Below are 71,016 nucleotides of genomic sequence, written 5' to 3' on the forward strand. Positions count from 1 at the left end.
AAGTACAAGCTGTTCACGGCAGGCATAATTCCTCAGAAAATAAAAGGCATATGAAAATTGACAATTAGCTTTTTTTATGATTGTTGGAAGTTGCAGTGCCCATTATGGCGGGCATCTGAACATCTTGGCCTAGATAACATCTGGAACACACACGCCCCCAGCTGCCATGTGTAATGGAAGCAACAGCTGTTTGTCTGTGGCAAGCGGAGCTCATTAGAAAACCAAGCTGCAAGTCTCAGAACTAGCCAGCTACTTCATCTGATCTTAGGAGCTGTGAAGCCAAAGATGAAAGGAATCGGAACATCTCTGTGTCATTTGAAGTGGAAGTGGACGTTTACTTGCAAAAAGCCAGAAAATTGGAGACTGCACAGCCAAGGAGGGTGGAAAATATCCCCTTAGAAGCCCAATCCAGAGAAAGGGGGGCTGAAGAGGTGGCAGGACCCCAGCGGAAAAGCAACTGCATCCATGGGCAGTCCATGCAGGGGTGTAATGAGGCAAATTGTAACCCTGGGCAAAACCTGAGTTGGATCCCTCCCCCATGGACGGCCACCCCACCACGACCAAAAAATGTTTTGCACCAGGACATTGGTGCCTGCAGGGAGTGTAGCGGGGGGGGGGGGCACATTTCTGAAGGCCCAGTCTCAAAACTTTCAGGCTCTCATCAGGAGACTGCCCTAATGGTTTGGTGCAGTTTGGTTCAGGGGGGCCAAAGTTATGGACCCTCAAAACTGTAGCCCCCATCTCCTATTAGCTCCCATTGGAAACAATGGGGGATGGGGTACCCCCTTTGGGAGTCCATAACTTTGGACTCCCTCAACCAAACCTCACCAAACCTGCGGGGTAGCATAAGAACAGTCTCCTGATGATACGCTGGTGCCACTAGCCCATAAACTTCGCCCCCTGCAGGCCAAAAATGGAAAATTACTAAAAAATACCCAAAAACGAACCCTGCATTTTGATCCCCCCCACAAGGTGGTGCCCTGGGCAGATGCCCACCTTGCCCAATGGGCATTACGCCCCTGAGTCCATGGGAATCAAAAGATCTTTGGTAGATTGAAAACAGTGCAGGCATATGTCGTAGAAATGATTGACGTCCTCCTGAGAACAACCTTCTAGTCAGCAAAATATTTCTTTGGTTTAGGACGGTCATCCACAATAGAACAACACAACAATGGAATCATTGAAAGAGCTAACTGTTCCCTACAAAATGCTACTTATGGACAATGTTTCCATTTCAGTTTTCTTAGCTTACATGTTTTTTAAGAATGAGGACTTGAATCCTAATACACGTATCTATGACAATACAGAAATTGCACATAGACTCTAAGATGGTTTTCTCATAAATCACATTCACATAAAAGTATTTGCTGCCTGAGGGAAGCAGCTAATACTCTCCTGCTCTTGAAAGAACTTTTACTACAACCAACGTTTATGTGTGGTAATAAAACATTTATTCACAAAATTGCTTCAAGGTAAACAAAAGGGTAAGGTGCAGCATGGGGGTCTGATCTTGTGGTATGTGTACTGGGCAGCCAACAGGGCTGTCCCCCAGACGCCTAAATTGTTCTCAGCACGCCTGCCGATGAAAAATTATAACGCACGTGTAACCCCCATGCCCAGAATGGGTTGAACCAGTAAGGGGGTGGAGACTCAGAGTAGCAGAAAGGCTGCAGAGCTCTTTGGAGAAGACAAGGCTACCAGACTCGGACCTTGATTTCTATAAGCCCTTAACACCTTGTTAAGGTAAACTGCAATCTATTGGGAACTACTGGGAAGGTAGTTGTTTGTTTTTGCTATGTTGTAAATGTTGGAGTTTATTGTTTCAGGGTTTCTTTTTGTGTCTGTAATGGGTGAGAGTTCTCCTGGAAACCTTCATCATGTTGCATCCTGTTCATCAAGCCCTTGGAGTCTTCAGGAGCCAACCCACTTGCAAAGAAGAATTGGACTTGGCAGTATCAGTAGACTGTAACTAGAAGGACTTGAAATGCAACCTGAACAGGACCTTGAATTGTAATGTTAAATGTTGATGTTTAATGTTATTTGTAAAGAGAAGTAAACTGTTTTGTTTACATTTGGTTCTTTGCAATCTCCTTCCAAGTACTGCCACACAGAACCCACAAGCTGAGGTTACACACGCTGGAGCAGCTGTGAGATTCCAGACTGGCGGTCGCCACTTCCTGAAGACTCTTAGCCCACGTCTGGGCGGGTGACCCCTTGGCTTGCTCCACCCCAAACCTCGCGAGGAGGTTCCACCACAGCGGGTATTCTGCCTGCTGCCCCCCCCCCCAGCTAAAGATCAGTCCCCCATGCGCAAACCGCCGGATAACAACAATAAAGCGCATGCATTAACACAGAACAAAAACAGGGAGAGGTGGGTGGGAAACGCGCACGCTCCGACAAATGGGGTGGTGGGGAGGCCGGGCTCAGGCCTAAATAGGCCCGGCCCCACCTCCCTGGATGACGTAAGGGCGCCAAGCGTCACTGCCTGGCACCTGAGACCCACCGGGCTCTGCGTTGCTGGCAAGCTAAAGCCTCGCGAGCCCAGAAGAGCTCGCAAGGCGGGGGGGGGGGAGGAGGCAGCACCATAGAGGCTGTCCCTTTCCCATCACCAATGGCAGCCGCGGTAAGTCACGGCTGTTCCGTTGTTTCATACTGATCTGCATGTTTTGTTAAACATCATCATTTTATGTCTGACCCAGTTCACTCCATTTCTGGACAGCAGTTTGCGGCATGGGGCTAGCTTCCAAAATCAGCTACAGTGTCTGTTTGGGCAAACCAGCTGCTACTGATCCTTGGTTTAGTTTGCATGGTGTATTATAGAAAGCACAGCGTTTAGGTCTGTGATCTAAACTGGGATTTTTAGCTAAGCAGCAAAGGAGCAAAGGCTCCTGGGCTTTTTAGTAAAAGGCCAAAGATAATCTGATTTTGTTATTGATTCTGTCATTACATCCCCATGCTGCTAAAAAGCCCCCTGGAGATGGCCGGGCAGTGCCACCACAGGGGTACCATCTCTGCTCATCCCAGGGATCTGGATCAGGCTGCCAGTAACTTCCCTGAACTACCAGAACCAACGTGGTGTCACGGTTAGAGTGTCTGATTGGAACCCCCAGATTATTTAGGTTGGTTAAAACTAAATTCTCCTTACTAGAGAGAAAGGGGGGAATATAAATCCGAACTCTTCTTCTTCTCTTCTTCCTTGCCAAACCTGCTATCCGGTCTAGGGATGATTATGTTTTGCAAACACTTTGTTTGCAATCACACTGACAACCGACCTTTAGATAGTGTTTTTAACTTTGAAATAACTTGTTAGGATAGGAGATGCCTGCTTCTTGCCTAAGAACACCCTCACCAATCAAGCATATCTCCTGTGCCTTGTTTTTGAAAGTTTGCAAAAGAAATTTCACTATAGTACCCATGACAGCCTCCTTTAACCATAACAAACTTGTAGTGGCTGGCCAGCTGCTGAACAATAATGCAACCAAGCTCTTCTGGATTTGGTCAGTAAACTCACACATAAGAACTTAAGAAAGAGCCTTGCTGGATCAGACCAGAGTCTATCTCAGTGGTGGCGAACCTTTGGCACTCCAGATGTTATGGACTACAATTCCCATCAGCCCCTGCCAGCATGGCCAATTGGCCATGCTGGAAGGGGCTGATGGGAATTGTAGTCCATAACATCTGGAGTGCCAAAGGTTCGCCACCACTATCTAGTCCAGCACTCTGCTACTCACAGTGGCCCACCAGATGCCTTGGAGAGTTCACAGGCAGGATGTGAAAGCAATGGCCTTAAGAACAGAAGAAAGAGCCTGCTGGATCAGACCAAAGTCCATCTAGTCCAGCACTCTGCTACTCGCAGTGGCCCACCAGGTGCCTTTGGGAGCTCACAGGCAGGATGTGAAAGCAATGGCCTTAAGAACAGAAGAAAGAGCCTGCTGGATCAGACCAGAGTCCATCTAGGAGGTGAAAGCAATGGCCTTAAGAACAGAAGAAAGAGCCTGCTGGATCAGACCAGAGTCCATCTAGTCCAGCACTCTGCTACTCGCAGTGGCCCACCAGGTGCCTTTGGGAGCTCACAGGCAGGAGGTGAAAGCAATGGCCTTAAGAACAGAAGAAAGAGCCTGCTGGATCAGACCAGAGTCCATCTAGTCCAGCACTCTGCTACTCGCAGTGGCCCACCAGGTGCCTTTGGGAGCTCACAGGCAGGAGGTGAAAGCAATGGCCTTCTGCGGCTGTTGCTCCCGAGCACCTGGTCTGCTAAGGCATTCGCAATCTCAGATCAAGGAGGATCAAGATTGGGAGCCATAGGTCGACTTCTCCGCCATAAATCTGTCCAAGCCCCTTTTAAAGCTGTCCAGGTTAGTGGCCATCACCACCTCCTGTGGCATCATTTTCCACAAATTAGAAGCAAAATAAAACTGCATCGGAGAAAATTAGAAAATCAGTTTTAAAAAACGAAGGAGCACTGGTCCATTCCGCACAGCACAAAAAAAAGACTTCCGAGGGACTCCTTAAAAAGAGGCGATTGCCTCTTTTCACTCCACTCGCCCAAAATAAGACGACTGGGAGATGTCTTAAAAAGAAGAGACTTCTGGGTGCTTTCCAGACAGCAAAAGTGTCAGAGGGGGAAAGAGGTTGTTTCCAGTGGTGGGACCCAAAAATTTTAGTACAGGTTCCCATGGTGGTGGGATTCAAACTGTGGCGTAGCGCCAGTGGGGCTGGGCGGGGGACAGCGGGGGTGTGGCCGGGGACGACGGGGCGGGGCATTCCTGGGTGGGGCTGTGGCCAGGACGCAGCCGCTGTGCCGGTCCTTGGGTGGGAAACGAATGCACTCAGGCGCAGGTTGCCATGCACGCCGGTGCACCTCCTGCTAGACTGCTTCAAGTTCTGCGCGCTACTGCTGAGGAGGAGGAGGGGCGTAACTAAGGCAAAAATCACGTGGCAAAATCACTAATTAGTAACCCCCTTTCGGCACACACAAATAATTAGTAACCCACTCTCGGGAACCTGTGAGAACCTGCTGGATCCCACCTCTGGTTGTTTCCCGCCTGATTTGCTCTCTGGACAGTTTCGCCCTCCACTTGAACTCACTTGTGTGCTGGTGAAGGGATTCTTCCTGCCTCCATTTGCTGAAGGCTGCCCCAGGGCATTTGCTCGGCAGGCTCCGATCTTGAGTACTCCATGAACAGAGTAACGTGCTCCAAAATACAGAGTAACATGTTCATAGAATAATTTTGCATGTGAATAGAACTTGGAACTTTCTAATACAACAGTTCATCCTGGATTAGGGACACCAGCTTTCAGGTGGGACCGGGGGGTTCCCTGGAACTATGGCCCCTTCCGCACACACAAAATAATGCGTTTTCAAACCACTTTCACAACTGTTTGCAAGTGGGTTTTGCTATTCCGCACAGCTTCAAAGAGCGCTGAAAGCAGTTTGAAAGTGCATTATTCTGAATGTGCGGAATGAGCTTAAGGCTCAATTCCAGACTGCGCTTGTCTGGTCCCTTGGAGAAAATGGATTTGGAGGGTGGACTCTATGGCAGTGATGGCGAACCTCTGGCACGGGTGCCAGAGGTGGCACTCAGAGCCCTCTCTGTGGGCACGTGCAAACAGAGTGCCCCCTCCACACATCTAGGCTGGCCTGGGCCGCTGGGCTCGATTATTAGCATTAAACCTAAGACCTAGTTTTGAGGAAGCAGTGTGGGTAACCCTGCTAAGCGCTGGTAAACTAAAGCGCAATCCTTTACCTGGGAGTAAGCTTCGTTGCTGGCAGTGGGGCTTGCTTCTGAGTAAACCCTCCTAGGGTCGTGATTCACCTGTTGGAAAAGTTGCACAGTTGCTTCAAAGCAAAGCCACCAACTACCACCAAGCTTACTCCTGAGTAACGCACGCGTTGGAGCCAACCGTTTTTTCTAAACAAAAACCTCAGTATTCTGGTTAAATTGCTGTGTTGACACTTTGGGATAAAGAAGAAGAAGAAGAAGAAGAAGAAGAAGAAGAAGAAGAAGAAGAAGAAGAAGAAGAAGAAGAAGAAGAAGAAGAAGAAGAAGAAGAAGAAGAAGAAGAAGAAGAAGAAGAAGAAGAAGAAGAGGAGGAGGAGGAGGAGGAGGAGGAGGAGGAGGAGGAGGAGGAGGAGTTTGGATTTATATCCCCCTTTCTCTCCTGCAGGAGACTCAAAGGGGCTGGCAATCTCCTTGCCCTTCCCCCTCACAACAAACACCCTGTGAGGTAGGTGGGGCTGAGAGAGCTCTGAGAAGCTGTGACTAGCCCAAGGTCACCCAGCTGGCATGTGTGGGAGTGCACAGGCTAATCTGAATTCCCTAGAGAAGCCTCCACAGCTCAGGCGGCAGAGCTGGGAATCAAACCTGGTTCCTCCAGATTAGATACACGAGCTCTTAACCTCCTACGCCACTGGGTTTTGGGTTGCAATTTGGGCACTCAGTCTTGAAAAGGTTCACCATCACTGCTCTATGGCTTTGCACCCCCTTGAGGTCCTATCAGGCCTAACTCTGCTGTGACCTGGCATCACAAGGTTGGAGCCAAGCTCATACCTGTGCCTGCTGTTACCTGTGGCCTGAGGGCCTCTCTACTCTGTCTCTTTGTTGCTTGCTTGTAGCTAGTGAAATATGCGAACCTTCCCCCATCGGCCATTTCCTGGAGTTGGGAGTCTGACTGTCGTGGCCTTGGGCGACTCATAACAATACTGCATTCACACTATCTCTTCTCAAGAGGACAATTGTGGGGACAGATGGCAGGGGGGGGACATCTGAATGTCTTAACGTTTTGAGATATAAACTGGTTGCAACAGTTTGGGCGCCAGCTCTGCCTTTTTGCAGTTTAGGTCTCGATTATATGATCCGCTGGAATTTATGCAGGAGTTACAACATGAGGGCAGCTAAAAACTGGTGGGAACGTTGTCCAGAGAAACTCACAGAAAACAGGAAAGTCGAGATCTTGAGGGACTTTCAAATCCAAACAGACAAAGCGTTGGCACATAATACACCGGACATCACAGAGATCAAGGACAAGAAAGTGGCCATTATCGACATAGTGGTACCTGGGGTCAGCAGGGCCATTGAAAGAGAACGTGAAAAGGTCCCTAAATATTATAATTTGAAAATCTAGATTGAGCGACTGTGGCACAAACCAGCTGAGGTCGTCCCAGTGGTAATCGGCATCCTGGGTGCCATCCTGAAAACACTCGGGCAGCACTTGAAACATCTTCAAATCCACAAAATGAACATCTGTCTGACTCAGAAGGCAGCCCTGCTGGGATCTGCATGAATGCTGAGTCTTCATGAATGACATCCTAGGCCAGTGGTGGCGAACCTATGGCACGCGTGCCAGAGGTGGCACTCAGAGCCCTCTCTGTGGGCTCACACAGAGTTCATCATGTGGGGGGGAATCGTGCCCCCCCCCCACACACACACATCTAGGCTGGCCTGGGCCACTGGGCTCGATTATTAGCCTTAAACCTAAGACCTAGTTTTGGGGAAGCAGAGTAAGTAACCCTGTTAAGCGCTGTTAAACCCCAGTGATTTTCATGCAAAGAACTAAAGCGCGATCCTTTACCTGGGAGTAAGCTCAGTTGCTGGCAACGGGGCTTGCTTCTGAGTAAACCCTCCTAGGGTCGTGATTCACCAGCTCAAAGAGTGGCATGGTTGCTTCAAAGCAAAGCCACCTTCTACCACCAAGCTTATTCCTGAGTAATGCACGCCTCTGAGCCAACCGTTTTTTCTAAACTAAAACCTCAGTATTCAGGTTAAATTGCCATGTTGGCACTTTGCGATAAATGAGTGGGTTTTGAATTGCAGTTTGGGCACTCGGTCTTGAAAAGGTTTGCCATCATTGTCCTAGGCCAGTGGTGGCGAACCTATGGCATGGGTGCAAGAGGTGGCACTCGGAGCCCTCTCTGTGGTCACGCGCAAACAGAGTTCATCATGTGGGGGGTGGAAAATCACCCCACACACACACACACACACACACACACACATCTAGGCTGGCCTGGGCCGTTGGGCATGACGTGCGCGCACCGCGGCGAGCAGGGAGGACTCGGCTGGCGGGCCTGGTGCCTGTGCTCTGGTTGGCTGCTGCCCGAGGGGGGTGCAGAGACAGAGGATGCAGAGATGCTAGAGAGGTATCTCTAAACTGAACTAAAACCTCAGTATTCAGGTTAAATTGCCGTGTTGGCACTTTGCAATAAATAAGTGGGTTTTGGGTTGCAATTTGGGCACTCGGTCTCGAAAAGGTTCGCCATCACTGTCCTCGGCCTCTGAGTGGGGCCTGAATTGTAATGAAAAGCAAACAACCAGCTAAGGAACTGGCAGCTGTGACATTAAACAATAGCAATTACATTAAATAATAGTAATAATAGTGTCCATCCAGTACCTTTCCTCCTGTAATTTATACCCATTATTGCAAGTCCTATCCTCTGTTGGCAAAAGGAATAGTTCCTTGTTCTCTTCTAAGAGACAGTTCTTCAAATACTTCAAGAGAGCAATCATGCCCCTCCCCTTCTATCCCACATACAGCCCTGCTATATTTCCTCCTCTGTTATTCGTTCTTCTGTGTATCCCTGGTCTAATCAGTCCAGCAACAAGCTGCAAACTTCTTCATGTGACCAAAATCTGAACACCAACAAAGTAATAAACTGCAGCTATTACCCTGTTTCCCCAAATATAAGACATCCCCTGAAAATAAGACGTAGTAGAGGTTTTGCTGAAGTGCGAAATATAAGGCATCCCCCGAAAGTAAGACGTAGCAAAGATTTTGTTTAGAAGCATGCCCGACGAACAGAACACAGAAAGATAAGACATAAGAACATAAGAAGAACATAAGAACAAGCCAGCTGATTCAGACCAGAGTCCATCTAGTCCAGCTCTCTGCTACTCGCAGTGGCCCACCAGGTGCCTTTGGGAGCTCACATGCAGGAGGTGAAAGCAATGGCCTTCTGCGGCTGTTGCTCCCGAGACATCCCCTGAAAATAAGACATAGCGCATCTTTGGGTGCAAAAATTAATATAAGACACTGTCGTATTTTCGGGGAAACACAGTAAATACAACTGTGGAATAGAAAGAACTGTTCAGTAGAGCTCCCTGTTTAATATAGACACTGGCTCGATGCCTCGTTCCTACAATTAACCTGGTTGTTAATTCTGATTCCCCATCTACACAGAAGACATCATTATACCACCAAGCCTATCATTATTAATATCATACATACCATCACATGTTCGTTCACCTGCTCATTTTATTTATCTATCTGTTGATCGATCGGTCACATTGTCATACATCCTTCCTTCAAGGAAATCAGCACAGTTTACCTGTTATCATTAATAACCTGGTGAAATGGGAAAGGCAGAAGTAAGGTTGACGGGCAGTAGAGTCATATCTGGACAAAAAGGAGCCCGGGGCAAAACCTGAGTTTTCCGTGCTTACCCACCCACCCCCCATGGGCCTAGGGCAAAACCTGAGTTCCGCCCCATGGGCAGCCGCCCTCCCCCACGACAACCCAACAACTTTTTTGCATGGTGGCCACTCAGTGTTTGTACCAGTTGTGCCTGAACATAAAGAACTCATTTAGCCAAAAGGGCCAGGTGGGAGATTTGCCCTGATAAGCCACCTACCTAGCACGAGGGCCGGCAAAGCCAAGCTCCAATTATGCACTTGATCCCTGCTGCCCTGCCACATTCCAGATGGTGCGCTGTGCCCAGATGTTTTTAAATAACTTCTGGGGGAGGAATGATCCTTGGTGGCGACCTGCCATCTGGAGGTTCTTCTTCCAGCTTGCACACTCTGTTCCAGGCTTCAATTGCACAGTGCACTGCAGGGGCCCATTCCTGAGCCGGTGCCTGGCTTCCCGGGGAGGCACACGCCTCCCCCCCACCTTAACCACCCCTGAAAGGGCTAAGCATGCTCCCTGCCTCCCTCCTTCCCGACTGCCAAGCAGAGCATCGTCCCTGGCCCAGACTGAAGCATGAGGCAACCGGTGGCTCCGGAGGGCTCCCTTGAGCACAGTGGGCGAATCTGTTGGCCTTTCCCCCTGGGCAAGCCGATCCTCTTCAGGAGCAGCAGTGGCGTAGAAAAAGGGGTGTCCCAGCTGGCTTGGCAGGAAAGGCCCAGCAGGACAACTCCGTTTAGCAGGCCCTGTGGAACTGAGACAGACACCGCAGGGCCTGAATGTCATCAGGGAGGGCGTTCCACCAGAACACGGCCATACAGCCCGAAAACTACACAGCACCCCAGTGAGAAAATGGTTATTGAATATTGCTCTGACTCTATTTATATCCGCAAGACTGAAAGAGAACTTTTAAGCAGCAGTGGCGTTGGAGGTTAAGAGCTCGTGTATCTAATCTGGAGGAACCGGGTTTGATTCCCAGCTCTGCCGCCTGACCTGTGGAGGCTTATCTGGGGAATTCAGATTAGCCTGTACACTCCCACACACGCCAGCTGGGTGACCTTGGGCTAGTCACAGCTTCTCAGAGCTATCTCAGCCCCACCTACCTCACAGGGTGTTTGTTGTGAGAGGGAAGGGCAAGGAGATTGTAAGCCCCTTTGAGTCTCCTGCAGGAGAGAAAGGGGGGATATAAATCCAAACTCTTCTTCTTCTTCTTCTTCTACCTCACAGGGTGTTTGTTGTGAGGGGGGAAGGGCAAGGAGATTGTAAGCCCCTTTGAGTCTCCTTCAGGAGAGAAAGGAGGGATATAAATCCAAACTCTTCTTGTTCTTCTACCTCACAGGGTGTTTGTTGTGAGGGGGGAAGGGCAAGGTGATTGTAAGCCCCTTTGAGTCTCCTTCAGGAGAGAAAGGGGGGATATAAATCAGAACTCCTCCTCCTCCTCCTCCTCCTCTTCTTCTTCTTCTTCTTCTTCTTCTTCTTCTTCTTCTTCTTCTTCTTCTTCTACCTCACAGGGTGTTTGTTGTGAGGGGGGAAGGGCAAGGTGATTGTAAGCCCCTTTGAGTCTCCTTCAGGAGAGAAAGGGGGGATATAAATCAGAACTACTCCTCCTCCTCCTCCTCCTCCTCTTCTTCTTCTTCCTCTTCTTCTTCTTCTTCTACCTCACAGGGTGTTTGTTGTGAGGGGGGAAGGGCAAGGTGATTGTAAGCCCCTTTGAGTCTCCTACAGGAGAGAAAGGGGGGATATAAATCCAAACTCTTATTCTTCTTCTTCTTCTTGGCTGCTATTTGTATTCTGATTATTCTTATTGCTATTCTTGGTGTTGTTCTTGTTTTTGCTCGCTGGTGTCTGGTTGGATTTGGGCTGCCTGCCCGGTCCCTTTGTGCATGTGCTTGTCTGCTGCCACTCGCCACAAGCAGGTGTGGCCACGTGCGGCCAATTTCCCACGCACACACACACATGACTCAGCGGGGTCCGCCTGCGGACATGTGACCCCACGTGTCCCCGTGGATGGTGCACCACTGATGGGCAGTGTCTAGCAACTGGTAGGGCTGTTAGGGAGGCCACAGTGTTGTGGAGTATTTCTTTTTTCGTAACGCAGCCTTCTGTACTTATTAGACGTTTGTACCAAAAGTGTTTATTTATTTTATTTATTTATTCTTTAGACTTTTATACTGCCCTATCCCCGAGGGGCTCCGGGCAGTGCACAACATATAAGCATAATCCAATCATAAGGTAACTAAAAACCTTTAAAAGCAGCGATAAAAGCAATAAAAACTAAGTATAATAAATATAGTAAATACAAGTATAAATATAAGTGGCGTCCAACAGCTCCATTTTCACAGTCATCTCCCCAAGAGGGAGGGACGGCGAGTCCCATTAGGTGACAAATGGCCCAGATGTAAGGGGCCAAAGAGCGGGGGCACCAACAGCGGCCGGTTCCTCCAAAGGCCCGGCAGGACAGCTCCGTCTTACAGGCCCTGCGGAACTCACCAAGGTCTCGCAGGGCCCGGACAGTTGGAGGGAGAGCGTTCCACCAGGCAGGGGCCAGAGCCGTAAAGGCCCTGTTGAAGGACAGCTCTAGGAATCATCAGAAACTCTATGGTAAAACATAGAATTGCAGTCAGTTCCTAGAACTACACTTTGTTAGAGAGTAGGAAGCCAGGTGCAGAAGCTCAGTACCCTCCAATACAGTCCAATTCAAAAACTACAAATTCTTTTTCTGGAGGTTGAGAGTCCGGATCTTATCTTGAGACGTACCTTATGGCAGGGCTGCCTACAAAGAAAAGACTACAGTATTTTGCAATGCCATGTTTTTCAGGCTATAATGTAGGTCAGCGATGGTGAACCTTTTCGAGACCGAGTGCCCAAATTGCAACCCCAAAACCCACTAATTTATAACAAAGTGCCAACGTGGCAATTTAACCTGAATGCTGAGGTTTTAGTTTAGAAAGAACGGTTGGCTCCGAGGTGTGTGTTACTCAGGAGTAAGCTTGGTGGTAGTCGGTGGCTTTGCTTTGAAGCAACCGTGCAACTCTTCCAGGAGGGTTTACTCAGAAGCAAGCCCCACTGCCAGCAACCAAACTTATTCCCAGGTAAAGGATCACGCTTTAGTTCTTTGCATGAAAATCAGTGGGGTTTAACAGCGCTTAACAGGGTTACCTACACTGCTTCCCCAAAACTAGGTTTAAGGCTAATAATAGAGCCTAGCGGCCCAGGCCAGCATAGATGTGAGGGGGGCACTCTGTTTGTGCGTGCTCACAGAGAGGGCTCTGAGTGCCACTGATGTAGGTAAACTAAAGTGTCAATAATTGACTCCTCATAGAAGCAAATGAACTCTTTAACAGTTGTGTGTGGTGTGCCTAATCACAGAGATATCACAGCACGGTGCCGTGGTTAAGAGCGGTGGACTCCAATCCAGAGAACAAGGTTTGGTCCCCCTTGAGTGGAGGACTTGACTTGATTTGTTTCCAAGCTCCTACCCATGAATCCTGCTGGGTGACCATGGGCCAGTCACAGTTCTCTTCGATCTTTCTCAGCCCCACCTACCTCACAAAGTGCCTGGGGTGGGGAAAGGAGCAGGAGTTTGTAAGCTGCTTTGAGACTCTTCGCTGGAGAGAAAGGTGGGGTATAAACCCAAGCTCTTCTTCTTCGGGGTTACAAGCAGTGGTGGGGTTCGAATGATTTAACAACTGGTTTTTTTACAAGCACCATTTTAACAACCGGTTCTTCAGAAGTGGGGAGAACCTGCCGAATCCCACTACTGGTAACGAGCCACTTCAATCTGGAAACCTTTGTCAGTCCTTATATAAAGCCCTTATATAAAGCCGTGGTGCGACCGCACTTGGAGGGCTTTGTTCAGTTCTGGTCACCACATCTCAAAAAGGATATCGAAGAGTTAGAAAAAGTGCAGAGAAGGGCAAGGAGGATGATTGAGGGACTGGAGCACCTTCCCTATGAGGCGAGGCTGCAGCGTTTGGGACTCTTTAGTTTGGAGAGGAGGCGGCTGAGGGGGGATATGATTGAAGTCTATAAAATTATGCATGGGGTAGAAAATGTGGACAGAGAGAAATTTTTCTCTCTTTCTCACAATACTAGAACCAGGGGGCATCCATTGAAAATGCTGGGGGGAAGAAGTAGGACTAATAAAAGGAAACACTTCTTCACGCAACGTGTGATTGGTGTTTGGAATATGCTGCCACAGGAGGTGGTGATGGCCACTAACCTGGAGAGCTTTAAAAGGGGCTTGGACAGATTGATGGAGGAGAAGTCGATCTATGGCTACCAATCTTGATCCTCCTTGATCTGAGATTGCAAATGCCTTAGCAGACGAGGTGCTCGGGAGCAGCAGCAGCAGCAGAAGGCCATTGCTTTCACATCCTACCTGTGAGCTCCCAAAGGCACCTGGTGGGCCACTGCGAGTAGCAGAGTGCTGGACTAGATGGACTCTGGTCTGATCCAGCAGGCTAGTTCTTATGTTCTTATGTTCTTATGTCCTTCCTTGCTGGGATCCAGTTTCAGGCTTTAGGACTGAATTGACCTACCTGAGGGCACAGCGAGAGGTCCCAATTCAACACATGCTCCTGTTCTAAACCATTTGCATACACTGTTTAAAATGTTGTACACCTTTTGCGAGTAGCAATGAGTCATTAATATCATGCAGTTAATTATCGGAAATACCTTTATATAAGTGTTCTCCGCTAATATTATGACCACCCGGTCCTCTCCTGGAACACAGAGAATCATGGCCGCCTTCCTCAGTAGCAATGGCTCTTTTGCTTTGGTGTCAAATTGTGGATGGTGTTATCCCAGGCTGTGGAATGCAGAAGCGAGTGATAATACACCCAGGTTGGTTTTATATTGACAGTGTTGAAGAAACAGTTCTATTTATTTCCTCATATGTGAGGGTCTAAGCCAGTGGTGGTGTAGTGGTTAAGGCAGGTGGATTCTAATATGGAGAACCAGGTTTGATTCCCCACACCTCCACCTGAGTGGCAGAGGCTAATCTAGATGTGTTTCTGCACTCCTACATTCCTAGTGTTGTTCTTGTTTTTGCTTGCTGGTGTCTGGTTGGGTTTGGACCTCCCACCCGGTCCCTTTGCATGCATGCTCATCCACCGCCACTCCCTGCAGAAGGTGTGACCATGTGGGGGCAATGTTGGGTAACGTTGGACTAGTCACAGTTCTTCGGAACTCTCTCAGCCCCACCTGCCTCACAAGGCTTCTGTTGTGGGGAGAGGAAGGGAAAGGAGCTTGTAAGCCATCGTGAGTCGCCTTGCAGGAGAGAAAGGTGGGATATAAATCAAAACTCCTCCTACTCCTCCTACTCCTCTGGGGGTGGGAGGGCAGCATGGGTATGTCTTTCCAGCCATCCATAGCTGCACAGGAAGAAGAAGAAGAAGAAGAAGAAGAAGAAGAAGAAGAAGAAGAAGAAGAAGAAGAAGAAGAAGAAGAAGAAGAAGAAGAAGAAGAAGAAGAAGAAGAAGAAGCAGAAGAAGCAGAAGAAGCAGAAGCAGAAGAAGAAGCAGAAGAAGAAGCAGAAGAAGAAGAGGAGGAGGAGGAGGAGGAGGAGGAGGAGGAGGAGGAGGAGGAGGAGGAGGAGGAGGAGGAGGAGTTGGATTTATATCCCCCCTTTCTCTCCTGCAGGAGACTCAAAGGGGCTTACAATCTCCTTGCCCTTCCCCCCTCACAACAAACACCCGGTGAGGTAGGTGGGGCCGAGAGAGCTCCAAGAAGCTGTGACTAGCCCAAGGTCACCCAGCTGGCATGTGTGGGAGTGCACAGGCTAATCTGAATTCCCCAGAGAAACCTCCACAGCTCAGGCGCCAGAGCTGGGAATCAAACCCGGTTCCTCCAGATTAGATACACGAGCTCTTAACCTCCTACGCCACTTCTGCTCCTGCTGCACTGCTGCAAAGGTAAATGTCTTCCTCACACCAGAGGAGACAAAAGCAGCACCCTCACGCCGGTGCAGTTCGCACCGTGCTGGCTGGAAGATGGCGCTTTTGGATAAACTCGCTCCCTGAGCGAGTTTCAAAACCGCCATTTTCCCACCATTTCGGGGGCCGGCTCATGGCACTGCTGTAATGCGGCAGCGGCAGCTGTGCGAACAGCGCCCCAGGGACGGTGTTTTTTCCATCCCTAGGGTGCTGTTTTTTGGCTGTGTGGAAACGGCCAAAGATTTAACCATAGTGTCCTGTGCGAATACTGGAGCATCGTCTGGTAAGATAATGTCACTTCTGGGTTGCGCCAGAGACAATGTCATTGTTCTGAGGATACCAGTCATGCTTCCACCATTTTGCTTAGGAATTAAACCACACAGTTGAGTGGCAGCGAGCAATGAGAGTGGGAATGGGGAGATGGGGAGAAGTAGTGGGTCAGAGGTAGAGGATCTGCTTGGCAGGGTGAAGATGTCAGGGTCAATGCCGGAGTTTCCCAGTTGAAGGAAACTTATAGTAGGTGGTGTAAAAGACCTCCTCCTGTGACCATGGAGATCAACCTGCACTCTGAGTAGCAGAGGGAACTGTGCCCGGGGCACGGGTGTGCTCTGCACCCCTGCCATGCCCCCGCCATGCTTTGGAATGCCCCCAGAACACCCTGGAATGCCCCCAGAATGCCACGCCACGCCCCTGGAACACCCACGCAATGCCCAAGCCACACCCATGCACCAGCGCACGCCCGGCGCATTGTGCATACCCCGCCACCTTGGCGCTACACCATTGTAGACAATACTGACTTTGATGAACCAATGGCCTTATATATTCATGAGATCTCCCACCCTACAGATCTCCCATACCCTCACAATTCTTGCTGCAATAAAACATCCACTACTGTTACGAATACAGTTAATTTCCCAAGTATCTCTTAACCTAAATCAGTCCTCTTTCAACTGATTAGTAGTTCTTCCAGATCCATAACCCTTCAATTGACTCTCCTCCGCATTTTGCCATTTAAGATTTGTCACAATTAATGACTCTCTTTGGGGTGCTGTGTGGTTTCCGGGCTGTATGGCCATGTCCTAGCAGCATTCTCTCCTGGCGTTTCGCCTGCATCATTGGCTGGCATCTTCAGAGGATCTGATGTCAGAGATGCCAGCCACAGATGCAGGCAAAACGTCAGGAGAGAATGCTGCTAGAACACGGCCATACAGCCCAGAAACCACACAGCACCCCAGTGATTCCGGCCGTGAAAGCCTTCGACAATACAATGACTCTCTTTGTTTTCTACTCTCACACTAAGAATGAGGAAATTCTATTTCGAGAACCTAATTTTTATGCAATAGACCAATACTCAAACATTGCGCATTCTAGAAATATTATACATGGGTTGTTGTTTTGTTGGGTTTTTTGAACATTACTTTAAAAAAATATAGAAACAAATGAGGGTTCTCATTCATTCCAAAGATACACTGCCTCATTTACCAAGCTAAGATTTTGTCTCCCGCAAGTGAGCTGGGAAACTAAGATTTTTGACGTTTCCCCACTCACCCCGATCCCCCCTATGCCACGTGCTGCTCTCAGTGCGTGGCATCCCTGGCACGCGCTCGGGTGTCCCCATCAAAAGGCACCCTTTACAAGAGCGCCAGGGATGCCTCACACTGAGGGGGCGCGACAGCGGCAGCGTCGGGGCGGCTGCGCTGTCGCTGCCCCTGTCGTGGGGAGTGCCGGGGGACCCCGCGCTACTCTCCTCAAGTAGCGTGGGGCTTAAGGTAAGTGGGGAAAGGCCCTTTGTCTTCACTGAGGGGCATGCCTAGAATTCTTACTAAACCCACTTTCTTGTCGCAGCTGAGAGGTCACCAATTTGAAGCCTTTGTGATGGTTGTGTCCTTTGTCTTCTTGTGCAAGGGCTCTTTGGTGATTAAGGACTACCCACTCAAGAATGGCACTTCACCAAAAGTACACTGAGAACATAAGAAGGCCATGCTGGATCAGACCACTAGCCCAACAAGTTCCTCTGGATGGCTAACAGGCAAAACACAGAGACCAAGATCTTCATTTGAAGATATGGATCATATACGTGGACTGGATGAAAGAAGCTCGAGTCGATGAAGAAATATGGGAGAAGAGGCTACAGAGAATGAACTTACTGCTGTTTGTGTGACAAAACTATGAAGAAGAAGTAATGGGGGGAGGGAGAAAGGGGGGGAGTATCGTTTGAAAATGTATGAAGAAGGAAATTACTATAAACTGTAAAATTCAAATGATACAATAAAAAAACAATTTTTAAAAAAGATCTTCATAGGAACATCAGAGGAGCCCTGCTGGATCATCCTGTCTAGTGGCATAAGGAGGTTCCTCTAATCTGGAGGATCCGGGTTTGATTCCCAGCTCTGCCGCCTGAGCTGTGGAGGCTTCTCTGGGGAATTCAGATTAGCCTGTGCACTCCCACCCACGCCAGCTGGGTGACCTTGGGCTAGTCACAGCTTCCCGGAGCTCTCTCAGCCCCACCTATCTCACAGGGTGTTTGTTGTGAGGGGGGAAGGGCAAGGAGATTGTCAGCCCCCTTGAGTCTCCTGCGGGAGAGAAAGGGGGGATATAAATCCAAACTCTTCTTCTTCTTCTTCTTCTTCTTCTTCTTCTTCCTCTTCTTCTTCTTCTTCTTCTTCTTCTTCTTCTCACACAGGAGCCAACCAGTTCTTCTGGAGGTCCAACAACAGAGCACAGAGACCAAGGCCTTCATAATGTTACCTGTTGCCCAAAGGTAACTTTAATAGTGATTTCAGTGATTTCAGCTTGGCAGCGAAAGAACCGAGGCGCAGACAGGATTTCTGACGCGAGGCTCCCCCGGGCAAGCCGCCCTGAACAGAGCTCATGCAGAGATTTTTATACAATTCAGAAAAGGGGGGGGGAGGGGGAAAAGGGTACACAAAATACAATACAGAAACTCTCCCAATAAAAACGCTTAAAACAGAGTCCAAGGGTTTCAGAGTTCTGTGACTGGGTCTTGCGAACTCTCGCTGTCATCGGGACGTCGCTAGAGTTTGCAAAAGCGGGAGGAAACAAGCGAAGGGGTGGCATCCTTTCTTTCGGGTGCAGGGAAGCTTTGGTCTCTGCCTGAGGCTTGTGCCAGGAAGCTGGATGATGTAAAGTCCAGGATGAACACAAGAAGCACGGTTGGGCTTCTAGTCTTTTGGGGTATTCCTTTGTAATGTCGCAATAAAGAATCGTATACCTTGTTCCTGGTTCTTTTGTCATGCTTCACTGGTAAGTCCAAAGTTATTGAGAGTAGAATGTATTGTCGAAGGCTGTCCTGCGCCCGGGGCGGGGTCCCCGCTGGGACCCCGGCTGCCAACCCACCTTCCCCTGCCCGGATGCTAGAATTTCCGGCCTCACTCCCGTTCTCCGGTGAGTGGACTAAATGAGACAGCTGCTTCAGCCACAGGGTGCTCCTGCTACCCACAGCTGGCCTAGGGTCCTCAGAACTTTAGGCAAGGAGAGCAGGGAAGCCTCCCTGACAGGCCCTGAGCTGTTGGCTTCTCCCTCCCTTGTGCTCCCTTTTCCCTCGACCAGGCCGCCGTTCCTCCTCCTTCCCCAGGCCTTCACCCCTGTCCTTCTCTCCTCTCCCCACTTTGGACTTCCCTCCGGTCGCCCTCCTCCCTGACTCTCCTCGTCCTTTTCCTTCTCCTCCCTCATACACGCTCTCCCTCTCCTTCCCTCCTCCCCGTCCTTCTCCTCGTCTCTGCCCGACTTCCCCACCTTTATCCCCTCGCTCATTAGCCGGGGGGGGTTGAAAACCCCGCCCCTCTGCCGCCGCACTCCCGGATGCCTCCCACCATTAGCCCCACTGGGCTCAGCTGGCCCCGCTCGCCTGGCGCGGCCTTTCTCTCGCAGCCGCAGTGGCAGGGCTCCTCGACGCTCCGTTGCTCTGTCGGTGGGTCGACGCGTCATTCCCCGCCAGTGGGGCCTCCGCCCTCCCCGCCAGCCAAGAGGAGAGCAGGGCGCCCGTTGGACCCGTCGGCGCAGCGATGGGCCTCCCGTCCTCCTGCGGCCTCCCGCTTTGCCGGGAGGCCGTCCGCCGGTTGCAGGCTGGGGCCCAAGGCTGGGGAGGGGGTCGGGGATACCCCCAATCCCGGACAAAGGCTTTCACAGCCGGATTCAACTGGTTCTGGTGGGTTTTCCAGACTGTGTGGCCATGGTCTGGTGGATTTTGTTCCTAACGTTTCGCCTGCATCTGTGGCTGGCATCTTCAGAGGTGTATCACAGAGAAAAGTCTGTTTCACACTGTGTCTAAGTGAGAAGGGAAAGTTTAGTGGGGTATATTGTCCATGTCCCAGGGTGGGGAACCAATCATTAAGTGTTTGGGTGGAACTTGCTATGCAAAGGTGTGGTTGAGTGCATTGTATTGCGGGTGGGGTTAACAGTCCATTTTTTAAGTACTGGGAGCCAAGCTTTGCTAATTTTTAACGTCTCTTCTGTTCTCAAAGAAAATATTATTTGCTCCCTCTAGTGGCGATTTAACTGTCGGCTTAACCATCCTGAAAAATCTGCAGTCGCAGAACGTGTGTTAAACAAAACTGGACACTGAACACTGAAATTCTGGACAATTCAGAAGATTACTATGTCAGACTGCACAGGGAGGCCATTGAAATTCACAAACACCAGGACAACTTCAATAAGAGAGAAGAGACGTTAAAAATTAGCAAAGCCCGGCTCCCAGTACTTAAAAAAATGGACTGATAACCCCACTCGCAATACAATGCACTCAACCACACCTTTGCATAGCAAGTTCCACCCAAACACTTAACGATTGGTTCCCCACCCTGGGACATGGACAATATACCACACTAAACTTTCCCTTCTCACTTAGGCTCCTTCCGCACATGCAGAATAATGCACTTTCAAACTGCTTTCAGTGCTCTTTGAAGCTGTGCGGAATGGCAAAATCCACTTGCAAACAGTTGTGAAAGTGGTTTGAAAACGCATTATTTTGCGTGTGCGGAAGGGGCCTTAGACATAGTGTGAAACAGACTTTTCTCTGTGATACACCTCTGAAGATGCCAGCCACAGATGCAGGCGAAACGTTAGGAACAAAAGCCACCAGACCACGGCCACACAGCCCGGAAAACCCACCAGAACCACTTATTGAGAATAGGATTGGAGTGCTTCTTTAGGAAAGTTGCAGCAGGGTGTTGGTCAATTTGCACATTCCTAGGATTTTCCTGGATCCATCTTTCAAGCTAGGGAGAAAACCCTGTTTGACAACAATATACCTAACTGAAAATTAAACTCTAATACGGTCACGCTGAGGTTGGCTTGTAGATCTTAGGAATGGAACTCAATTCTCTAGTTGACCAGGGGCGCAGGATCCCATAAGGAAGCCTTAAACAATTTTATTACACTATAGAAAATAGAAACACACAACAAATGGGATTTTTCTTAATCTGGGGACCCCACTGGTATCGATAAGAATATACGAGTTGCTCTTCTGTATCAGAGCAGTAGTCTATGTAGTCCAGTAGTACCCTGTCTCACACAGTGGCCAGCAATTCCACTATAGGTCCAACAATAGGACGTTCCCTTTTAGTCACCATGAACCTGTCCAATCCCCTTTTAAAGCTGTCTATGCCTGTAGCCATCACGACATCCTTTGGCAGCAAATTCCACATCTCAAGCATTTGCTGAGTAAAGAAAGAATTCCTTTTGTCCATTCTAAACCTGCCACCCATCAACTTCATCGGATGCCCTTAAGTTCTAGCATTTGGGGGGAGGAAGAAAAAAGTTATCTGTCAGCACTTTCTACCCTGTGCATAATTTAATAGACCTCTACCCTTTCCCCCCTTTCTTGGTGATGGCATTTTTGCAGTCAAGGGGATTAAAAGCGACTTTACAATATCGCATGCAAACAGAAGTTATGCTCATTCTGTTTCACGTAAGTGGATGATTCAGCCCGCGATGAATGAATCACATCCTACACCTGTACATGTTTCAACAACCAGCCACTTAATAGTGACTGTCATTAAAGATCAGTCACAGGTGTTAAAAATCATCCAAATCAATTGATCAGCGCCTAATAAAGGTTCACATTTCAGCTGTAAAACAGAGCCCACCGATGCAGCTGTCTGACCGAGCAATGTTACAGGCTCTTGGATCTTGATTTTCATAATTTGACTCTTTCTGCCAAGACAACCTGTTCTCCGGCTACATTATTAATCCCATGCGAGCGTGGAATGATGGCAGCATATCTTCGTCTGCTGATTAATCCCACCCAGAGGAGAGCCTTGGCTACTGCAAGATGCAATGTGCTGCCATCAGCTCTCCTGGAGGGAAGATTTAAGGATATGGAACGTTCTAAAAGAGTTTGTTCATGTGATATTACGGTTGAAACACTTGACCATTCTCTGTTTCTATGCCCTAAATACAATAAGATACGCATGAAATACATGAATTCCATTTTCTTGCAATGTTCTCAGTGGCATGAGTGTTATAAGATACCCAATCTCCTGAACAGCTCTGATGTGCTCTTTTGTGAAACGGTTGCAAATTTTATACTGGAAATTAGTAGTTTTAACTGCATTTCTTAACCTTGGCCGTTTCCGCACGGGCAGAATATGGCGGCCAGGGGACGGCAAAAACGCCATCCCCAGGCCGCCATTTGCACAGGGGCCGCAGTTGTATCGCAGCCGCGCCGCCCTCGCGCCGCCCGACTGCCGCGAAGCCGGCGTTTCCCCAGAGCGCTCGGAAGCGCTCTTGTTGGGGAAACAGTGCCTCGAAGCCGCTGCCAAGCGAACGGCAGCGGCTTTGAGACGCCTCCCCCACCCTCCTCGCACCCGGCACTTACCTTGTCCCTGGGCCTCCGGCGTGTTGCCTAGGCCTGGGGACACGCCCACCTGCCCTGCGCCGCTGGAGCAGGCGCGCAGGGCCAGGGGGGCATGTCCCCAGGCCTCGGCGATGCGCCGGAGGCCCGGGGACATGCCAGGTCAGCCGGGTGCCGGCGCTCCGCAGCGCCGGCTGCCCGGCTCTTTCCAGGACTGTCCGTGCGGACGGTCCCAGCGTTGTCGGGTCGGCGTTGGAAACGGCTTGTGTTGTGTTGTTGTGTCTGAGCAATGTTGATCTTGCCAATTCAGGATACCCCCACGCCTGCTCTCCATGTGTGCCAAGCGAGGGAAAGGTCAGAATTCCACACGCACCTGTATGCCTCGGTGCTTTCAAATGTTCCTGACCCTCGTTTCCAAAGACACTTCACCTCCGGTGCCAAATGTTTGTTCCAGCCACACCCCTGGCACATCTGCCTAAGACTTGTAAACAGAGGCAGCGAATGCAAATAAGAATCACACTGCTCAGGCTGCTTTGCAGTTTTCTTGGGCTTGCAACATTCTGGAATGAGAAATTAATCCAATATTTCCTGCTTCCGTTCAGCAGAAAAGGGAAGAGGGAAACTTGCCCTGCAGGTAACTGAAGCCACTACTGTGTGGATGCAGATTTAAGTTTAGCAAGCAAAATGCAAATGGTACAGATATTGGCCCACTCAATCCCTCCTCCTTTCCGCTTAATTAATGGTTAATAGGGTCAAAGTCTCCCTCCAGCTGTCCGGGCCCTGCGGGACCTTGGTGAATTCCGCAGGGCCTGTAAGACTGAGTTGTTCTGCCGGGCCTTTGGAGTGTCCAGTCGCTGAGGTGCGCCCCCCTCCTCCCCCCTTCTTTGCTTTGCTCCTTGGCTCTTTTGCTCCCTATCTTTTATAATTTATTTTTGCACATTTTGTTATTTTTAGGGCGGAGTCCGGCCGCTCCCTCCCTTTCGGGGTGGTTTTAAAGGAATTGGGTTACGGGGACGCCATTATTGTTGTTACTGTTTTTGACCGCTGTTTAAATGGTTTTAATGGTTTTAATGGATTTTAGTATATATGGCCACTATTGTGACCCTTGTTATATATTGTATATAGATAGTGTTGTGCACCGCCCAGAGCCCCTTGGGGATTGGGAGGTCTATAAAATTAATTAATTAAAAAGTGATAGGATTCTTAGAGGGAAGTCCTTTATGTTGTATTCCAATGAATTAGCAGAGCAAATGAGAGGGCAGAGATGCGAGTGAGTTGTTTGTAGAACTTTGCTAGGTAACAAATAAATTTACACTAAATATAGGAAAAGCAAACTCTATCTTTATTTATTTATTTATTTATTTATACTTCAAGCTTCTATACTGCCCCGTCCCCGAAGGGCTCTGGGCGGTGTACAGCATATAATAAATACAATCATAAAATCACCATAAATTGGCTAAAACTTATAAAAGCAGCAGAAACTATCTAAACATTAACCCTTAGAATAGAGCATAAATAAAAACGTAGGTAACGCCCGATAACCTAATATCAAATCCTCCCCCCAAGGGAGGGACGGCAGGTCCCCTCAGATGTTATAGGCCCAGGTGTAGGAGCCAGAAGAAGGGGAGGGGCACTATCAGCAGCTGGTCCCTCCAAAGGCCCGGCGGAACAGCTCCGTCTTACAGGCCCTGCGGAACTCGCCAAGGTCCCGCAGGGCCCGGACAGCTGGTGGAAGAGCGTTCCACCAGGCCGGGGCCAGGGCTGTAAAAGCCCTGGCCCGTGTGGAGGCCAGCCTCCCACCCCCCCCCCTCCCCACCCCCCCCCCCCCCACCCCGTCCGCCCCCGCCCCCCCCCCCCCCCCCCCCCCCCCGCCCCCCCCGCCCCCCCCCCCCCCCCACCCCCCCCCCCCCCACACCCCCTCGCCCCCGGCCCGCCCGCCCCACGCCCCCCCCCCCCCCCGCCCCCCCCCCCCCCCCCTCTCCCCCCCCCCCACCCCCCCCCCCCCCCACCCCCCCCCCCCCCCACCCCCCCCCCCCCCCACCCCCCCCCCCCCCCACCCCCCCCCCCCCCCACCCCCCCCCCCCCCCACCCCCCCCCCCCCCCACCCCCCCCCCCCCCCACCCCCCCCCCCCCCCACCCCCCCCCCCCCCCACCCCCCCCCCCCCCCACCCCCCCCCCCCCCCACCCCCCCCCCCCCCCACCCCCCCCCCCCCCCACCCCCCCCCCCCCCCACCCCCCCCCCCCCCCACCCCCCCCCCCCCCCACCCCCCCCCCCCCCCACCCCCCCCCCCCCCCACCCCCCCCCCCCCCCACCCCCCCCCCCCCCCACCCCCCCCCCCCCCCACCCCCCCCCCCCCCCACCCCCCCCCCCCCCCACCCCCCCCCCCCCCCACCCCCCCCCCCCCCCACCCCCCCCCCCCCCCACCCCCCCCCCCCCCCACCCCCCCCCCCCCCCACCCCCCCCCCCCCCCACCCCCCCCCCCCCCCACCCCCCCCCCCCCCCACCCCCCCCCCCCCCCACCCCCCCCCCCCCCCACCCCCCCCCCCCCCCACCCCCCCCCCCCCCCACCCCCCCCCCCCCCCACCCCCCCCCCCCCCCACCCCCCCCCCCCCCCACCCCCCCCCCCCCCCACCCCCCCCCCCCCCCACCCCCCCCCCCCCCCACCCCCCCCCCCCCCCACCCCCCCCCCCCCCCACCCCCCCCCCCCCCCACCCCCCCCCCCCCCCACCCCCCCCCCCCCCCACCCCCCCCCCCCCCCACCCCCCCCCCCCCCCACCCCCCCCCCCCCCCACCCCCCCCCCCCCCCACCCCCCCCCCCCCCCACCCCCCCCCCCCCCCACCCCCCCCCCCCCCCACCCCCCCCCCCCCCCACCCCCCCCCCCCCCCACCCCCCCCCCCCCCCACCCCCCCCCCCCCCCACCCCCCCCCCCCCCCACCCCCCCCCCCCCCCACCCCCCCCCCCCCCCACCCCCCCCCCCCCCCACCCCCCCCCCCCCCCACCCCCCCCCCCCCCCACCCCCCCCCCCCCCCACCCCCCCCCCCCCCCACCCCCCCCCCCCCCCACCCCCCCCCCCCCCCACCCCCCCCCCCCCCCACCCCCCCCCCCCCCCACCCCCCCCCCCCCCCACCCCCCCCCCCCCCCACCCCCCCCCCCCCCCACCCCCCCCCCCCCCCACCCCCCCCCCCCCCCACCCCCCCCCCCCCCCACCCCCCCCCCCCCCCACCCCCCCCCCCCCCCACCCCCCCCCCCCCCCACCCCCCCCCCCCCCCACCCCCCCCCCCCCCCACCCCCCCCCCCCCCCACCCCCCCCCCCCCCCACCCCCCCCCCCCCCCACCCCCCCCCCCCCCCACCCCCCCCCCCCCCCACCCCCCCCCCCCCCCACCCCCCCCCCCCCCCACCCCCCCCCCCCCCCACCCCCCCCCCCCCCCACCCCCCCCCCCCCCCACCCCCCCCCCCCCCCACCCCCCCCCCCCCCCACCCCCCCCCCCCCCCACCCCCCCCCCCCCCCACCCCCCCCCCCCCCCACCCCCCCCCCCCCCCACCCCCCCCCCCCCCCACCCCCCCCCCCCCCCACCCCCCCCCCCCCCCACCCCCCCCCCCCCCCACCCCCCCCCCCCCCCACCCCCCCCCCCCCCCACCCCCCCCCCCCCCCACCCCCCCCCCCCCCCACCCCCCCCCCCCCCCACCCCCCCCCCCCCCCACCCCCCCCCCCCCCCACCCCCCCCCCCCCCCACCCCCCCCCCCCCCCACCCCCCCCCCCCCCCACCCCCCCCCCCCCCCACCCCCCCCCCCCCCCACCCCCCCCCCCCCCCACCCCCCCCCCCCCCCACCCCCCCCCCCCCCCACCCCCCCCCCCCCCCACCCCCCCCCCCCCCCACCCCCCCCCCCCCCCACCCCCCCCCCCCCCCACCCCCCCCCCCCCCCACCCCCCCCCCCCCCCACCCCCCCCCCCCCCCACCCCCCCCCCCCCCCACCCCCCCCCCCCCCCACCCCCCCCCCCCCCCACCCCCCCCCCCCCCCACCCCCCCCCCCCCCCACCCCCCCCCCCCCCCACCCCCCCCCCCCCCCACCCCCCCCCCCCCCCACCCCCCCCCCCCCCCACCCCCCCCCCCCCCCACCCCCCCCCCCCCCCACCCCCCCCCCCCCCCACCCCCCCCCCCCCCCACCCCCCCCCCCCCCCACCCCCCCCCCCCCCCACCCCCCCCCCCCCCCACCCCCCCCCCCCCCCACCCCCCCCCCCCCCCACCCCCCCCCCCCCCCACCCCCCCCCCCCCCCACCCCCCCCCCCCCCCACCCCCCCCCCCCCCCACCCCCCCCCCCCCCCACCCCCCCCCCCCCCCACCCCCCCCCCCCCCCACCCCCCCCCCCCCCCACCCCCCCCCCCCCCCACCCCCCCCCCCCCCCACCCCCCCCCCCCCCCACCCCCCCCCCCCCCCACCCCCCCCCCCCCCCACCCCCCCCCCCCCCCACCCCCCCCCCCCCCCACCCCCCCCCCCCCCCACCCCCCCCCCCCCCCACCCCCCCCCCCCCCCACCCCCCCCCCCCCCCACCCCCCCCCCCCCCCACCCCCCCCCCCCCCCACCCCCCCCCCCCCCCACCCCCCCCCCCCCCCACCCCCCCCCCCCCCCACCCCCCCCCCCCCCCACCCCCCCCCCCCCCCACCCCCCCCCCCCCCCACCCCCCCCCCCCCCCACCCCCCCCCCCCCCCACCCCCCCCCCCCCCCACCCCCCCCCCCCCCCACCCCCCCCCCCCCCCACCCCCCCCCCCCCCCACCCCCCCCCCCCCCCACCCCCCCCCCCCCCCACCCCCCCCCCCCCCCACCCCCCCCCCCCCCCACCCCCCCCCCCCCCCACCCCCCCCCCCCCCCACCCCCCCCCCCCCCCACCCCCCCCCCCCCCCACCCCCCCCCCCCCCCACCCCCCCCCCCCCCCACCCCCCCCCCCCCCCACCCCCCCCCCCCCCCACCCCCCCCCCCCCCCACCCCCCCCCCCCCCCACCCCCCCCCCCCCCCACCCCCCCCCCCCCCCACCCCCCCCCCCCCCCACCCCCCCCCCCCCCCACCCCCCCCCCCCCCCACCCCCCCCCCCCCCCACCCCCCCCCCCCCCCACCCCCCCCCCCCCCCACCCCCCCCCCCCCCCACCCCCCCCCCCCCCCACCCCCCCCCCCCCCCACCCCCCCCCCCCCCCACCCCCCCCCCCCCCCACCCCCCCCCCCCCCCACCCCCCCCCCCCCCCACCCCCCCCCCCCCCCACCCCCCCCCCCCCCCACCCCCCCCCCCCCCCACCCCCCCCCCCCCCCACCCCCCCCCCCCCCCACCCCCCCCCCCCCCCACCCCCCCCCCCCCCCACCCCCCCCCCCCCCCACCCCCCCCCCCCCCCACCCCCCCCCCCCCCCACCCCCCCCCCCCCCCACCCCCCCCCCCCCCCACCCCCCCCCCCCCCCACCCCCCCCCCCCCCCACCCCCCCCCCCCCCCACCCCCCCCCCCCCCCACCCCCCCCCCCCCCCACCCCCCCCCCCCCCCACCCCCCCCCCCCCCCACCCCCCCCCCCCCCCACCCCCCCCCCCCCCCACCCCCCCCCCCCCCCACCCCCCCCCCCCCCCACCCCCCCCCCCCCCCACCCCCCCCCCCCCCCACCCCCCCCCCCCCCCACCCCCCCCCCCCCCCACCCCCCCCCCCCCCCACCCCCCCCCCCCCCCACCCCCCCCCCCCCCCACCCCCCCCCCCCCCCACCCCCCCCCCCCCCCACCCCCCCCCCCCCCCACCCCCCCCCCCCCCCACCCCCCCCCCCCCCCACCCCCCCCCCCCCCCACCCCCCCCCCCCCCCACCCCCCCCCCCCCCCACCCCCCCCCCCCCCCACCCCCCCCCCCCCCCACCCCCCCCCCCCCCCACCCCCCCCCCCCCCCACCCCCCCCCCCCCCCACCCCCCCCCCCCCCCACCCCCCCCCCCCCCCACCCCCCCCCCCCCCCACCCCCCCCCCCCCCCACCCCCCCCCCCCCCCACCCCCCCCCCCCCCCACCCCCCCCCCCCCCCACCCCCCCCCCCCCCCACCCCCCCCCCCCCCCACCCCCCCCCCCCCCCACCCCCCCCCCCCCCCACCCCCCCCCCCCCCCACCCCCCCCCCCCCCCACCCCCCCCCCCCCCCACCCCCCCCCCCCCCCACCCCCCCCCCCCCCCACCCCCCCCCCCCCCCACCCCCCCCCCCCCCCACCCCCCCCCCCCCCCACCCCCCCCCCCCCCCACCCCCCCCCCCCCCCACCCCCCCCCCCCCCCACCCCCCCCCCCCCCCACCCCCCCCCCCCCCCACCCCCCCCCCCCCCCACCCCCCCCCCCCCCCACCCCCCCCCCCCCCCACCCCCCCCCCCCCCCACCCCCCCCCCCCCCCACCCCCCCCCCCCCCCACCCCCCCCCCCCCCCACCCCCCCCCCCCCCCACCCCCCCCCCCCCCCACCCCCCCCCCCCCCCACCCCCCCCCCCCCCCACCCCCCCCCCCCCCCACCCCCCCCCCCCCCCACCCCCCCCCCCCCCCACCCCCCCCCCCCCCCACCCCCCCCCCCCCCCACCCCCCCCCCCCCCCACCCCCCCCCCCCCCCACCCCCCCCCCCCCCCACCCCCCCCCCCCCCCACCCCCCCCCCCCCCCACCCCCCCCCCCCCCCACCCCCCCCCCCCCCCACCCCCCCCCCCCCCCACCCCCCCCCCCCCCCACCCCCCCCCCCCCCCACCCCCCCCCCCCCCCACCCCCCCCCCCCCCCACCCCCCCCCCCCCCCACCCCCCCCCCCCCCCACCCCCCCCCCCCCCCACCCCCCCCCCCCCCCACCCCCCCCCCCCCCCACCCCCCCCCCCCCCCACCCCCCCCCCCCCCCACCCCCCCCCCCCCCCACCCCCCCCCCCCCCCACCCCCCCCCCCCCCCACCCCCCCCCCCCCCCACCCCCCCCCCCCCCCACCCCCCCCCCCCCCCACCCCCCCCCCCCCCCACCCCCCCCCCCCCCCACCCCCCCCCCCCCCCACCCCCCCCCCCCCCCACCCCCCCCCCCCCCCACCCCCCCCCCCCCCCACCCCCCCCCCCCCCCACCCCCCCCCCCCCCCACCCCCCCCCCCCCCCACCCCCCCCCCCCCCCACCCCCCCCCCCCCCCACCCCCCCCCCCCCCCACCCCCCCCCCCCCCCACCCCCCCCCCCCCCCACCCCCCCCCCCCCCCACCCCCCCCCCCCCCCACCCCCCCCCCCCCCCACCCCCCCCCCCCCCCACCCCCCCCCCCCCCCACCCCCCCCCCCCCCCACCCCCCCCCCCCCCCACCCCCCCCCCCCCCCACCCCCCCCCCCCCCCACCCCCCCCCCCCCCCACCCCCCCCCCCCCCCACCCCCCCCCCCCCCCACCCCCCCCCCCCCCCACCCCCCCCCCCCCCCACCCCCCCCCCCCCCCACCCCCCCCCCCCCCCACCCCCCCCCCCCCCCACCCCCCCCCCCCCCCACCCCCCCCCCCCCCCACCCCCCCCCCCCCCCACCCCCCCCCCCCCCCACCCCCCCCCCCCCCCACCCCCCCCCCCCCCCACCCCCCCCCCCCCCCACCCCCCCCCCCCCCCACCCCCCCCCCCCCCCACCCCCCCCCCCCCCCACCCCCCCCCCCCCCCACCCCCCCCCCCCCCCACCCCCCCCCCCCCCCACCCCCCCCCCCCCCCACCCCCCCCCCCCCCCACCCCCCCCCCCCCCCACCCCCCCCCCCCCCCACCCCCCCCCCCCCCCACCCCCCCCCCCCCCCACCCCCCCCCCCCCCCACCCCCCCCCCCCCCCACCCCCCCCCCCCCCCACCCCCCCCCCCCCCCACCCCCCCCCCCCCCCACCCCCCCCCCCCCCCACCCCCCCCCCCCCCCACCCCCCCCCCCCCCCACCCCCCCCCCCCCCCACCCCCCCCCCCCCCCACCCCCCCCCCCCCCCACCCCCCCCCCCCCCCACCCCCCCCCCCCCCCACCCCCCCCCCCCCCCACCCCCCCCCCCCCCCACCCCCCCCCCCCCCCACCCCCCCCCCCCCCCACCCCCCCCCCCCCCCACCCCCCCCCCCCCCCACCCCCCCCCCCCCCCACCCCCCCCCCCCCCCACCCCCCCCCCCCCCCACCCCCCCCCCCCCCCACCCCCCCCCCCCCCCACCCCCCCCCCCCCCCACCCCCCCCCCCCCCCACCCCCCCCCCCCCCCACCCCCCCCCCCCCCCACCCCCCCCCCCCCCCACCCCCCCCCCCCCCCACCCCCCCCCCCCCCCACCCCCCCCCCCCCCCACCCCCCCCCCCCCCCACCCCCCCCCCCCCCCACCCCCCCCCCCCCCCACCCCCCCCCCCCCCCACCCCCCCCCCCCCCCACCCCCCCCCCCCCCCACCCCCCCCCCCCCCCACCCCCCCCCCCCCCCACCCCCCCCCCCCCCCACCCCCCCCCCCCCCCACCCCCCCCCCCCCCCACCCCCCCCCCCCCCCACCCCCCCCCCCCCCCACCCCCCCCCCCCCCCACCCCCCCCCCCCCCCACCCCCCCCCCCCCCCACCCCCCCCCCCCCCCACCCCCCCCCCCCCCCACCCCCCCCCCCCCCCACCCCCCCCCCCCCCCACCCCCCCCCCCCCCCACCCCCCCCCCCCCCCACCCCCCCCCCCCCCCACCCCCCCCCCCCCCCACCCCCCCCCCCCCCCACCCCCCCCCCCCCCCACCCCCCCCCCCCCCCACCCCCCCCCCCCCCCACCCCCCCCCCCCCCCACCCCCCCCCCCCCCCACCCCCCCCCCCCCCCACCCCCCCCCCCCCCCACCCCCCCCCCCCCCCACCCCCCCCCCCCCCCACCCCCCCCCCCCCCCACCCCCCCCCCCCCCCACCCCCCCCCCCCCCCACCCCCCCCCCCCCCCACCCCCCCCCCCCCCCACCCCCCCCCCCCCCCACCCCCCCCCCCCCCCACCCCCCCCCCCCCCCACCCCCCCCCCCCCCCACCCCCCCCCCCCCCCACCCCCCCCCCCCCCCACCCCCCCCCCCCCCCACCCCCCCCCCCCCCCACCCCCCCCCCCCCCCACCCCCCCCCCCCCCCACCCCCCCCCCCCCCCACCCCCCCCCCCCCCCACCCCCCCCCCCCCCCACCCCCCCCCCCCCCCACCCCCCCCCCCCCCCACCCCCCCCCCCCCCCACCCCCCCCCCCCCCCACCCCCCCCCCCCCCCACCCCCCCCCCCCCCCACCCCCCCCCCCCCCCACCCCCCCCCCCCCCCACCCCCCCCCCCCCCCACCCCCCCCCCCCCCCACCCCCCCCCCCCCCCACCCCCCCCCCCCCCCACCCCCCCCCCCCCCCACCCCCCCCCCCCCCCACCCCCCCCCCCCCCCACCCCCCCCCCCCCCCACCCCCCCCCCCCCCCACCCCCCCCCCCCCCCACCCCCCCCCCCCCCCACCCCCCCCCCCCCCCACCCCCCCCCCCCCCCACCCCCCCCCCCCCCCACCCCCCCCCCCCCCCACCCCCCCCCCCCCCCACCCCCCCCCCCCCCCACCCCCCCCCCCCCCCACCCCCCCCCCCCCCCACCCCCCCCCCCCCCCACCCCCCCCCCCCCCCACCCCCCCCCCCCCCCACCCCCCCCCCCCCCCACCCCCCCCCCCCCCCACCCCCCCCCCCCCCCACCCCCCCCCCCCCCCACCCCCCCCCCCCCCCACCCCCCCCCCCCCCCACCCCCCCCCCCCCCCACCCCCCCCCCCCCCCACCCCCCCCCCCCCCCACCCCCCCCCCCCCCCACCCCCCCCCCCCCCCACCCCCCCCCCCCCCCACCCCCCCCCCCCCCCACCCCCCCCCCCCCCCACCCCCCCCCCCCCCCACCCCCCCCCCCCCCCACCCCCCCCCCCCCCCACCCCCCCCCCCCCCCACCCCCCCCCCCCCCCACCCCCCCCCCCCCCCACCCCCCCCCCCCCCCACCCCCCCCCCCCCCCACCCCCCCCCCCCCCCACCCCCCCCCCCCCCCACCCCCCCCCCCCCCCACCCCCCCCCCCCCCCACCCCCCCCCCCCCCCACCCCCCCCCCCCCCCACCCCCCCCCCCCCCCACCCCCCCCCCCCCCCACCCCCCCCCCCCCCCACCCCCCCCCCCCCCCACCCCCCCCCCCCCCCACCCCCCCCCCCCCCCACCCCCCCCCCCCCCCACCCCCCCCCCCCCCCACCCCCCCCCCCCCCCACCCCCCCCCCCCCCCACCCCCCCCCCCCCCCACCCCCCCCCCCCCCCACCCCCCCCCCCCCCCACCCCCCCCCCCCCCCACCCCCCCCCCCCCCCACCCCCCCCCCCCCCCACCCCCCCCCCCCCCCACCCCCCCCCCCCCCCACCCCCCCCCCCCCCCACCCCCCCCCCCCCCCACCCCCCCCCCCCCCCACCCCCCCCCCCCCCCACCCCCCCCCCCCCCCACCCCCCCCCCCCCCCACCCCCCCCCCCCCCCACCCCCCCCCCCCCCCACCCCCCCCCCCCCCCACCCCCCCCCCCCCCCACCCCCCCCCCCCCCCACCCCCCCCCCCCCCCACCCCCCCCCCCCCCCACCCCCCCCCCCCCCCACCCCCCCCCCCCCCCACCCCCCCCCCCCCCCACCCCCCCCCCCCCCCACCCCCCCCCCCCCCCACCCCCCCCCCCCCCCACCCCCCCCCCCCCCCACCCCCCCCCCCCCCCACCCCCCCCCCCCCCCACCCCCCCCCCCCCCCACCCCCCCCCCCCCCCACCCCCCCCCCCCCCCACCCCCCCCCCCCCCCACCCCCCCCCCCCCCCACCCCCCCCCCCCCCCACCCCCCCCCCCCCCCACCCCCCCCCCCCCCCACCCCCCCCCCCCCCCACCCCCCCCCCCCCCCACCCCCCCCCCCCCCCACCCCCCCCCCCCCCCACCCCCCCCCCCCCCCACCCCCCCCCCCCCCCACCCCCCCCCCCCCCCACCCCCCCCCCCCCCCACCCCCCCCCCCCCCCACCCCCCCCCCCCCCCACCCCCCCCCCCCCCCACCCCCCCCCCCCCCCACCCCCCCCCCCCCCCACCCCCCCCCCCCCCCACCCCCCCCCCCCCCCACCCCCCCCCCCCCCCACCCCCCCCCCCCCCCACCCCCCCCCCCCCCCACCCCCCCCCCCCCCCACCCCCCCCCCCCCCCACCCCCCCCCCCCCCCACCCCCCCCCCCCCCCACCCCCCCCCCCCCCCACCCCCCCCCCCCCCCACCCCCCCCCCCCCCCACCCCCCCCCCCCCCCACCCCCCCCCCCCCCCACCCCCCCCCCCCCCCACCCCCCCCCCCCCCCACCCCCCCCCCCCCCCACCCCCCCCCCCCCCCACCCCCCCCCCCCCCCACCCCCCCCCCCCCCCACCCCCCCCCCCCCCCACCCCCCCCCCCCCCCACCCCCCCCCCCCCCCACCCCCCCCCCCCCCCACCCCCCCCCCCCCCCACCCCCCCCCCCCCCCACCCCCCCCCCCCCCCACCCCCCCCCCCCCCCACCCCCCCCCCCCCCCACCCCCCCCCCCCCCCACCCCCCCCCCCCCCCACCCCCCCCCCCCCCCACCCCCCCCCCCCCCCACCCCCCCCCCCCCCCACCCCCCCCCCCCCCGAGGAACACCCCCCCCCCCCCCCATCCCCCCCCCCCTCCACCCCCCCCCCCCCCCACCCCCCCCCCCCCCCACCCCCCCCCCCACCCACCCCCCCCCCCCCCCACCCCCCCCCCCCCACCACCCCCCCCCCCCCCCCCCCCCCCCCCCCCCCACCCCCCCCCCGCCCCACCCTCCCCCCCCCCACCCCCCCCCGCCGCCACCCCCCCCCCCTCCCACCCCCCCCCCTGGACTAGCAGCACCATCTTTCAGCGTATCATCAGGAGACTGTCCTTATGCTAACCTCCAAGTTTGGTGAGGTTTGGTTCAGGGGGGCCAAAGTTATGGACTCCCAAAGGGGGTGCCCCTATCCCCCATTGTTTCCAATGGGAGCTAATAGGAGATGGGGGCTACAGTTTTGAGGGTCCATAACTTTGGCCCCCCTGAACCAAACTGCACCAAACTTGGGGGGGTATCATTAGAGCAGTCTCCCTAATGATAGGGAGTTTTGAGACTGTGCCTTCAGAAATGTGCCCCCCCCCCCCCAGCCTGCAACCCCCATTGACAGCAATGCAGAAAACTCAATGCAGAACAAAGATTCTTGGGCAAATTTCTGGGATGTTCCTACAGGGGTGCATTTTTGGATATATCAGCACCAAAATTTTAGGGTATCATCTGGAGACTGTCCTTATGATACCCCCCAAGTTTGGTACAGTTTGGTTCAGTGGGGTCAAAGTTATGGACCCTCAAAACTGTAGCCCCCATCTCCTATTAGCTCCCATTGGAAGCAATGGGGATGGGGGCACTCCCTTTGGGAGTCCATAACTTTGGCCCCCCTGAACCAAACCTCACCAAACTTGGGGGGTAGCATAAGGACAGTCTCCTGATGATACGGTGAAATTTTGGTGCTGATATGTCTAAAAATGCACCCCCTGCAGGCACCAATGTCCTGGTGAGGTAGGTGGAGCAGACACTATGTTAGTTCATTGTATTTTAGTTTTTGTAGTTGTGGGATCTGTGATTTGGGAGTTAGCTGGTACATTTAATTAACTTTTCATGTTTTACTGTTTGCTGCATTAATTTTTTGGCTACATGCCGCCCTGAGCCCTGTGGGAAATTGGGCAGGATAAAAATGCAAAAATAAAATAAAATAATAATAAATAATAAATAATAATAAAAATGACAGTGTAAAGTGTTGCATTATTATTTAAATTGTATATTAATAAAAATGTGAAAATGTGAAAAAAGAGGGGAAAAAGAAAAATGTGATACAAAAATAATAGCAGGATTTGAGATTTAAACGGAAACACTTGACTGAACTAAAACAGTTTTATAAGAAGGACTAAAAGTGGAGGAAATGCTGATACCAACTGTAAGCACAAAACTAGATTTGAGTTTGGAGCATTAATGAGGTAGCTAGAAGTCACCACCATAGATGTAGTGAAGTATTGATTTTTTAAAAAATTATTATAGTGGGGTAAAGGGAATTGGATTTGCTTTTTTTTGTCTGTGTTGTATACAGGTGTAAAATAAATAAAAGTCTCTTCAAAAAGAAAAATGTGTACGCCACCTTTCCAGAAGAGATACCTACCTTCTCTATCTGAAACAGATAGTGATCAATGTAATCTTGTGGCTCGTGCATCGCCTGCTGTTCTTTGTGAATTTCTATCTCCTTCCTTGCAAAGGAAAGCACAGTTTTTGTGCAGCTCAGCGCTGTCTGGTGAGGCCCCGGAAGGTGTTTCATAAGCCAAGGGAGAATTTCATACAGCTGCAGAAAAAAGTGAAAGCACAACTCAATCACTACCCTGAGGGGGTTAATAAAATGCTCCATAAACCTTGGTTTCCAGCTTCAGCATAGTACAAGCTTAGGGCGTTTCCCCACTTACCTTTGCTGCCCTTTGCTGCACGCCACTCTCAGCGCATGTCATCTCTGGAGCGCGCCCAGGCGTCCCCATGACCCCACGCTCTGCACGGGGTCATCAAAAGGCGCCGTTTACAAGAGCGCCAGGGATTTATTTATTTATTCCTGTGTAGTAATTGTGGCACAACTTCTTTTACCCTTCCGGTCTTTTGACCACTGTCCCAGGTGCCCTTTCCGGCCAAAAGGAAGTTTATTTATGGGGTCACAAGACGCATTTATCTTTAGAGTCACTAACTGTGCCGTGCAGGCTAGGAGGAAAAGAGACAGTAATCTACCTTCTAGCAAAGTACTTACGCCATGAAAGAAGCTAGCTGAAAAACCCATGGTGTATGAAACAGCATTTATCAACTTGATGAATTCTTCATCGTCCACAGAAAATCGGTGTCCAAAAGCAACAGCACACATCACATTGGCAATGGAATTTTTGATCGGCAGCGAAGGGTCCATCGGCTGCCCTGCAAATAAAGTTTTTGCAGCCCTATTTAGATTCATTTTGCTTCGCTAAAGAAATATATCATTTTGTAAGGGAAAAGGGAGGCCACTGGGCGTTTCCCCACTCACCATGATCCCCCCTATGCCGCGTGCTGCTCTCAGCATGCGGCATCCCTGGCGCGCGCCCGGGCGTCCCCATGACGCGGGGTCATCAAAAGGCGCCCTTTGCAAGAGCGCCAGGGGGTGCAACAGCAGCAGCACCGGGGCGGCTGCGCTGTCACCGCCCCTCTCGTGGGGAGTGCCGGGGGACCCCGCGCTACTCTCCTCAAGTAGCGCGGGGCTTAAGGTAAGTGGGGAAAGGCCCACTGAGAACTCTGAAGGGTAAAAACATACTTTCGGTTTCAGAATGTACAACTGAAAACCTGCCACTGTACGTTTGTTAGCTTCCCAGTCGGTCAGAAGTTTATCCTAGAATTATAACTGATCTCCAGATTACAAGGATCGGTTCCTCTGGGGAAAAAATGGCACTTCCATAGGAGAGATTCTATCATATGCCATCACATTTTTACTGAGCTCTTCCCTTCCACAAACTTTGCTTCCACAGGCTTTGCCCCCAAATCTCCGAACCTAGTGTCCACCATTCTGATAATGGGCTTTTCCATTTTCAGATTAGCCTGTGCACTCCCACACACGGCAGCTGGGTGACCTTGGGCTAGTCACAGCTTCTCGGAGCTCTCTCAGCCCCACCCACCTCACTGGGTGTTTGTTGTGAGGAGGGAAGGGAAAGGCGATTGTAAGCCCCTTTGAGTCTCCTACAGGAGAGAAAGGGGGGGATATAAATCCAAACTCTTCTTCTTCTTCTTCCACATTTTCAGTTTCTAGTTTGCAGGGGAGGGGGGGTCCTAGAGCTGTTTAAATGGGAGGTTTTTATGCTGGTGGGTTTTCCGGGTTGTGTGGCCGTGGTCTGGTGGATCTTGTTCCTAATGTTTCGCCTGCATCTGTGGCTGGCATCTTCACCCAAACTCCACCCAAAAGTTCTCCACACAAACATAGGATTTGCATTCACCAATACTACTGCTGCTGAAGGCATGAAAATGTGAATCGCTCCCTGGACTGATAAGCCCCACCTGCAATACAATACTATCAACCACATCTTTGCATAACAAGTTCCACCCAAACACTCACTGACTGGCTCCCCACCCTGGGACATGGACAATATATACCCCAAACATTTCCTTTTCTCTGGACACAGTGTGTAACAGACTTCCCCCTGTGATACCCTTCTGAAGATGCCAGCCACAGATGCAGGCGAAACGTTAGGAACAAGATCCACCAGAACACGGCCGCACAGCCCGGAAAACCCACCACAACCAGTTAAATCCAGCCGTGAAAGCCTTTGACAATACAATAAACCTGTTTGTTTATGCCAGTGGTGGCAAACCTATGGCACAGGTGCCAGAGGTGGCACTCAGAGCCCGCTCTGTGGGCACGTGCAAGCAGAGTTGCCCCCCCACCCCCCAACACAAATCTAGGCTGGCCTGGGCCACTGGGCTCAATTATTAGCATTAAACCTAAGGCCTAGTTTTGGGGAAGCAGTGTAGGCAACCCTGTTAAGCGCTGTTAAACCCCACTGATTTTCATGCAAAGAGCTAAAGCGCGATCCTTTACCTGGGAGTAAGCTTGGTTGCTGGCAATGGGGTTTGCTTTTGAGTAAATCCTCCTAGGGTCGTGATTCACCCGTTGGAAGTGTTGCACGGTTGCTTCAAAGCAAAGCCACCGACTACCACCAAGCTTACTCCCAAGCAACGCACGCCTCGGAGCCAACCGTTTTTTCTAAACGAAAACCTCAGCATTCAGGTTAAATTGCCGTGTTGGCACTTGGCGATAAATAAGTGGGTTTTGGGTTGCAATTTTGGGCACTCGGTCTCGAAAAGGTTCGCCATCGCTGGTCTATGCCAAATAAAGGCTAAAGAAGAAGAGACCTGTTTGATAGCAGATGGGCCACTAGAGGGAGCAAAATACTGCATAACGGGAAGAAAACCCCAAAGAAACAATGAGGAAACTGAAAATACAGGAAAGGCCAATGTTGAGGCTGCAAGGAAGTTGTGTGCTAATAAAGATGCAGCGGGGGCAAAGAGGTCGCCACAAATTTCCATTCCAGTTGCGGACACTGATATGAGCAAACAGCAGTTAAACCGAAAAGTAGCAACGTGACTCTTTAAAGTTGCCAACTGTAGTTTTGGGAAATTCGTGGAAATTTAGCAGAATCTGGTAGAGTAGAATCTAGAGAGGGGAAGGAACTCTGCAGAAGTGTGACACAGTAGAGCCCATTCTCCAATACTTCAGGACCACCCGGACAGCGGATCTCTCTTTTCTGGAGATCAGTTATAATTCCACAAGAGCTCAACTGTCAGAAACAATTTGGACAAAGTTGGTGATTAGCCAACAAACTTTAGAATACTTTTTATCTGCTGCCAAAGTCACTATGCTCCCTTCCTAACAGACTTCAAAAAAAAGACATAATAACCTTCAAGTCAACTAAACTTCTAAAATCTTTAAAGTGAACTTTAGATAAACTCTACATAAACTTTTATAAAGCTAAATTATAGTCAGTGTCCAACAACCTTTGTCTTTTCTGTAAAAGCTAGATTCTTTGTAACTTCTAAATAATGCCAGTATTTGTGCACTAAAATATGTTTATCTGTAAAACAAAGGGTTTATCTGTAAAACAAAGGGCGCTCCAAAGGGTGATCAATACTGCACAAAGGATTATCGGCTGCCCTCTCCCCTCCTTGGAAGAAATCTATAATGCCCGAAGCCTAAATAAAGCCCAAAATATTCTGAGGGACCCGTCTCATCCAGCACACTCTCTTTTTAAACTGCTACCATCTGGCAGACGATACAGGGCCCTCAGAACTAGGACAAAGAGGCTTAGAGACAGCTTCTACTCTAGAGCTGTGGCTATGCTAAACTCCGCTGCTTCATATTGATGTATTTGGGGCTGTGTAGGGATGGGTGGAGGATGATGATGTATGAGTCTGAAATGGTGTGCATCGAGGAATGCTGCTGTAAATTTCGTTGTGCGTGCACAATGACAATAAAAATGCTTATGCTTATGCTTAAAAAAAAACACTTACTATAGTCTTACATTTTTTTAAAAAAAAATGCTTAATAATACCTTCTTTGTGTAAAAGCAACATTTTGTCATCTCTCACACAACCCCCTTCTGGAAGCTTGCAACCTTTCAGCAATATCAACTTGCAGCAATTTGATATTAGCTATTTCAAATTGGTATAATACACCTCTGTCAGTTTGTGCTACTCAGTAATATCACCAGCATGCTGTGGTGGTTTACAGTGGTGGATTCTAATTTTTCCCGGTGCCATTTCCCATTCTCACACCTCTGTGCTGCCACCCAACTTTCCCCTCTGCCTCATTTTCTCACATCCCTGACTTCACTCCTTGCCCCTTTGCCTCGTTATTTTCGCCATTTCATGTGGGGTTTTTTTTGCTGTTTATTTCAATCAAAGAAGCTTTGAATGAATGGCGCTACAGAGCATCAAATCAATGAAGCATCATTTCAACAAATAAGAAAAAAAAACTGTAATGGCCATGAAGGGTGTGTGTCTTTGGGGAAGGGGGGTTCCTGGTGTCACAGCATTCTTTGTTGATGATGATGATGATGATGATGAAGAAGAAGAAGAAGAAGAAGAAGAAGAAGAAGAAGAAGAAGAAGAAGAAGAAGAAGAAGAAGAAGAAGAAGAAGAGGAGGAGGAGGAGGAGGAGGAGGAGAAGAAGGAGGAGAAGGAGGAGGAGGTGGTGGTGGTGGTGGTGGTGGTTTTGGAGGAGGTGACTGAGGACAAACATTGTGATAAAGTAGGAAGAAGGATTGGAGACGCTGTGGAAACATTCTAGAAGACTTGTGCAGAAAAGGCCAAATACATCCAGTGTTGCCATCAGGGGGTGTAATGAGGCAAACTGTAGCCCTGGGCAAAAGCTGAGTTGGATCCCCCCCCCTGCAGTTTGGTTCAGGGGGTCCAAAGTTATGGACCCTCAAAGGGGGTGCCCCATACCCCATTCTTTGCTAAGGAGATGGGGGCTACCCAGGAACATCCCAGAAATTTGCCCAAAAATTTTGTTCTGCATTGCTGTCAATGGGGGTTGCAGGCTGGGGGGGGGTCACATTTCTGAAGGCAGTCTCAAAACTTTCATGATCTCATCAGGAGACTTCCCTAATGATACCCCCCCAGGTTTGGTGCAGTTTGGTTCAGGGGGGCCAAAGTTATGGACCCTCAAAACTGTAGCCCCCATCTCCTATTAGCTCCCATTGGAAACAATGGGGAATGGGGGCACCCCTTTTGGGAGTCCATAACTTTGGACTCCCTGAACCAAACCTCACCAAACTTGGGGGGTAGCATAAAGACAGTCTCCTGATGATACGCTGAACATTTGGTGCCACTAGCCCACCTTGCCCAATGGGCATTACGCCCCTGGTTGCCATCTCCTGGTTGGAAAATTCTTGGAGATTTGGGGGCGGAGAATGAGAATGGCAGGACCTGAGCAGGGGATAATGCCATAGAGCGCGCCCCTCAAAGCTGCCATCTTCTCCAGGGAAGTTTGGAGATAGGGTTACTAGCTCCAGGTTGGGAAATACCTTGACATTTTGGAGGTGGAGCCTGAGGAGGGCAGGGTTTGAAGAGGGGAGAGACTTCAATGGGGTAGAATGCCATAGAGTCCACCTTTCAAAACAGCCATTTTTTCCAGGTCAGGGGCAGAGTGAGGGGAAACCATGCCCAGGGCACACACGTGCCCTGCACCCCTGTCGTGGTGTTACCAACCCTGGAATGCCATGCCACACCCCTGCCACTGCTCTGCCCAGGACGTCACGCCCCCCTGTCCCATGGGTGCTACGCCACTGCTCCAGGTAAACTGATTTCTGTAGTCTGCAGATGAGCTATATTAACAGCAGCTCACCTGGATGTTGAGAATAGTACTAGTGCGTAATGTAAAATACATCAGTTCACACAGAGATTTCTGCAGGCAGGGCTACATGCCTGCATAATCTGCTAGCGTCACAAACCGTTTGCTTGTGCCAGCATCTCGACGAGCTGCTGGGCTTCCTCGGCAATCTGTTGCTCTTTCTTCCCCAGGCCGAGCTTCCGCATGGTCACCTGCCCAAACTTCCTCTGCTGCTTCCAGGTGTGACCGCTGGAGAAGACAATACCTGAGGCAATCGAGATTGAATGGTTAATTGCTTGTTTAAAATTGAAATGTTTCGATTACCAGCCCCCAAAGTGCCAGCTTCGGTCGGCCTCCTCATCTCTATTGGAGGCCGGCTTCTGGTAGAGGTGGGGGCACCAGCCTGCCGTAGGTCCACAGGGACAGGCTCTGATGGAGATGAGGGGAGGCCCGACAGCAGCCTGCCATGGGCCTGCCTGGTGCTCCTCAATTCGAGGGGCACCCCGAGGGCCTGCAGCAGACTTCAGTGTGTGAGTAGGAGGTTAAGAGCTCGTGTATCTAATCTGGAGGAACCGGGTTTGATTCCCAGCTCTGCCGCCTGAGCTGTGGAGGCTTATCTGGGGAATTCAGATTAGCCTGCGCACTCCCACACACGCCAGCTGGGTGACCTTGGGCTAGTCACAGTTTCTCAGAGCTCTCTCAGCCCCACCTACCTCACAGGGTGTTTGTTGTGAGGGGGGAAGGGCAAGGAGATTGTAAGCCCCTTTGAGTCTCCTGCAGGAAAGGGGGGATATAAATCCAAACTCTTCTTCTTCTTCTGAAGGGTGATTTTGTGGGGGGGGGCACCTGCTGAGCAGGGATTTCCCCCCCCATCCCTTTGGCAGGTACACCCCTGCATCCAGTCAATACCTGTCAGCATTTCTGGATTCCCGGGACCCAACTTGCTGCCACTTGTGCCATTGGGGTACCGATTTTACGAGCTGCTCATCGCTCAAGAAAGCATCAGCGTTACATCCAGCAACATTTTCTCTAACGGAAATGTTTCAACAGCCCCCACACAACCATTTCCACCAGGGAAAACTCTTTTCTAGCGATTTGGAGCGATAGAAGCAGGAGAGGGCAGGGTTTTGGGAGGAAAGGGAACTCGAACTTCGAAAGCAGCCATTTTCTCTAGTGGCTCATTCCGCACATGCAGAATAATGCACTTTCAAACTGCTTTCAGTGCTCTTTGAAGCTGTGCGGAATAGCAAAATCCACTTGCAAACAGTTGTGAAAGTGGTTTGAAAATGCATTATTTTGCGTGTGCGGAAGGGGCCAGTGGGATTTATCTGTGAGATCTTGGGATCAGTTGTAATTCTCAACTGGAGGTTGGCAGGTCTACTCACAGCCTTCAGAGCCACAATGAGAGACAAAGAGGTTGGCAAGATCCTAGATGAATCTCCTGATGACACAGGTGACCTTGAGTCAGGTTGGAGCACCCCTGATTTAGCTCAAATAATATTTGTCATGGCTAGGCTCTTGGATTCACATCAGCTTGCTTTGTGCAAAGCCAAATCTTTTTTAAAGTTCTGAGGCAGGAAATAAGACGTTTTCTCCGTGGAGTTCCACATTGTTTTTACCTCGAAACATTTTATTTGCAGCCTCAAAATGTTTTAATGAATGTCCTTTCAAAATAATTCCTTGAAATGTTTTGAAAATGTCTTCAGTTGCCTACGCAATCTCTTTAAGAAGTTTCCTGCGTCTCTGTGCCCCGGACTTTCCACTCAATGCCATTTTCCGAGCTTACTCCATTCCTCCTCCCCTATTTATTTAAAATATTCCTGTTTGGATTTTTTTACATTTTGGGGGGGCTAATTGTCGAAGCTTCGAGTATGCGAGGTGCAGAGAATCGCAGAATGAGGCTGTGAATCTCTGAAGCATAGGTGTCAAACTAGTGGCCCTCCATATGGTATGGACTACAGTGGTATGATGTATACCACTGATGGCCCTCCATATGGTATGGACTACATCATGCTGGCAGGGGATGATGGGAACTGTAGTCCATAACATATGGAGGGCCGCGAGTTTGACACCTGTGCTCTAAAGCATCAATTCTAGATCTAGCTCAGGGGTAGGGAACCTGCGGCTCTCCAGATGTTCAGGAACTACAATTCCCATCAGCCAATTGGCCATGCTGACAGAGGCTGATGGGAATTGTAGTTCCTGAACATCTGGAGAGCCGCAGGTTCCCTACCCCTGATCTAGCTCCAAAAAGGGGACAATCACAAAATGGTAGCCAGAAATCATTTCAATGTGGTGTGTGCGGATGTACATCGTGGTAAGGGAGGGGAGACCGAAAAGTTTTCCAAACGTTTTCAGTGATTTGGGCAGAAAAGGCCAATGTAACCAAAAGACCTGCAGAAAAAAAATGCCATGTCTCTTTAATAGTGACTTAAAAGAAATAAACAGTTGAAGTATTTCACAAAATGGCGATAATTAACATGACATTGGAAATAACATGCCATCAAACGTCTATTGATAGAACAGGGACGTAGGTATAGAATTTTTATGGGGGGGGGGTTCGGGGGTGGGGCCACAAAAGTGTAGCCCCCATCTTCTATTAGCTCCCTTTGGAAACAATGGAGGATGGGGGCACCCCTTTGGGAGTCCATAACTTTGGACCCCCTGAACCAAACCTCACCAAACCCAGGTAGTATCATCAGGAGTGTCCTCCAAACAATCCCTGAAAGTACGGTGCTGCTAGCCCAAACAATGCGCCCCCTGCAGGCCAAAAACCGAAAAAGCACTAAAATGTTTTTAAAACCCACAAACGGAGGGGCGGAGCTTCAGACATGAATGGGGGGGTTCAAACCCGAGAAACCCCCCCCCCTTACCTACATCCATGGGATAGAATATGACATTCTCTTCTCCAGGCAGTTGGCACCTATAGTAATCAGTTATGCAAGCCAAGTGCAACAGTGTTTTCTATTTCCGGCTTGCGAAGTCATCCACCGACTGAAATGCTTGTCATGTTTGCTGTGCTGAACCATTTCCTGTCTGATTTCTCTGGGACGAAGGTCAGGCGCGACTGTGACTTTTCCAGGAACATTTTGTAATCTTTCGGAGACCGCGATCACCCCTCAGAGCATGTCTCCCTTTCGGTCACGGCTCTCTCCTCGCTCGGCTGAGGCCAATTTTACTGAAAATTGGTCCCTGGCCCCTCATCATGATAGCGGTTGGCCTCCACGCGAGGCCAGGGCCAGCTTTACGGCTGTGGCCCCGGCCTGGTGGAACGCTCTCCCTCCGGCTGTCCGGGCCCTGCGGGACCTTGGTGAGTTCCGCAGGGCCTGTAAGACGGAGCTGTTCCGCCGGGCCTTTGGAGGTACCGGCCCCTGATGTGGTGACCCCCCTGTTTGGCTCCTTGTTTGGTCCTCATTTGACCCTGACATCTGGGTCAATGGTCATCTACCGAGGCCCCCATGCCTCCCTCTGGGGGGGGGGAGGGAATTTTGAAATTAGGATGTTGGACCCACTCTTATTTTCATTTTCCTGATAATTATTAATTACGGCTGCTTTTAATGTTTTAACTATTTTGTACTGTTGCTTTTATTTGCTGTACTCCGCCCAGAGCCCTTCAGGGATGGGGCGGTATAAAAGCCTCAGAAATAAATAAATAAATAAAATAAACTTACCCTTTTCCGCCGTTACAACTTTCAGGAGAGGCGTCATTGGCCGATCCACAAAGTATTCCGAATAGGTTACGAGTCCTTCCTTCACTGCTTCAAATCCAGAAAATATAACAGCAGGTACAGGTCCGATCCATATAGTGTACACGTTTCCATATTGTCTTGCCAGCTACCGTGTGAATCAAAAGAAAAAATGTATTATAGTCCAGCAGGTCCAAACTTTTCAAGTCAATTACAGGCTGAGAAATTCCTGGAGATTCTTGAAGAAGGTGGTGGTTGGAAAGGGAAGGGAGCAGACCTCTGCGGAATATAATGATATAGAACAGTGGGCCTTTCCCCACTTTTCCTGCTGCCGCCGTCGCTGCGTGCTGCTCTCAGCGTGCGGCATCCCTGGCATGCGTCCGGTGCAGCCCCTACCTAATGCACCCCATCGCTTCAAGGCTGGGTCATCAAAAGGCACCTTTTTTCTCCAGCGCCAGGGATGCCGCGTGCTGAGGGGGTGCAAGAGCGGCAGCGTTGGGGTGGCTGCGCTGTCCGCCCCTGATGTGGGGAGTGCTGTGGGACCCCACGCTACTTGCGGAGAGTAGCACGGGGCTTAAGGTAAGTGGGGAAAGGGCCCGTGATTCTCAACCAGGGTTCCATGGTACCCTGGGGTACCATGAGCACATCCCAGGAGTACCCTGACAATGCTACAGCCTGCCCCCCCCCCACCAGAATCAAATGGATTTTGAAGGGGCGGAGGAGGGCGTTTGGAAACCTCATAGACTTCCTTTAAACAACATTGAAAAACCAAAAGCATTAGTCGCTCTTAATTTGCCTAAATTTGGTGTGGGTGGGGGGGGGTAGATTTAAAGGGAGCTCTCCCTTTAAATCCCCCCCCCCAAATCCATTCCGAATTTAGGCAAACAAACAACGCGGCTGTCCGTGCTGCTTTCCCTCCCCCTGCTTGCCACTCCCCCCACCTACAGGCCAAAAAAGGAAAAACACCTTAAAAATGCAAAAAAAAAATCAAATGAATCTCAAGGGTACCCTGAGATACGAAGAGTGAGGTCAAGGGTACCGCGACATAGAATATACTTCCCAAAGCAACTATTGGTCAGTTTAAATTTTGGGAGATCTCCAGGCCCCACTCAGAGATTGCCAGTCATAACCTACACATTCCCCCTTCTTCACCTTTGCCCATGTGCAACTATCCATCTTAAGCTTTCTCCCACCAGAGCCATTGAGCCTCCTCCATCTCCAGGTGAAACATCTTCTCAGGCCACTACCTGAGGCACGTGCCCCACCTCACCCCCCACAATCTAGCCCTGCCAGTCAGACAGTATGGAGCTAGATCAGTGGTGGCGAACCTTTGGCACTCCAGATGTTACGGACTACAATTCCCATCAGCCCCTGCCAGCATGGCCAATTGGTTCGCCACCACTGTTCTATTCCTTTTCAGTTTAGTGGGTCTCTAGATGCCACTAAGAAGAAAAGACAGCTCCTTGGCATGAATAATATCTAATTACATCTTTCTGAAGAGCTACCGTGTTTCCCCGAAAATAAGACAGTGTCTTATATTAATTTTTGCTCCCACAGATGCGCTATGTCTTATTTTCAGGGAATGTCTTATTTTTCAGTGTTCTGTTCATTGGGCATGCTTCCAAACAAAAACTTTGCTACCTTTTACTTTCGGGGGATGCCTAATATTTCGCACTTCAGCAAAACCTCTACTACATCTTATTTTCTGGGGATGTTTTATATTCGGGGAAACAGGGTACTATTTATTTTGGTGAGTATTTACAGTTTTGTATATAAAGCCTATATTTCCTTTTTTTTTTCTTCTTTATGTTAATGGCTTAAATATATATTTCACTTGGTGTATTATTATAATTATTGTTATTATTGTCAATTACAGGATGCATAGAAAAAGCTCGTCTTGTTGGTAAGACTGTGTTGCATCATCTCCGCCAGGCGTGGCGGTTGGCCCCGTACCTCTCCCGCTGGACCTACCCACAGTAATCCATGCAATGGTCACCTCCAGATGTAACTCGCTCTATGCTGGCCTGTGTTAATGCTAGCTCAACAGTAAGAACGTTCCAAAATAGCAGTGGGGAATGACTCAACTTGAGTTTTAACATGACTTGTTTTTAATTTTAGTCATTTGGCACTGTGCAATAAATGGTATATATATTCTTTTCTCTCAACCTTTCTGTTCCTAGCTTGGTTTATGGGTTGGGTTTCCTTTTAGTTTGTTGAATGACAGAGTGAGTCAGTATAATCAGCAATATAGGGCATTTGATCACCAGTATACTTGGATTGTAAAAGTCTGGAACCCAGCCCAAAAGCTAAAAAAATAGAACGGAAGCATTGCATAAGTATTAACGTGATGCATTTAGCAATTCAACAAATACATAATAGGTTTAATAACCAACCCCCAAACTGCAAATGATTTGAACGAAGGACTTTAATTAGAGATTGAAAAACATGGGGGATAAAATTGCTTCATGTTGATAGGTCCTGCACTGATGACAACTGGTTTCCAATAGCAACTCTTTGAGTCTGACCCATGAGGAATGATTTGAACCAATTTAAGACGCATCCCATAATATCTACTTCTATCTTGAAGGGTCAAAGCAAGATGAAGAAGAAGAGTTTGGATTTATATCCCCCCTTTCTCTCCTGCAGGAGACTCAAAGGGGCTGACAATCTCCTTGCCCTTCCCCCCTCACAACAAACACCCTGTGAGGTAGGTGGGGCTGAGAGAGCTCCGAGAAGCTGTGACTAGCCCAAGGTCACCCAGCTGGTGTGTGTGGGAGTGCTCAGGCTAATCTGAATTCCCTGGATAAGCCTCCACAGCTCAGGTGGCAGAGCTGGGAATCAAACCCGGTTCCTCCAGATTAGATACACAACCTCTTAACCTCCTACGCCATGATCTACTCTATCAAAGGTTGCAAATAAATCCAATAAGAGCAATAAAGGGGTTTGGTCTTTATCCACACTCAGACGGAGGTCATAAACTGAAGCTATCAGTGCTGTCTCTGTCCTTCAGCCTGACCCAAAGCCCACCTGAAAATGTCTAAAAGAGAGATGAGTAGATAAAAGACTGGAGGATAACAGGTCATGACCTCGCCTATGTCATCAGAACTTGACTTTTTGACTTTTCCCCACTGAGATTACTGGCTCACCTTATCCCTTGTATTATCTGTTAGTTCCATTTCAGACTGGCAATTAAACTGGATCCGACATGGCAGGAGAATTTTAGCTCTGACTTTGATGAGACCTGAGTCATCTGTCAGCCTTTGACAGTGATGGCGAACCTTTTAGAGACCGAGTGCCAGGGGCGGAGTGAGGGGAAACTGCGCCCGTCCCTGGGCTGCTGTTCGCACAGGAGTGGCATGAAGCGTGAGAACCGCACCGCTGGGAAGACGCTGCTTTCCCCGTCACCTCCACTCACCATCATGTCCAGCGTCATCCTGGAGGGCTACAGGAACCCGCCCTTGCTGCCCTCCGATCCCTGGAGGTCGGAGGGCAGTGTGGGTGGGTCCCTGAAGCCCTCCAGAGCAACGCTGGCCATAACAGTGAGTGGAGGAGGCTGACCGAGAAGCAACTCTGTGCGGAGCCGCCTCTCCGGCTGGGGGGGGAGTGGGAGCCTCCACCGGCATAAATTATGCCGGTGGAGGCTCGTTTCCGCCCGTGTGCAGAAAGCGAGTCAGCAGCCCTCGAAACCACATCAGAAAGTCTTCCTTGCCCATCAGAATGGGGGGAAGTCACATTTTGACCCTGCGAGGTCACAAATCTCTTTGATTCTCCCATTCCCCCAAAGATTTGACAACCCTACCTGTACAATAAGGTGAAGCACTTTTAATCTCATTTTTGCCTTAAGATGTTTTATTACCTAGGCTTTCTTCCTGGTGCAAAGAACCAGAAGAAGAGGAGGAGGAGGAGGAGGAGGAGGAGGAGGAGGAGGAGGAGGAGGAGTTTGGATTTATATCCCCCCTTTCTCTCCTGCAGAAGACTCAAAGGGGCTTACAATCTCCTTGCCCTTCCCCCTTACAACAAACGCCCTGTGAGGTAGGTGGGGCTGAGAGAGCTCCGAGAAGCTGTGACTAGCCCAAGGTCACCCAGCTGGCGTGTGTGGGAGTGCACAGGCTAATCTGAATTCCCCAGATAAGCCTCCACAGCTCAGGCGGCAGAGCTGGGAATCAAACCCGGTTCCTCCAGATTAGATACACGAGCTCTTAACCTCCTACGCCACTGCTCCTCCTCACCTAGTCCCATATTCTTTACCTACTAGTCGAGTTGTATTGTTTTGCATTTGGAAGTGACGCATTTAAGGAGAGATCCTTATTCCTTGCAGCGGCACCCGGGAGGTTACAGGACTGGCTGTTCTCTGAATTCCACATAGGCGTGTTTTCCTAATTTAAACCAAGTTGGTATGAGAGTTATGGGCACAGTGTGGACACACATAATCAGGGTTTGTACGCCATGCTCTGGCAGGCGTCTCTGCAGAAGGTATTTGCAAAGCTGAAACCTGGCTATTAGGAAGCATTGTTCCTTGGATTTGGATGCCAGACAAGATTCAACCATAAGCAGGGCAGGTCAGACTCAGAGGCCACCAAAGTGTGCCAGCTGTTACAAAACTGATGTTTACCAAGTGGTCCTCTGTGCCACCACACGTTCCTCGCACCTTGCCCGCTGTTCTCATCTGCTTCTCAAAAAGGCAAACTCCTGACTTCTTCCTTCCCCTTCCTTCATAGGTTCATGAGAGCCAGCATGAAGTAGCGGTTAAGAGCAGGTGCACTCTAATCTTGAGGAACCAGGTTTGATTCCCCCACTCTGCCACTTGAGCTGGGGAGGCTTATCTGGTGAACTAGATTAGCTTGTGCAACACATGCCAGCTGGGTGACCTTGGGCTAGTCACAGTTCTTTGGAGCTCTCTCAGCCCCATCTACCTCACAGGGTGTTTGTTGTGAGGGGGGAAGGGAAAGGAGTTTGTAAGCCCCTTTGAGCCTCCTTACAGGAGAGAAAGAAGGGATATAAACAGAGGTGGGATCCAGCAGGTTCTCACCAGTTCCCGAGAGGGGGTTACTAATTATTTGTGTGTGCTGAGAGGGGGTTACTAATTGGATCTGCTTTTCCGTTAGAAATTTTATTAGGTCCAAAAATCATAAAGTCCTGCTGTTTCCTATGTGGCTGGTTAGCGAAGGTAGAAAACGGGATCATTCTCCCTGTTGGGCTGTTTTAAAAACATGTTTTAGAAATATGGTCAAGTTCCTCGTTTAAGGAAAGTCTCCTTCTTTTGATTTCTAGAAACAAAATTAAGTATTTGAAAGTATTAAGTATTTGACAGGCAGTCAATTAGAGGAGAAGTCGTTGTTTCTGTTGGCAGTAGACAATAGGACTTGCTATAATGAGTTTAAATTATGGACAGAAAATTATGGACAGAGAGATACCAGCTAGAAATTAGGAACTTTTTTAAACAGTAAGAGTTTTTTACAGTAACAGATAAATTATCAGATAAATTATGCCCCATTGGCGCTATGCCACTGTTTGAATCCCACCACCATGGGAACCTGTTACTAAAATTTTTCGATCCCACCACTGGATATAAATCCAAGGACCCAAGATGAAAAATAGGATAACAACAGAACGAAGGAGGGGGCACCTTAGCAGCCTCTATCTGACAAAATAAGACTAGCTTGGACCATCCTACTCAGGGTTTTTCCAGTTTTCTGCTACCTACATTCATGTAGCGGTTCCTCCAGCCTCCAACTATCTCCAAAGCAAGATTCTCTGTCATTTGTTTAGAATGCTCGCAAACCAGAAGCGACGGTGTGCAATGACTCTGCAGGCATCTGACGGAAAGCCACAAGGTCATGTAGGTGTGATATAGTGCATTCTACCATTCCATAAAGTGTGCCTTGAACAGCTAGGAGGTGTGGGCATAGAGATGGCTGTATATTTCTTCTCTGCTGCAATTAACTTTGTTTACACCTGCTGGGTTGGCATGAGATGGGTGTGGACTGATAAGAATAGTTAAAGGTGATGCACTTTTCTGAGTCAGTGTAGGGTTAGGGTAGGAAATGATGAAGCAATAGTGTTTTGCAAACATCTGATGCAGCAGCACTTAAGTAAATTAGCTAGCAGACTTGCTGCTAAAGGTATTGGGCCACTATGGTGGATTCCGCACAGCACAAATATGACGTCTCTAGGATGTTATAAATAGCATTCTGGGGAGGAACTTCATACAGCTCTCATCCCCAAAATGAGGTCAGCCCGTTATAGTCCTCTCAGCCCAGGTTTTTCAAAAATCACTAAACAAATGATCTTTTTCTCCCGAAGATAGAATCATAGAATCATAGGCCATTTCCGCACAGGCCATTCGGGTGCCCCTGCACCGGCAGGAATTCTGCCTGTGGATGGGGTGGGGGCCGTCAAGATCGGGAAAGCCGCGGCGTAAGTGCGCCCCCGTGAGGTGTCGGGCAGACAAGAGAGGCGGCTCCACATGGAGCCATATCTTCTCGCTCTTCCACTACCTGCCATCAGCCGTCGTCACCCTGCTGGTTCTCCTCCTCAGAGATATTCTTGACGCTGCCCTCCGACCACCAGGGGTCAGAGGACAGCGAGGGAGGGTCTTAGGAGGCCAGCAGGGCTTAATGGTTGCGACGAGGTGAGTGGGAGAGGGGATCGGGAGAAAAACAGGCGCATTCCCAGCGGTGCTCGCTCGGCGACCGGGCTTCACCGAATGCGCTGTTTTCCAAAAACCTCCCTCCAGGAGGGAGATTTTTGGAGGCGGCTTGACGCCACCCTGGGGGAGGGGGAGGGAAGCCAGGTCGGCGCTGCTGCGTTTTCGCAGCGCCGCCTGTGCGAACGGCTCCCTGGGGACGGCATTTTTGCTGTCCCCAGGGCACCGTAAATGGCCCATGCAGAAAGGGCCATAGAGTTGGAAGAGACCACAAGGGCCATCAAGTCCAACCCCCTGCAATGCAGGAACACACAATCAGAGCATTCCCGACATATGTTCATCCAGCCTCTATTAAAAAACCTCCAAAGCAAACACCAGCAGGCAGAAAACATTTTATTTCTCCCACTCAAACCTCTGACTTTCGTTTCCACCGCTTGCGCCCGCCATTTTGTGGGCTGCAGGAGATTCCCCTTGGAGATTCTCCACAGAGGTTTCCTCTGCTTGCAGCTCATCCATTTTCTATTTCGATGTCAAAAGTAGATGAATAAAGCGAGTTGTTTTGCCTAGCGATCCTGTGCACATGTCGCTTTCCCTCCTTTTTGTTTTGAGGGGGATGTCTGCAAAGCTACGATGACACGATCAGAGAAGCTGCAAGATGTGCATATTTCGTGTTACCACAGACATCCCCCTCAAAACAAAAAAAAGGAAAAACAACACGTGCTCAAGATCACTAGGCAAAACAAACTTTATTCATATACTTTTTGCAGTGAAATAGATTTGTGGGGAATCTTCACAGAGAATTTGCTGCAGCACACGCAATGGCAGGCACCACTGTGAAATTGACAAGAGCTTTGTGCAGCAGACGGAAGAAAGGATCCATTTTGACTGGTAATGCTTGTGATCTTTTTACAACGCTCTAAAGACATTATATTTGTGCTGTGCGGAATCCATCTTTGCTGGATGTCACCCAGAAGGGTGGTGGATTCCTCCTTTCTGGCCATCTTCAAGCAGCAGCTGGGTGAACACTTGTCCTGTATTGTCGAAGGCTTTCACGGCCGGAATATTAAAAGTTGTGTGGATTCAGGAGCAGTTTGGTCATGTTCTAACAGTATTTAGCCTGATCGCCACCTGCATCTGTGGCTGGAATCTTCAGAGGAGATCCTCTGAAGATGCTAGCCACAGATGCAGGCGAAACGTCAGGAGAGAATGCTGTTAGAACACGGCCAAACAGCCCAGAAAAACCACACAGCACTCACTTGTCCTGTTTGCTCTAGGCTGATCCTTCATTGAGCAGGAGGCAGGGCTAGATGGCCCTTTTTTTAGTTTTGAGAATTGTAGGCAAAACTTGGATTCCCGCCCCTCTCTAGAGATCTAATTCACAGCAAGGAGACTGTTCAGAATTTGACATATGATAAACGGATCTGGTTGGATTTCTCTGATTTGGTTGGTAGTTGATCATTTAATTAGTCAGCATTGTGATATTTATTTTGCTGATTAGCTGATATATAATTATCACAGCTATAAATGTGTAAACTGGGGATTCAATTGCTCTGCCAACCACCAATGGATTCACTCATTAACGATACAATTAATCAATCTGTAATTGTGTATGTTATGTGCCGTCAAGTTTCTTTTCATTCATGGTGCCCTATGGATTAATGATCTCCAAAGATTCCTTTCATTAGCCTATGAATTAATTATCTCCAAAGCCGCCTATCATTAATAGCCTTTCTCAGGTCTCGTAAACTGAAGGCCATGGATTCCTTGATTGAGTCATTCCATCTTACGTTGAGTCTTCTGCTTTTCCTAATGGCTTCAACTTTTCCTAGCATTACTGTCTTTTCCAATGAGTCTTGTCTTCTCATAATGTGACAAAAGTACATTAGACAATAGCTAGGGAACCTCAAAGAGTTCCTTACAGGTATGCTTGCTCGCCGTCCCCAGGGAGCCATTCGCACAGGGGGCGCAGCTGTTTCGCAGACGCCACCCGAGCGGCGTGAAGCCGCCGTTTTCCTACCTCGCTTCCTGAGCGAGGTTTACGGAAAACGGCGGCTTCAAGCCGCTGCCGTGTGAACGGCAGCGGCTCGAAGGCGCCTTCCCTCCCCCCATGTCCGGTCAACCTACCTGCTTTGCGGCCCTCCGGCGCGTCGCCGAGGCCTGGGGACACACCCCCTCTGCCCTGCGACTCTGGAGCAGTCGCACAGGGCAGGGGGCATGTCCCCTGGACTCAGCAGCGTGCCGGAGGACCGCAGAGCAGGTAGGTCGACCGGACGACGGCGCAGTGCAGCCGGTAGATTCTGGAACTGTTCATGCGAACGGTCCCAGAGGGGTTGGGTCAGCATCATGTACGCCGACCCAACCCCTACCGTGGCCGTGTGGAAACAGCCTGGGACTGGTACAGACACCAAATATATCACAGTATAAGCACCACACACATATCAAAGGCTAGCTTCTCCATTATAATACACACACATTCACAACTAATCTAAACCAATTACAGCATTGGCTTCTTATTTGAAAATAATTTAGAAATAGTCGTCCATCTAAATACACTTATATTGACGATAATGCTTCCAAAAAGGAAAATGCAAGATAACTGCTGTTTAGTTAGCTGGATTACAATTTAGGCTGATTCCGCATGGGCCAAAAACAGCAGTGTGAAAACGGTGTGAAAACGGTGTAAAAGGGTTTAAATACTGTGTTATTCTGTTTTCACACTGCTGTTTTCGGCCCATGCGGAATCAGCCTTAGCAACAATACTCCTCCAAACAGTCTGTGGTTGTAGTGCTTACCAATGAATTGCATTTGGCAACACTGCATTTGGCAACGCTGTTTCTCTGGTGGAAATCCACATTGAGGGATAGTCCTAAATTTCATCCTTTAAAACAGAACTTTCCCGCGTTCCTGCAAAATAATCCTGCAGCCTTATATATTTGCAATGTAGTTATTTATGTAGCCAAGTAGCCATAACCTGGTCAAGAATTCCTGACTATCTCTTGCCCACTGCCTCTTGGAGCAGCAGTAAAGGAAAAATGAAAAAAAATAGATAGCCTTGTATACTCAAAAGAGCCAGTGGATCAACCAATGGTTCATTTAGTCCAGTATTATGAGTCAAATCAGTGACCAATCAGTTGATACAAAACTTGACAAGGGTAGCTCTAGAAATTTTTAGAAACATTATGGTTTACCATAAAGTCTCTATTGATTCCTAGAGCTGCCCTTGTCACTTCCTGTGTCAACCTATGGTCAGTACAGCAGGCTTTTTAAAAAATTTAAGTTTCTCCTCTCATACTGTGCCTCCCCACAACCCTTTCAGCTAATATAAACATACAGCGGTTCACAGTTTAACCTCGACTGCTAACGTACCCAGCCGCCAATCGAATAGCAGCATTAGAAACATTTGGAGATACTCAGAGTATAACTCTCAAAAATGTTGATTGTATTCTTTCCATCATCTTGACGTTAGCCATAATACTGAACAGTGCACCATATAATAATTGCATCGGAGATTTTGCAGTGAATAATTTAATGGCTGCAACCCCATGACACCCCCCTTCGGGCCAATAAAATTTCTGGATAGCTCCCACACTCTTTTGTATTCACTACCGTGTTTCCCCGAATATAAGACAGTGTCTTATATTAATTTTTGTTCCCAAAGATGCGCTATGTCTTATTTTCAGGGGATGTCTTATTTTTCTGTGTTCTGTTCGTCAGGCATGCTTCCAAACAAAAAGTTTGCTATGTCTTACTTTCGGGGGATGCCTTATATTTCACACTTCAGCCAAACCTTTACTATGTCTTATTTTTAGGGGATGTCTTATATTTGGGGAAACAGGGTATAACATAATTTATCCGATAGTTTCTTGAACCAGGCACCTGAAAAATCACTCCCAGTATTTATAACAATTGACAGACATCTCCTTGAGATAAAAGAATCAAAATACCTAGTTCCTTCCAAAAACTTAGAATGTTCCCAGGCTAAGAACTAGTGCATCGCGGCACAGTTGCCTATATGAAGAATATCAAGCAAGCAACCTATTTTTAAAAGACAAGCAGTGTAATCCACTGTGCGTGTGTGGGGGGTCAATTTTGTGGTGGCTGGGAATGGCGGTGCCATTTCACAACCACCACTATCTCTAAGGCCCTTTCCGCACGGCCATTGGGCCGCCCCTGCGCTGGCAGGAATTCTGCCGGTGCAAGGGTGGGGGCCGCAGAAGCGTGCGAATGGCCCCAGCAGAGGCTGCCGCATGGAGCCGCAAGTTTTCCGCTCTCCTCTCCCACTTCATCTCCGTCATCAGCAATGTCGCTTCTGCTGGCTTCTCCATAGACCTGCTTTCACGCCAGTTCCCTCCTCACCTCCAGGGGTCGGAGGACAGCGAGGGAGGGTCATCGGAGGCCAGCAGGGTGACGACGGCGACAATGTGAGTGGGAGAGGGACGGGGAAAACAACGCATTCTCCCGGGCGGTGTGCTATTCGCATCAGCGCCGCTGGGAATGGCGCTGAAATTCAGTTAGCCTCCTAAAAAACCTCCCTCCAGGAGGGAGAGCTTTCGGAGGCTGCCTGAGGCCGCTTTGGGGGAGGGAGAGGGAGCCAGGCTCATGCTGCTGGGCGCTTTGGCAGCGCCGCCTGTGCGAGCGGCTCCCTGGGGACGGCGTTTTTGCCGTCCCCAGGGCGTCGTTAATGGCCCGTGCGCAAAGGGCCTAAGAGTGCAATGTCAACACTAGCCTAAATACTAAGAAATACAAACGTTGCACTCTGGCTGTATCCAATCTTATATATTGATCTTACATATAATTAATCAACTTAACACTTCTATTTGTATTTACATTTCTTCCATTTCACTGACAGAGTTCTTCAAGATACAGTATAAGTCTTCCAACATTTATAACTAAACATAAATAACCATTTAGTCCATTCAATTCCTGCCAATTCTTTTTTCAGAGACGAAGCTTCAGTTTCATATAGTCCGTATTCCAATTCTGAAGGTTCTACATAAAAACGTTTCGCGCGTACAGAACGTTTTTCATGCGTCTTCCTCAGTATGTTAGTATGTTCAATCGCACTTCCAACAATTCTTTGAGGCTTCTAATGGGTATATTGGCTCTCTATTATGAGTTGCCCGCTCCCATCTCTGCCTTCCGTTTCTCCTTTTCACAGCCATGTAGCCTCAAAAGGGGTTTCGAGCAGTTCACAAAAAATGGCCGAAAGTCCCGGTCATCCTGCAAAGCCCCTATGCAGCCAAATGGGCTCTGTCATACTTCTAGCTGGTGCAAGTATGCACCAGCCAAAGGGGGCCAAAATTCCAGAGGAAGTGAACTAAAGTTGGCTCCACCTCTAGGAATAACCCCGGAACACCTCCACCAGTAGCCCCACCAGTGTTGCCACAGTGGCAGTTTCTGCATTCGGGCACCACAGAACTGCACAGCACCCCACTGCTGGTGTTAGTGCCCCCTTGCCAGCGTATCTGCCCCTTGCTCTGGCATCCAGGGGAATCGCACCTGTGTGCCATCGCCCCACTCTCACTACCCTTCCCCCATCCTGGATTACATGGTTACATTTTAGTATTGAGAGATAAATGCCTACCTTCTGCAAATTGTGGACCTTAAGAACATAAGAACGAGCCTGCTGGATCAGACCAGAGTCCATCTAGTCCAGCACTCTGCTACTCGCAGTGGCCCACCAGGTGCCTTTGGGAGCTCACGTGTAGGATGTGAAAGCAATGGCCTTCTGCGGCTGCTGCTGCTCCTGAGCACCTGGTCTGCTAAGGCATTTGCAATCTGAGATCAAAGAGGATCAAGATTGGGAGCCAGAGATAGACTTCTCCTCTATAAATCTGTCCAAGCCCTTTTTAAAGCTATCCAGGTTAGTGGCCATCACCACCTCCTGTGGCAGCATATTCCAAACACCAATCACACGTTGTGTGAAGAAGTGTTTCCTTTTATTAGTCCTAATTCTTCCCCCCAGCATTTTCAATGAATGCCCCCTGGTTCTAGTATTGTGAGAAAGAGAGAAAAATTTCTCTCTGTCCACATTTTCTACCCCATGCATAATTTTATAGACTTCAATCATATCCCCCCTCAGATGTCTCCTCTCCAAACTAAAGAGTCCCAAACGCTGCAGCCTCTCCTCATAAGGAAGGGGCTCCAGTCCCTCAATCATCCTCGTTGCCGTTCTCTGCACTTTTTATATGTCTTTGATGTCCTTTTTGAGATGTGGTGACCAGAACTGAACACAGTACTCCAAGTGTGGTTGCACCACGGCTTTATATAACTTACAACTTTATCAATACCTGAACGCACGGCATAGAAGACAACAATTGCACATGGACATTTTTAGACATTTGGAACCCTTTTCTAGAAACATATGTATAGATCTGCTATCGCTGTTATTATACTTTTGTTTCTACTTCGTATTATATATCTCACACAAACATACACACACACACACCTTATTAATTTCTAGATTTTGAGGTTTTTTCTCGTTTTCCATTTTTTAAAAAAATAAAAAGTAAGCAACCTATTTTTCCCATAGAAAGAAAATAAGCAATAATACCCTTCACCTGTCTATCTCCTTGCCCGACAAATTATTTAGCAGGAAGTACCTTAATGAAAGTATCTTTAGAAAGCATGACCCCCAAACGCCACATTCCTCCAACAATAGGTAGCCGAAAAGGTCCAGGGGGGTAGGATTTCCGTGACCGGAACCATTTCCAATAGCGTAGGATCAGAAGGAACAGTGTCGCAGAAATCAACATTGGCCGGCCTTTTCTTCCTCTGCCTGACACCACTGGGCGCGTTGAAAACTCTTCCTTCACCGGCCGCTGCTTTCTTCATTGAGACCGACACTGCCGTCTACCCTTTTATTGACACCCTTTTATACATTATGCTTATTAAAGGTCCGTAAACAAGTCCTCTGACATCACGCCCAAGTGGTATAAGAATGTGGTTCCTTAGGTACGGTATCACAGGTCATAATCAAGATGGCTCATTCCAATATGAGTTACTCAAATAACTGAGGGGGAAGAGAGCTTAATATCAGAGGACAGCATAGCCCAGCCCATGGCTAGCGTTGAGCCGATGTGGTGTGACATATATTCTGGAAATCTCTTCCCATCTAATTATTAATTATGCATGGAATAGGAATTCACAAAGCGTAATCCTTGATTTCTGTCGAGTTTCTCACTTTTCCTCTGCCTCCCTGGTGTCATGAATCTATGGAAACTGCGTACATCCTTGCTTCCCTGAACTTCTGTGCAATTGGAAGTCTTTGTTCTCACATACATGGATACACACATGATCCATCAGAGTCAGTATTGTCTACACCAGTGATGGTGAACCTTTTCGAGATGGAGTGCCCAAATTGCAACCCTAAACCCGCTTAATTATCGCCAAGTGCCAACACGGCAATATTAACCTGAATACTGAGGTTTTAGTTTAGGAAAAACGGTTGGCTCCGAGGCGTGCGTTACTCGGGAGTAAGCTCGGTTGTAGTTGGTGGCTTTGCTTTGAAGCAACCGTGCAACACTTCCAACGGGTGAATCATGACCCTAGGAGGGTTTACTCAGAAGCAAGCCCCATTGTCAGCAACCGAGGCACCCGTTGGTAATACTTTACTTTACTCCCAGGTAAAGAATCGGCGATAATTCTTTGCATGAAAATCAGTGGGGTTTAACAGCGCTTAACAGGGTTACCTACACTTCTTCTTCAAAACTAGGTCTTAGGTTTAATGCTAATAATCGAGCCCAGTGGCCCAGGCCAGCTAGATGTGGAGGAGGGGGCAACTCTGTTTGCACGTGCCCACAGAGAGGGCTCTGAGTGCCACCTCTGGCACCCGTGCCACAGGTTCGCCACCACTGGTCTACACAGTGGCTCTTCAGGGTCTCAGGTTGAGGTATCGTCATGGCTCAGCCTGGTCTGGCTGAAGACCCCTCGGAGGAGGCTCAATGGAGAGGAGGGGACAGTTTTGGTTCCAGATTCCCAGGCACTGCTTGTAAACGCAGAGCCTTAGCAACCAGAAGTTCCTGCAGGGCATCCAGGTCCAAAAGCTCAGGCAGAGAATTCAGGCTGGGATCTACAGCCAGGTCCAAGCTCTGAGATTCCCCAGCCAGGATCTAGCTCTGAGATTCTTCAGCCTCTTGATACTAAGCCAGAGGTAACTCTGTCACACACACACACACACACACACACACACACAAAACATCTCCAGGGCCCCAGGAGCAACGCTAGGTTACAGCAATGGTTACAACAAAAGAGATGCAGCAGCAGGTTAGCAGCTACGGGGCAAGCTGGATTGGACGCAAAGTCTGTGCAGGAGCCAGACAAAAGTAACCCAGTTGCAAGAGGTTAGTGCACTAGTGAATGGGAGGCTGGCTATCACAGAGAGGTTGCAGCTGAACTAGTTGCGGCAACAACATTGTTGTTCCATTTGCAGGTCACCGTTTCTAGCCTTGTCTTGGTTCCAGTCTCTGTGTCACCATTAAATGACTGAACTCGCTAAGAATTGTGTCTAGGCTATCTTTGGTTTCTGAGGGCCTGTCCATGACAGGTATTTATTTGTTTACTCATTTGACTGTTTAGAAGCTTTCCCTACTGGAGTCAGCTCAGAGCAGTGTTAGAGCCCCTGACCTGAAAGAAAGAAGGAAGATGGTCCTGTACTGTCACATCAAAATTGATATTTGACTCCCACCAGGAATACACCTTTTTTGCAGTACCATCAGAGGTGGGATCCAGCAGGTTCTCACAGGTTCCCGAGAGTAGGTTACTAATTATTTGTGTGTGCCGAGAGGGGGTTACTAATGGGTGATTTTGCCACGTGATTTTTGCCTTAGTTATGCCCCTCCTCTCAGCAGTAGCGCGCAGAACTTGAAGCAGTCTAGCAGGAGGTGCACCGGCCAAGGGCAGTGTGGGCAAGGTGCTCATGCTCCTGCGGCATTCAAGCCTCCTGCCTGCAAGGATCGCACAGCTGCTGCCAAGGCCTTGCGCAAGCAGCCCTCCCACCCAGGAATGCCCCACCCCCAGAATGCCCAGCCATGCCCCATCATGCCCCACCCATTCCCATTGGTGCTACGCCAGTGTGAATCCCACCACCATGGGAACCTGTTACTAAAATTTTTGGATCCCACCACTGGAGAAATCCCACTGGTTGGTCCCGCAAGTGACAATCTTCATTGAGTGCGAGCCTCTTGGTTTCTTTTAACTCTCTTCCAGCCTCTACAGCTCCTGCCCAGGAATGCCTCTCCCGCTACCCCGAATGCCCGGCCATGCCCCTCGGCGTTCCTCGCCTGCACGGGCCCCATTATGCTACGCCACAGTTTGAATCCCACCACCATGGGAACCTGTTACTAAAAATTTTGGATCCCACCACTGAGTACCATGCACAATAAATACAACTGAACTGACATTTGGTCATGGCCCACCACTTGGGGGGGGGAAGGGGAGGAAGGGGGCTTGTATGTTTCATGTGCGTATGTTACAGTAAACATTAAAACATTACAATAAAAAGTATCCAATGGCAACTAATTAGGTATCCACAATGGATCCCAACTCAGCCTAAAGACTATCCATTCCTGTCCCATCATAAATCCGATCGCTGTCGGTCAGGGAAAGGAGGGGGGATAAACACCAGGGGGCTACCAGTAGGGTAGTCAAACTCTATTCAGCATCCCGCACCAGACAAATGCAATCTGTGCCAGAGACAGTTGGACCAGGAGTTGCCCTGAAGGAGAAAGACTCTCAAATGGATATTGCCATTCCCCTCCCAGTCCTTTGTATGCGACTGATGAAGGACCAGTACTTTCAGGGATACTGTTTCACCCTCTTTCATCCAGGGGCCTTTCCCCACTTACCTTAAGCTCCGCGCTACTCTCCTCAGAAGTAGCCGGTCCTCTCGCACTCCCCTACCTACCTATTGGGCAGCGACAGCTATTTACGCCCTGATGCTGCCACTGTCGCACCCCCTCAGCGCGCGTCATCCCTGGCGCTCTTGTAAACGGCACCTTTTGATGACCCCGCGCTCTGTGTGGAGATGCCTGGGCGCGCGCCAGGGATGCTGCGTGCTGAGAGCAGCACGCGGCATAGTGGGGAGCGTGGTGAGTGGGGAAACGCCCCAGGTCTCAGTCATGCATGCCGGGTGTGCTCCATTGGCTTTCACTGGAGATGCCAGGGTTTGGACCCTAGATCTTCTAGGGCAGTGGTTCTCAACCTGTGGGTCGGGACCCCTTTGGGGGTCGAACGACCCTTTCACAGGGGTCGCCTAAGACTCTCTGCATCGGTGTTCTCCATCTGTAAAATGGATAAATGTTAGGGTTGGGGGTCACCACAACATGAGGAGCTGTATTAAAGGGTCGCGGCATTAGGAAGGTCGAGAACCACTGTTCTAGGGTCCAAGCAAGCAAGGACTCTACCACTATGCAAGCAAGTGCTCTACCACTGAACTTCAGGCTTTCTCGCTGTGCCTTTGGGAACTATGAAAACCCAGTCTTGTAAATGGAAGAAACCAGGTCACCGCTTCAGAGTTTCATTGTGTTAATTGCAGAAACTTATTCCAGACGTGTATTTGCTTCTTGTAATTGTTGTGGTTTTTAGAGTCTAGTTTTTGAAAGGCACAGAATTGTCAAGATGATGCTGATGGCTGAACATGGAAGCCCGGGAAAAACAATTATAATCAACTCAGAGGAAGATCGTCTACTCGTAAGATAATCTCTGGTCTCATCTTTAGGAGTAAGCACTTTTCAAAAGCAAAAAAAATTAACAAATACAAAGTCCACTTTGTTTTATTGCACAGTAATGATGCGGTAATTTTTTTTACAATGATGCGAGCCTAATAAAAGTTATTTTATAGCTCCAGTTAATAACCCTCCTACCAATTGGCCACACTCCATGAAAAGCTCTGATTAATTTCAGGAAGAGCAGAGAATTTTTGGAAGAACATTGCAGCTGGAATTAGATTTTGGATTTAAAGCCCTGCCCAGGATAGTAAGATAAAATGGGTTCCTATCTTAACCCCCCTATTATAGATAGAAAACCATTTAGTGAAGGTCAAGGTCTCTTGTGGTTCAGGGAAATCCGCAGATCCACTTAATATTCAATTTTAATTCAGAGTATATTTGATTTTGATTAAATAAGTCAATATGTGTACTTATAATTATTTTTTCAGTTGTTAGGACTACTACAACTGTTATGTTTGCTTATTTTTTATCTTTAACTTCTTTCTTTTTCGGTATTTCTTTAATTGGTAAAATAAATTTTTAAAAAAGAATCCTAGCTGGCCTCCCATTGGATGCCAGGACCATCAGTCAGGGTACGCAGCCATGGTGGAAAGAGTATTGCAGGTGTCTGGGGATGACCCGCCCATGGGGGGACTTTTAAACACTATATCATGGAGGGCTAGGGGCAGTGGTGGGATCCAAACATTTTAGTAACAGGTTCCCATGGTGGCGTAGCGCCAATGGGGCTGGCCGGGGCATTCCAGGGGCAGGGCATTCCTGGGCGGGGCTGTGGCAAGGACACAGCCACTGCGCCGGGCCTTGGGCGGGAAACAAATGCACGCAGGCGCAGGCTGCCACGCACACAGGCGCACCTCCTGCTAGACTGCTTCAAGTTCTGTGCATTACTGCTGAGAGGGGGGGCGTAACTAAGGCAAAAATCACGTTGCAAAATCACACAAATAATTAGTAACCTACTCTCGGGAACCTGTGAGAACCTGCTGGATCCCACCTCTGGCTAGGGGGGAAGGGCGAGGTCTTACGTGTGCGGAGTCTATGGTCAGATCAGGCCACAGCAGAGGAGAGGGAGATGGACGACGATGAACTCCTCTTCCCGTCGCTGTTCTGACACTTCTTTAGTGTGTTTTGTTGAGTGGCAGGTGGAGCATCCCCTGTACTCCACCTCAGAGCACAGGAGTTGCTCCATCAAAGTGAGTGTTGCCTTCTCAGATTGACAGTGATTATGTAGGGCTCTTCAGGTTAGGGTCTTTCACGTCACTTCCTCCCTCAACCTTTTAGCTGGAAATGTCAGGGATTGAACCTGGGTCCCTCCGCAAGCTGAGCAGATGCTTTACCACTCAGACAGGGCCCCTCCCCAGTTCCTGACAGGAAGGGTTCCTGAAGAAAGCAGTTTAGCATGACTTTCTTTCCTACGCTGCCACCAGGTACCATTTCCATGAGGAGATGAGAGAAATCCAGAGGTGGGATCCAGCAGTTTCTCACAGGTTCCCGAGAGTAGGTTACTAATTATTTGTGTGTGCCGAGAGGGAGTTACTCATTGGTGATTTTGCCACGTGATTTTTGCCTTAGTTACGCCCCTCCTCTCAGCAGTAGCGCGCAGAACTTGAAGCAGTCTAGCAGGAGGTGCACCGGCGTGCGGCCTGGCGCCTAAGTGCATCTGCTAAGCCTTCACCTGCAAGGATCTCTGCTGCAAGGCAGCCTTGCTACAGCCCCGCCTTGCAGGAATGCCCCGCCACTCGAATCGCCACCGCCACTTGAATGTCTTTCCGCCCAGCCCCATTGGCGCTACGCCACAGTGTGAATCCCACCACCATGGGAACCTGTTACTAAAATTTTTGGATCCCACCACTGGAGAAATCCCACCGGTTGGTCCCAAGCAAGGACACCACTGATGTGAGCCTTGGTTTTAACTCTTTCCAGCCTCTACTGAAAAATATATCAGCCAGGAGTGTAGTAGTATATCAATTGGTTAGTCCAATTTGTCTCGCCCTGCCTCCCATCTTTTTTTTTAAATGGACAAACAACACCTGTCTTGGGAAATTAATGAAAGTTCTTCATAATTAATGAAGGGTGTTAGCCCTACATCAGTGCTATGACTATATAAACAAATTACATGCTATAGTTAATCCGTAGGCACATGATTCATAATATTATGTACATTTCTATTGCTGTCACAACACTATAAAACATAGTGAATGCTACTGATCTACTTGAATTAAGAAAGAAGCGTGAAATAATTCCACAGGAACTGGCCAGAAATTGTTATTTGGCAGAATGGCTATGGGGTAGAAGAAGAAGAAGAAGAGAAGAAGAGCTTGGATTTATATCCCCCCTTTCTCTCCTGCAGGAGACTCAAAGGGGCTGACAATCTCCTTGCCCTCCCCCCCTCACAACAAACACCCTGTGAGGTAGGTGGGGCTGAGAGAGCTCCAAGAAGCTGTGACTAGCCCAAGGTCACCCAGCTGGCGTGTGTGGGAGTGCACAGGCTAATCTGAATTCCCCAGATAAGCCTCCACAGCTCAGGTGGCAGAGCTGGGAATCAAACCCGGTTCCTCCAGATTAGATACATGAGCTCTTAACCTCCTATGCCACTGCTGGGTAGCGTTTCATGTTTCATTTGGCCCTGAATTTCCTGCTCATGAAAACTAGAAGTGTACTGTAGTTTACAAATGAAGCAGACCAACACTACATGCATGTAATTTCTTCCCCAAAACAGCTGGATCGGTTGTCAGATGATAGTCTTGGAAATTACAAATATTTAGAGACATGGGGTGCTGCGTGGTTTCTAGGCTGTATGGCCGTGTTCTAGCACCATACAGCTCGGAAACCACACAGCACCCCAGTGATTCCGGCTGTGAAAGCCTTCAACAGTACATTTAGAGGCACATTCAGCCAGAACCTGGACAGAACGCTATAGACACAGAGAAATTGTCTTTCTAAATTGATTTGTAGTTTAAAACATTCAAAGGAGGGAGATCCTTACCAGGATACCTCCCAAAGAGGCATAAAAGAATTTGGGATTAAATACACTACACAAATAACATGCATTCAAAGCTAATACCCCCTCCTGCAAAAATCTGAAGATGGCTTAAAGACCACATACCTTGTTTCATCCCTAAAAAGCAACTTAAACTTAACTCTTCAACCTCCACTCGGTTTGGCTGTCTTACTCTGATCTTCCACACTCTCCCATTAGCATTTTGAAAGACTAATTCTTTCTCTTTCAAATGCTAATAGGGAGGCAGAGGGACTGAGATGGAGATGGGAGGGTTAAATTGTTTTTCCATTTCTACACAGCCCTGAGCAAACTGAGGCTTCATGAGTTTGCAATGTGCCTTTTATGGACAAACCTGGGGGAATGACCTTCCTGCTTGCAGATTTGATCCTATCAGGCAAGGTTTGGGTGCAGTGCTCCCTGGGAGTAGAGAAGCTCACTGTAGGTAGTGATTCCCTGGTATAAAGGCTGATACACAACCTGCTCTGCCAGTTCGCTTTGTGGGAGTGGCTCACTCCCACTCAGATCGGATCATTTCTGCTTTTGACTGGGTCTTGTTTTAATTTCATTTTCATTACATTTGTGCAATGGAATTATGGATAGCTGAACCTTCTCATCCAAGCATTGAGACCCTGTATCTCCACTTGCCTAGCTCGCCCTGTGCGTGGAACAGGTAGCATTCTGGCCTCACTTTGTAATAATTCCTACCTCCCTTTTCAATTTTATTTGTCAACTTTAATATATTTCTGCCAACTGAAGGTTCAATAAAGGGTTGCCATAAAGTGGTTCAAAAATAGGGTTGCCATAAAGTTGGTTTGCCAGTCTACTGATGCATGTAATTATTTTTTTTAGGAAAGTCGGAACAACCCTTTGAAGTATGTTCCAGCATTACCTAATTGACAATTGTGTACTCTACCCACAACGGGATTATGTGTGTAGCTCTGCCATCTGTTATTCCTGTTCCTAATCCTTTCGAGTGAGTTCATATTCCAAATGTATTTTGTACATCCTCGGGGATGGAGCAGTATACAAATCTAATGTATACAAATGTATACAAATGTATTTTGTACATCCTCGGGGATGGAGCGGTATACAATCAATCAATCAATCAATCAATCAATCAATCGATTGAGTTTAGGCTGTGTGGTTTCGGTTGGCGAAATGTATTTTATATATCGCCTTGATGTTGCCAGAGTTTGTGGCTGGCAGTTCTTCTGTGAGGATCCTCTGAAGATGCCAGCCACAGATGCAGGCGAAACGTCAGGAGAGATTGCTGCTAGAACACAGCCATACAGCCTGGAAACCACACAGCACCCCAGTGATTCCAGTCGTGAAAGCCTTCAACAATACAAAATAAATAAATAAATAAATAATCGGATAATATTTTGTATAACACAGATAATCGTGCCTGTGAGAAGGTCTCCATGAAATCATGCTTTACCAGTGGATGATAGCCCATATTTACTTCAATGCATTGGGTTAACCATGCTGCAACTTGAAGAGCCCATAGTCCCTTTAAAAAACATTTGCAGCCATTAGACTGTGGATAAATTTTATTGGCCAACTACCCATCGGCACTGGGGTGCACGGTGGAACCGGAAGCGCATCGGGACTTCCTCTTGCCCTGCACATGCTTTTTGCTTTCCATGGGGAAAGCAAGAGCACTTCTGGCGTAACTTTTCATGCCAGAGCAGGGCAAGGAACAGCCGGAAGTGAGTAATCAGCCACTGTGTAACTTTGAGTAGGAATCCTTATGGACAATATATAGGTTGCACTTCTGTACATACGGAGCTACAGTTATTGTAACTTGATGCTTATATTTACTAAGGAGATTGTATATCCATTTTGTGTTCTGTATTTTGCCATAATAGAAAATAGTGGAAACTGTTGTTCATTGTCAAATATTTTTATGAGATAATAATACATAGGTAATGGGAACTTGATTGGTACAGATTCTTTGGGTGTTTTTAACCTCTAGGTTGCGCCTAGATATCACCCAGAATGCAGCTAATCTCCAGAATACATAGATAATTTCCCTCGGCAGAAATGGAAGAAGAAGAGTTTGGATTTATATCCCCCTTTCTCTCCTGTAGGAGACTCAAAGGGGCTGACAATCTCCTTGCCCTTCCCCCCTCACAACAAACACCCTGTGAGGTGGGTGGGGCCGAGAGAGCTCCGAGAAGCTGTGACTAGCACAAGGTCACCCAGCTGGCATGTGTGGGAGTGCACAGGCTAATCTGAATTCCCCAGATAAGCCTCCACAATTCAAGTGGCAGAGCTGGGAATCAAACCCGGTTCCTCCAGATCAGACTGCACCTGCTCTTAGCCACTGCTCTTAGCCACTACGCCACTGCTGCGCCACGGGTTAAGGTTAGGGTTAGAGTTAGGGTTAGAATTAGGGTTAGGGCAAGGCTAGGGTTAGGTTACAAGTTACACAGTCAATCAACTTTTATTGGCTTAGGATACCTACAAAATATTTATCCAACAGGATATGTTGCCATCTCTACTCGCTGGAATTGGCTATTGCAAAAATTGTGCTTAACTTCATGAGTCCTCACAGTAATTAGGAGAAACTTGGCTACCATCACTGTTGTTAAGAGGATGTTGGTAATCTAAAAGATATGATACTAACTCCTTGTCAGGAATTCTTTGGTCATTCGTTAGCAAGGGTTTGATTTAAAAAAATTTCCCTGCAGGGGTGTATAATGATCACAAAACTGCAACACGTGTGCTGCTGTTTCAGATTGTCTCTGTGAACAGGAGCAGCGTCTTTCACAACCAGGGGGCATTCATTGAAAATGCTGGGGGGAAGGATTAGGACTAATAAAAGGAAACACTTCTTCAAGCAACGTGTGATTGGTGTTTGGAATATGCTGCCACAGGAGGGGGTGATGGCCACTCACCTGGATAGCTTTAAAAGGGGCTTGGACAGATTTATGGAGGAGAAGTCGATCTCTGGCTACCAATCTTGATCCTCTTTGATCTGAGATTGCAAATGCCTTAGCAGACCAGGTGCTCGGGAGCAGCAGCAGCAGCAGAAGGCCATTGCTTTCACATCCTGCACGTTAGCTCCCAAAGGCACCTGATGGGCCTCTGCGAGTAGCAGAGTGCTGGACTAGATGGACTCTGGTCTGATCCAGCAGGCTAGTTCTTATGTTCTTATGATGAGTTCCACAAATGGTTCCCGAGGGAGTAAATCCCAGAGAACAGTACATGATAAAATGCCTTAGCAGACCAGGTGATCGGGAGCAGCAGCAGCAGAAGGCCATTGCTTTCACCTCCTGCACGTGAGCTCCCAATGGCACCTGATGGGCCTCTGCGAGTAGCAGAGTGCTGGACTAGATGGACTCTGGTCTGATCCAGCAGGCTAGTTCTTATGTTCTTATGATAGTCCACAAATGGTTCCCGAGGGAGTAAATCCCAGAGAACAGTACATGATAAAATGCCTTAGCAGACCAGGTGATCGGGAGCAGCAGCAGCAGAAGGCCATTGCTTTCACCTCCTGCACGTGAGCTCCCAATGGCACCTGGTGGGCCACTGTGAGTAGCAGAGAGCTGGACTAGATGGACTCTGGTCTGATCCAGCTGGCTTGTTCTTATGTTCTTATGTTCTTAACCAGGGGTGTTCATATATCTACCCCAAAGGGTTGCCATCAGAAAGATGTTTGCGTGTGCCAGCATAAAAGGCCTTCAGAAATGCAGAGAAGTAAGATGGGGAAAATAGGCAGGTAGAACTCCGCAAGCGGGAGTTGAGCTAAGTTCCAGCCGATACAAGTTACACCAGAGACTTGTGAAGAGCAAAAGAGGAGATAAAGGAGAAAGAGAAAGAAGGGAGGAAGATGGATCTTCACTCAGCATCATTGTATCGGACTTGCATTTCAATTGATTGAACGTGTGGTAGCTTATACATTTAAGAAACTGGATGCTATTTCCATTGCCAGTTTGTTTATTTGAAGTTTGTCATTGTTATAACAACAGTAATTAAGATAAATATCGTTATTGGATTTTGGTACAATCATTTGTGTTTATTTGCCCTTCAGGGCACTGGCAGGGCCTGGGAGAAGGAGAAGTGCAACTCCAGCGTGATGTCAAAGTGTCGGATGAGGAACTGGAAAACCTCGGTTTGAATCCCCACTATGCCATGGAGGTCCAGACCAGTCATACATTGTCAGCCTAACCAACCTCGCAGAGATGCCGTGCGGACAAAATGGAGGTGAGAACAGTGCAAGCCATTTTGGGTCCCCATTGGGGAGAAAGGTAGGGTAGCCATGAAATAACTAAATCCATAAATAATCTCCTGCGTGCTTCTTCAGGTCCACTGGCCCCAGCAAGGGAGAAGGAAGCATGGAGGAGTTGTGGGCTGTTTCCCCACTTTGGTCGTTTCCCCTTTGCTGCGCGCGACTCTCAGCACGCATCATTTCTGGTGCGCGCCCAGGCTTCCCCACGACCCTGCTCTGCGCGGGGTCATCAAAAGGCGCCGTTTTGAAGAGCACCAGGAATGACGCGCGTGGAGGGGGCGCGAGAGCAGCAGCTTCGGGGCGGCTGCGTTGTTGCCGCCCCTGTAGTGGGGAGTGCCGCAGGACCCCACGCTATTTGGGGAGAGTAGCAGCAGCAGAAGATAAGTGGGGAAAGGCCCATGGTTTCTGCTGACTGCAGCATTTCGTGCAATTAAAAATGGGATCTTATGCTTGTGGGTGGGAGATGGGGAAGGCAGCACTTGAGTTCATTTTAGACCGGCCACCAGGAGCGGATGCAAAAGACTGAGGGAGTTTCACTCTACTCCTTCCTCAGAGGGAGGGAGGATTTGTGCGCATGGAGGTCTAAAGTCAATTCTGCCACTTATAGGTGATTAAATCAGGTAATTTGAAGATGGTTAAAGTTCACTTAGAAGCAAGGACTTAGCTTGGGAGCAGCAGTGGCGTAGTGGCTAAGAGCAGTGGCTAAGAGGAGGTGCACTCTGATCTGGAGGAACTGGGTTTGATTCCCAGCTCTGCCACTTGAGTTGTGGAGGCTTCTCTGGGGAATTCAGATTAGTCTGTACACTCCCACACACGCCAGCTGGGTGACCTTGGGCTAGTCACAGCTTTTCAGAGCTCTCTCAGCCCAACCCACCTCACAGGGTGTTTGTTGTGAGAGGGGAAGGGCAAGGAGATTGTCAGCCCCTTTGAGTCTCCTGCAGGAGAGAAAGGGGGATATAAATCCAAACTCTTCTTCTCCTTCTTCTTCATAAACGGTGCCTGGGACTAACCCTGGGTGCTACTCCCCCTCACATACACATGCAGCCGCACTTCCCCTTCCAATTTCCACACAGTCATTTGGAACAGGGCCAGGTGGCTCACCCTGCCTCGATCGGGGTGGAGCGAATTCTTCACCCCTGCCCTGAATTCCTCAGGGAGTTCAGGGCTGGGGCACAGTTGTAACGGGGGGCACAGTCATAAGAACATAAGAACTAGCCTGCTGGATCAGTCCTGCAATGTACTCCCAAGGAAATGGGGCTGGGGCGCCAGCCTCCTCCCTGCGCCCCCTCACTACGCCACTGCTTTGAAGCACGGAGAGAAGAAGAAGAAGAAGAGTTTGGATTTATATCCCCCCTTTCTCTCCTGTAGGAGACTCAAAGGGGCTCACAATCTCCTTGCCCTCCCCCCCTCACAACAAACACCCTGTGAGGTAGGTGGGGCTGAGAGAGCTCCAAAGAACTGTGACTAGCCCAAGGTCACCCAGCTGGCGTGTGTGGGAGTGCACAGGCTAATCTGAATTCCCCAGATAAGCCTCCACAGCTCAGGCGGCAGAGCGGGGAATCAAACCCGGTTCCTCCAGATTAGATACACGAGCTCTTAACCTCCTACGCCACTGCTGCTCCTAGAGGTGGTCTGCGTTTGGCCAAATTGACACTTGGATTTCTTTCCTTGGAAGGCTTGCCAGCTCTGACTTAGGAAATACCTGGAGACTTTGGT

At 54.5% G+C, this 71,016-nt stretch overlaps 1 protein-coding gene across 1 annotated transcript; it reads right to left on the reverse strand.

The window, feature by feature from the left end:
* Positions 1-19,185: 19,185 nt before the first annotated feature.
* Positions 19,186-58,178, reverse strand: LOC125438525 (cytochrome P450 2J4-like). Its single transcript, XM_048506956.1, has 6 exons — positions 57,947-58,178; positions 44,684-44,846; positions 41,134-41,277; positions 35,916-36,076; positions 35,292-35,468; positions 19,186-19,434 (listed from the first exon to the last, which is right to left on the reverse strand). Exons 1-6 carry the CDS (start codon positions 58,097-58,099, stop codon positions 19,186-19,188), a joined length of 1,047 nt encoding a protein of 348 aa, XP_048362913.1. The 5' UTR covers positions 58,100-58,178.
* Positions 58,179-71,016: the final 12,838 nt, after the last annotated feature.

Source organism: Sphaerodactylus townsendi, linkage group LG08 (genome assembly GCF_021028975.2).
Source record: "Sphaerodactylus townsendi isolate TG3544 linkage group LG08, MPM_Stown_v2.3, whole genome shotgun sequence".
In the NCBI taxonomy this organism is placed as follows: domain Eukaryota; kingdom Metazoa; phylum Chordata; class Lepidosauria; order Squamata; family Sphaerodactylidae; genus Sphaerodactylus; species Sphaerodactylus townsendi.

What these genes read in the sequence shown, in the direction of transcription:
- LOC125438525 (XM_048506956.1), bottom strand. Translation starts at nt 58,099, where the DNA reads ATGTTGATTTCTGCGACACTGTTCCTTCTGATCCTACGCTATTGGAAA. An exon ending in GATGCTGGCACAAGCAAACG is followed by an intron (nt 36,077 to 41,133) that starts GTTTGTGACGCT and finishes CTTTATTTGCAG; the next exon opens with GGCAGCCGATGGACCCTTCG. An exon ending in CAGCTAGCTTCTTTCATGGC is followed by an intron (nt 35,469 to 35,915) that starts GTAAGTACTTTG and finishes TTTTTTCTGCAG; the next exon opens with CTGTATGAAATTCTCCCTTG.